The following is a 72089-nucleotide window of genomic DNA, read 5'->3' on the forward strand; positions in this document are numbered from 1 at the left end:
ATAGGCAGAATATTAAAGGAGGAAAAAATTCAAAGACGACAAGAACTCAAGGAGAGGAGATGGAACAAATTATTATTATTATTATTATTTTAAATTATTTAGGCTTAAATGATATCCCCTGTGATTTCTCATGGGCACAAATTTAATGCCGCTGCACCGTTTGCTTGCAAATTATCAACCCCAAAGTACCTTGATAAAACTAGACCATAATATGATCAAGCAGATGGGGAAAAAAAAAAAAGAGCAGGGGATTCAGAAATAAGGGGGTCAACCTCTAAAGATGTCAGATTTCCTGTTCTGGAGGAAAAAAAAATCAGAAGAAAAATGTTACTGCAGGCTCTCAGGTAGGATAGCTTGCAGTGTATACAGTATTCCCATTTAGGGAATAACCAAGACATTATACTGCTGTTTTTCTCTTTGATTATACACACTTCTCTGTGAGGTCAACATCTTAAGATTATCTTTTTTGTGCAACGTTCTGGGAGCACTTTTGGTGTGTCTTTCCTCTGTCAATCTGCCGCTTTTCTCTCCCTACTGCTGCCAGCTACACTAAGTGAAGGACAGGTTTTTCTGCAGTGAAAGATGCTTTTTCCTTTGGGGGGGAAAACAAAACAACCCCAACGAAACAGCAGGGGGGATATAATTGTACTCATCACCTGCAGGCAGATATATTGCAATTTTTATCTGGTGTTTCAAGGATATGATGATAAGTCCAGTTTGCTCATCTGGCTTTAGTGGAAGAAATTGAAGCTGTTTTCTTGCAGGGTCATGAGAAACTGTGGGAATAAGGATCCCCATGGTTTTTGACTGGACTGATACCCACAGGGCACATCCCTCCTCGGTCAGGACAGGCTCCCATCATTTACACTACCTGGTCCCCATAATCATTGTGCCCCCAGGGCTTTACAGGACTGGGAAACACCGAAGGAAATGGTGTGGGCTCTTTGCTGTTGTGAACAGTGGGGCCTCTCTCAGTTTTTAGGATGTTCACTGCTCACACCATGCAAATATCAGCCCTATTTTACCTCACTGGGAGTGGGACGCTGTGGGGGCTGTGCTGGCAACACAAGCCTGATTTGTCATTTAATAATAAGTTGTATACATGACTTTTATCATCCTTAATGCTCCTGCTTACAAATCTCTTTGTCACACTTGGTGTGAGACACAAATATCCTTTAATTTGATCAAACAAGCAATAAACCCCATCTGGCTCAGCTGGCACGAGCACCCTCCAGCCAGAGCATCTGTACTACTTTACACCTGCAGAGATTTTGGCCCAACTTTTGCTATAGCTGACTTGCAGACAGTAAAAAATAACATTGATTTTCAATTCTCCAAGTAACAAAAAATGGATTTTTTTTCCTTTCTTTCTGCAGGCAGAAGAACATTATCACCAGCACAGCTTTTCTTAGCATAAAACTGGGCTGATCAATGTGTGACAGCCTGCATGGTAAAGAGCATGGTTCCACAGAAATGTAGGAAAAAAACCCAAACCCACAGTCAATAGAAATGTTTCTATCACATGTAGAAATGCCATTGATTTGTATCTTGGACCTAGCACGGGACATGGTTCATCACAGATGTTTTCCTTGCACTATGGGGGCTGCATTTCAAGCTGGTTTCCCACTTTATATCCATGATATAGGTGTGCCCCACCTGGAAACACATGAAAAATGAGTTACCTGCCATTCCTTGTTTCTATCAGAAGTATCTTAAAAAATTTTAAGGCTTAAAGGTGTCTGAGATCCAGGACAACGGCAGGAAATACCAGATGAAGGCATCAGCGTGTCCAAGATTAAGTCTCTGATGATTTTATAAGCCATTCTATTTAATTAGCCCTCCTTAGGCTCCCAGTGTGAGGTTCTTTATAGATAAGAGGAGGAGAAGCTCCCCATCTCCAGCTCCTTCCCATGGGCTTTCCTTTCAGGCTGCACTGTGGCTGCTCCAGATGATGTTTTGTGAGTGGCAAACTGAGTTGGAAGATGATAAAAACCAGTAGGAGCAGGGCAGAAAGCAGAGCCTAGGGAAGTGCTGGAGCCTTGCCAGAGACATAAGCTGTCTCTGCCCATGGATGACAACTCCAGCCAAGTTGAGGCAGAACTTCCTTCCTGAACAGCATGGTCTGAAGGTTTGGCCTGAGTTCAGCTAGAAAAATCCATGATATAATGAGAAAGAGCAACTACTTTCTCCCTCATACCACATACCGAATTTAACTTAGAGCTAAATCAGCCAGATCACCAATCAGGTCCTTCTCCTAAATTAGCCAGATCTGAAAGGGGCAAAGCCCTACTCTGTAGGGCTGCCAGAGTGACAGGAGACAACATGCTCATCTCTAGGGAAGAGTATTTTCATCATTAGGATAAACTGGAAACTGAGTCTTATTCAGGTAATCAAAACATCTTCGGTGATTCACTTCCCACCATTCCTGTACAGTATCCAGGCTATAAATAGCTGTGTTTTACGTATAAAAGACTTGCAAACCATCCTCCCCATAGTCTCCAGTGTGACAGAACAACTCCAGCAGGGTAAATGGCTGCTGGGTATAAAGGGAATATCAGTCACAGTCCATTTGTCATCAGGTATCCAGGGTGGACACACGCTCTGCAGAGAGGATCGGTACCAGGAGGGACCCTTTCATCCAGCAGTGAGACATTTAGGCTGAAGGCAGAGGATAACTGTGTAAGTATTTCTTAGCTGGTCACCCAGGGACAAGCAGCATTAAAAATGGAGCTGGAGCTTTCCTTGGCCAAACACTCATTAGAAGTGATGAAGAAAAATAAACGTGCAGTGAAAAGCCTTTGTAAAATGGTGCTGTAGCCTGCATAATCTTTATAAATGCACTGGCTCAAGCACTAACTTCCTCTAAGTGTGTGATAATGGAAAAGTACCAGAGGTTTCAAGTGGAGGTCAGGTGAGTTTTCATTCATACAAAGATTGACTCTGTTAGAGCTGGGAGGCTTTAATGAAACATCTCCCATTAAAGATGGAAGATGCAGGGCTCAGCAGAAACTCTGCCATCCTGGTTGCTTCAGAAATGAGCCTGGCCATGCAGCACAAAGCCTGCTTTCCCTTAGACAGCCCTTAATATATCTGCAGCAATGGTACGGTACTGCTGGCCAAGTCCTTCGTTAAAGAACTTGCTGCTCTTGGAGTTATCATGGAATCAAGGAATATCCTGAGTTGGAAGGGACCTACAAGTATCATGAAAGCAGCTCCTGCTCTGAGAAGGTTGAAAGGTGGCACCAAGGTCCTGCTGCTTCCCAGGCAACAGCTGTGTGTCTGGGACCACTAGAAAATGCAAAAGAAGGGGCAAGGCACATGCCAATGACTGCTGACTGGAAATGGTGATGGGAGCCAGATATCCATGCCACAGGCCCCAAGTATGCAAAACACAACCACAACAATAGTTAAGTCATGCTTTTAAGGAGAGGACATCATGCTGCAAAACACTGTGATCCCTGTAGTGCTGGTATTAGATCTCATCCTCTCATGGGTCGCTCACCTTTCATGAGTTTTCCAGCTTGAGCCTTTGGACTTGATTCCCAGGTGTAAAGTGGATGCTCTGCAGGGCTTAAGCAGCGCCCTGCTGCAGCAAGCCAGTTTAGCCCAGTCCTCAGGAGCTGGGGTTGTCTGGAAGCACTGGGGTCATACACAGCACTTGTGGCATCCACAGGAGCATGAGCTGCTGGCCAGATTCTTAAATGCTTCAGCTGTGCTTTTGGCTCTTAATTACTGGTGTTTTGAAGAAAACTGCTGGATAAGGTAAAGATTCACCTGTTCTGGGAAAAAAAAAAATAAAAAAACCCCACAGTGCAATTCAGATAATGGCAGTGTTCAGGAAAACTTCAAAGAGAAGATGGATAGGAAGAAGAAATAGCAGTGAACCAACTCGGACACCAGACCAGGCAACCTCAGTCTCTCTTTAAGGAACACATTTGTACATGAGCTAACAACTCTGCTACACTTTCATACGTCATTAGGCTAATGTTCTGCTTAAATAGAGTCATCAGTCATTTTGTTATTAAACCCCTTTGTGCCTGGCAACAAATTGATGGGAAACGAAAGCATTAGTAGGTTGTTTGAGGATTATAAAACAGCACTTGTAAAGCTCCCACTGCTTCAGTGGAAGGTGAAAAAGCACAGAGGAGCTAATTGATCGTGCCAAAACAAGCCTCCAAAACTGCTGGGACTTAAATGGAAATAACCAATTGAGTTGCCTTTTTATTTGTTCTGACATGCTTCAGCGTTCCAGGCATACATTTGGGTTGCATTTTCAGCTTTTTTTCCCTCACAAGTCCTGAAACTTGCATTCCTTACAAAAAGAAACCAAAAAAAAGAAAAAGAAAAAGGAAAGCTGAGAGTCTCATGAAACCTACAGTTCCAGCAGCTTGTACCTTAAGGAGGATGAATTGACATTAGATTTCTTATTTCAGAATAAAATGCTATGCTCTTGCTCAGATCTTATTAAATATCTAAAAAAATATATATTTCAGCATTTGGTCTTGGATATTTTTATCTTAGTTACTGGTTGGAGGGAGATTATGGCATCCTGCTTAATTCTGTATTGAAGTTTTGCACTTAAACCCGGAGTGAAACCCTTCTGTCTCACAATGGCGTTGCTAAGTTTAACTTCCATATTACAGTCCCGGGTTTTTCAGGGAAACCACCCTTTGTGCATCACATCCTGCATGAAACACATTTTGACTTTTGCCAGGAAGCGGTTAAAAATCCCATTTATTAGCCCTGTCAACAGCAGCTGTTGAAAGGCTACAGCCCTACTTGTTCTTCATTTCCCCAGCTGTAGCTCCTCGAGGAGAACAATGAGAGGTCAAAGGCAGTGGCAGCCTGTTTTCCTGCACTCAGGTCTAAGTCTTCCCCCAGCCCTCATCAGCTACAACACAGAGCACAGCTCTGAGTGGCACAGAGCAGGTGAAGACATCGGTTGCTCACTCTCTCTTCCAGCACAAGAAAGAGGTGCCATTGACTGGCACTAGTAAAAGGCACGTTCAAAATTAAGTTAAAAAGAGATGGATCTTCACGTGATGGGGGAGAACCACGGCCTCTCTGCCCAAGGATGCCAAAATGCAGTGAGATTCAGGAGCAGCGCTTGGACTGGGCAAGTGCTTGGAAATCCCATGAGGGTTAATAAACAGGCAGAACACCTTAGGTTTTGAATCTCTTAGCGGTTGAGGGAAGAGAGCTTTGTTCCTGCCCACAGGCTTCAGTGCAGGGAGCACAGGATGGCTGGGGTTGAAAGGGAACTTAAAGATCACCTAACTCCAATCCCCCTTCCACTAGACCAGGTTGCTCAAAGACCCATCAAGCCTGGCCTTGAACACTTCTAGGGATAGGGATGAATTGCAATTTGGGAGGAGACTCCTCCTACTTTCTTGTGCCAAGCAAATTTTGCCTACTCACCTTGTGTTCCTGACGCTGGCAGGTCCAAAAGTCAGTCACATCTGCTCCCTGCCTATCAAGGGGCTTTTCCACTTAGAAACAGCTTGAATTATACATATGAATATGGGAAGTAAAAGGCTTTTGAAGCTTGATTGTCTCACTCCAGCTCCTCACACCAGCAGGAGACAAGAAACAGCAGACTCTTGTCTGCTTCCTAAACCCCACCAAATGAATATTTTTTGCCCTCAGCTCTGATTCCGATGCAGAGAGCGAGGCAGAGGCCACCTGGCAGAGTGCCTGAGGAGGCTTCTGGCTGGTCAACCTTGCTGTGTGACACACTTCAGACAGTGGCCTTGCAGAGCAAACAGACTTCAATTCCCACTGAGAGGACAGTGGAGCAGATTGAAAGGCCCTGCAAAGCAACTCAGGCAACATAAGTCTCCTGGCCACCTACTGTATGTGCTAAAGACAAAACAGCTCCCTGAATCCTTATGTGCCATAAAAATGCCAAAAGCAGGAAAAAGTAGATACAACTGTTGCACTGTTATCCATAAGAATGTTATGTCTCAGAATCCTCTGTGTACAATTTTTTTTCCCCCTTTAATAAGTATTAGCATGCCAGAAAGTATTGTAAAAGAAAAAGAGAGCATCAAGGGTAAGATAATGTTGTGGACAGGAATGACTAAGAACTATCAAGCCCCACAATCTGGAAAGTGAGCTTATTTTCAGAGATTTGAGGATTTTGGAAACAACTTGTGTTTTAATTTTATGATTGAAGCCAACAGCCTTAATTCTTCCTTCATCACTAATGAGACAAGTAAGCATGACTAAGTCAATTTAACTGGAGACTAAGTAATGAAAGAATAATCCCAAATTTACGTTTCCACTTGTAACCTCATTTCAGGGCAGAATTAAGGTGACTTGGGTGCTTATTTTTGTATTTCTACGTCTTAACACCTTTGGGCTTCTCTTTCAAATGTCACTTAGAGTTAGGTTTGAATCCAAATTCCCGAGTGTGTGTTTTCTTGGGGCTGGAGCATCCCTGTGGTGTGCTTTACCCATAAGCTCAACCATAAATGTTGTTTTCTAGTGCTGTAGCTGAATACACGGTGTTAATAATCCACGTTCAGGCTGCATGCTGTGCACTACTGTCACATCCTAACAGAATCCCTTACTTTTAATGCAAATAAGCACAGTAGCAAATTGGTACTTTTTTTTTTTTTGCCATCTTATTTTGGTTTTGAGAGGAACAGTGGGTTAGCAAAGGAAGCAGATGCAGGAGCATTTACAGGAGCAGAGGGGACACTGGCTGGTATAATCTGCCACAAAGTCACTGCTCCCTTGTGTCCTCTGAAATATTCATCAGCTGCTGGGCTGGCAGTGCCATTGGTGCCTCCACACTGAGCTCATTCCTGCCCCCTTCCCCTCCTCGAGGAGGTGGCACTGCCCTGCAAGCAGTGATGGAGCTGCTCCATAAAGTATCACCAGGGGTGAGCTTTGTCAAAGCAGATATGAATTTCTCAAGGTTTTTTTTTTTCCTTGTGGAAACTTAAAGCTCAGATATAATTAGTTAAAAGCCTTTCTAATACCATCATGCTCCTGACAGGGTGCCTTGCTGGAAGTTCAAGGTAAAACCTCGGCTGATAAGGGACTGATGGTGCAAGGCAGAGCAAAGCATAGGGTGGGTGGGTAGGTGGATGCTACAGCCAACAACTAAACCCCTCTCCCCTTCCCAGCTGTGCCCAGGCACTGCAGTCCCCACCACTCCCACACTCCCATGCCTGGGCTTTTTCCATGCTTTCCCACGCATGGAGCAACTCTGTGTTGAGGATATGTAGAAATGGACCTGATCTGGAACCCACGGCGTATGTGACACGAGCAGACATTAAATCCACGATCCTGGAAGCGGGAGCAGGGCTTCCAGCTCCTTGCTCTGCCACTTCTGCCAGTTGTGCTTTCATAATTCAACACTGCTAAAAGTCTAAAAGTACAAAGGCAGGCAAACACCACGGCTCTGCTTTTAGCCTTTTAGTTGAACTCCTGACACGCTGGCACTATTATTTTTGTTAACAATGTGGAAGGGATAACGTTAGAGCAGGGCCTGGGGCTGGTCTGCAAAGGGCACTACAATCATTGGCAGGTGACTTAATTCTGTAGTCCTGTAAGTCAAACTTCTGGTGGATGTGCTTTCTGCTCAAGGCAGATGAGACAAAGTCCCCTTGGAGCAGGACTGCCAGTAAGTAGCTCTCTGAGAGGGCACTCATCTAATTAGCCAAGCTCCTCTCCCTGGAGAGCAGCTCATTGCCTGCTCCTGCACCTACATCTCAACAGTATAAACATCTCCAGGTAAATGAGCAGGACACCTTTAGAAGCTTGTTTAGAGGACAGAAAGCTCCAGTAACCCAGCCCAGTCATCAGGGCATCGACCAGAGCAGGAGAGACCCCAGCAGAAACCTCACAGGAACTCCCACCCACCTCCCCGAGCTGAAAAACATTTGGAGTAGCAGCAGACTCTCCTCTTAGAGCTTTGCCACTCTTTACAGCATAATTGAGCATTTGCTAGACCAGAAAGAGAAGGAGAATGTGCACAAACATGCAGAATATGCACAAGATACTGCAGCTTTGGGGCACTAGAAACAGCTCTAAGTACTCTGAAAAATGAAGGTGCTTTTCATTAAGAAACCTGGGACCCAGAGCTTCTGAGTTTCTAGGGAGTGCTCAAACCAACAGAGATCTCATGTTAAAAAAGGGAAAAACCAGCTTTGGCACCACCCCTGGCCAGGACTGTGAAGATGTTTTGGGGGCTCAGGCATGGGATGGACTCTTTTTTTTTTTAAGTTCCTCAAGGTCAGCAGCCTGAGCAGCGTATGGACAGAAATTTCTGATCCTCTGAAATGACACCACTGTTTTCAAGCTTAATAGAACAGAATTAAGACAAATACCTGAATGCCACGAAAATGCTGCAAAAGCTCCAAACACAGCTAGAGATATTTTTTTAATAACAGGAACCCTCCACTGCTGCTCTTTCATGCACTGAAACCTCAGAACCAGCACAACTGCTTTAGCAGTGCTAAGGACAAATTAAAGAGGAAAAGGCAAAATAAAAGGATCTCTTCTAGTTTGTATAACAATAATAATAAAAAAAAAATCTCTGAAACAGTAAGTCATGACACCAAAATGCATATTAAAATACTTTATGAAATAATATGTCCTCAAAAGATTTAGAGAAAATAAAGGACAGTGGAATTCACTGCCTAATGAAGTAATTGCTGGAGATATCTTACAGCACACAAACCCAATCCTTATGTTCATTTGGCCAAATATGGAAGGGAAAGTCTTCTGGTTTCAAGTATAAATAGTCTAAAATTAGCTCCATCAGCCTTTGACACTGCCCACATCACACTTTTTTACAGCAGGGTTGAACATGGAGAGACACCCCTGGAAGTGTTCAAGGCCAGGCTGGATGGGGCTTGGAGCAACCTGGTCATGTGGAAGGTGTCCTTTCCCATGGCAGAGGGGATGGAACTATATGATCTTTAAGGTCCCTTCCAGACCAAACCATTCTGTGATTTTAAAAACCCTGCAAATCACTCATACTCAAACATAACTTCATAAAAATGCACAAGTAGCCATTCAGAAATGAGGTAAATCGAAATTTAAGGGGCAGAACAAACACATCTTTAGTGTTATGGGAAGAACTGACCTCTTGGAGTCTCACATTTCATTGCAAATGCTATTTTGCTTGCTGAAGCCCAGAGCCTTTAGTGCTCGAGGTAATGCTGATGCCATCAGGGCTGTTGAATTTCACATGGCAAACAACTGGGCTGAAGCATCTCTGTGCTCTGCAAAATACAGCTGGATAGGATAATTCACTGAAATTATACCTTGCATCCACCTAGCACTATTTGCTCCAAAGCTGCTTGTCCAAGGAAGCTGGGACTGGGACAGCTTATCCAATATTTGTCCAAGCAGCAATTCTGGTGAGCCCCACGTGAATAAAGGCATCATTCCAAGCTGATAATCCAATAAAGTGATGTGGGCCACACAGCAGAGAGCACCAGGCTCGTTGCTGTGCACTGTCCTCACTATGGATCAGGTCCAGGAGTGATATATGAGGGTTCCCAAACATTTTGCAGGGGTTCTCAGCAACTCATTGCTGAGGAAGCAAAAAAAGCCTTCACTGACTTGCTGTGCAGTGGAAACCTACTGCAGCCTGTGAACTCTGGAGAAGGTCATTACTACAGTTAAAGTAGAAAAGTATTGAAAACACTTCTAGGAAACTTATGGAGACCTCCCGAGCAACACTGAAGTGAGTGGGAAAACAGTTCTGTATTTTTATGATACCTGTGAAATGGAAATCAGGAATCATCTCTCCACTTGTCCCACCATGATCAGGGTTTCCAGAACATCCAACACCACTCTGGGATCCCCCAGCAGCTCCAACTGCTGATGGAAAACGCCAAAAGGAGAAGCTAAGAAATTACTAAATTACTCAATCTAACTAAATATTTTAACGAGGGAGATGGTTTGATTACAAACATTATTTCCACCCCTGGGCTGGGAAGAGTTAAACACCCCAAGTCTGCACAACAGCACAGGATTTTTTTAATTATTTGGCTTTTTTTTTTTTCCTTCCTTTGAATGGGTTTGTTTGTTTCCCTTGGAGGCTGCAGGCACACACAATAGGCAGATTTTTCAATTGAGCCATTTTTTTCCACTTTTAGTCTTCAATGGAGCCCAGGTGCCAATTGTTTGCTGCTTGATTTCTGCCTTCCCTTTCCTGCCTGCAGCTTAACCCCTTTCTCTCCTTCCTACTTTTGGGGGTGTCATTGATCAAATCCACTCCTGATGCTGATGGCTGATAAACAATTACCAAACAGCTTGGTAATGGTCTGTATTAAGTATGAGTGACAATAAACAAGGCAGCATACATTTCATTGGTGAATTTAGCCACAGAAAGTCAAATATTAACTAGTCATCTTTCCTTTGAAGCCCTCTTCATAGCATATTTGTTCATAAAGTAAAAGCATTTTTTAAAAAAAGCCACAAATCACCAACAGCCAGCTTAGGCAAACCTCTTCTAATTTACTTCAGGAAGACCAACAAAGGCACTGTAACATTTTTTTTCTTTTAAATCCCTCCTCACCCAATCACTTACTGAGGAGGCAGCAAGTTTTAGCACACAGCTGCCATCCTGTGCTCATGGAAAGCAACCTCTCTGACTGTCCCAGCCTCTGGAACGCCCAGAGAAAGGTTCTACACAGCTCAGGGATTAAGTCAGGCCCAGGCTGGGGCTCAGCTCAGTCACAGTGTCACTGCTAGAGGGATTAAACCTTTCCATAGATCAGATTGATCCTGATTGTCATGTAGCCACTGTGCTGCTGTCAACATGCTCTGTTGCAGCTTACCCTGATATCCTGATCAAGTGCTTGGGGTTCTGCCTCATGCATTAAACATCAAACTGGGTGAGCAGATGAAATCCCCTCCCTGCCACACGTCTCTCCCGTGGGTTCGCTCTGCATCGTCGTCGTCAGAGAAAGGAAAAAGACGGGCCAGTTTTAAAGCTGTAATGTCAGAGTTGCACCTGATTCACATCCCCTCCAGCTGTCAGGCCTCATCCAGTGGGGGAATGAGATCAGGGAAAAGGGAGGAGAAAGGGGAGTTAATAAAAAAAAATAGCCCACGGCAGAACCACCAAGAATGGAGAATGCCAGGATGAACTCTAAAACTGTGCTCTTGAAGAGCTCAAAGAGCACATTTTTAAGAACAAGACATCCAACCTGGCATGAGGGACTTGCACTCTTTCCAGAACTTCCCAGCACTAGAATCCATTAAAAAACTCACCTGGAGACGGGATCCCACCTGTGGAGATGGGATGCTCCTTTCAGCCTTGCAGAGGTTCTTCTCTTGCCCTGCACACCAGCCAACGCTCTTCCTGTACCACTCAGGCCTGAGCCATGTGTGGCCACCTGCCTTCTCGTTTTGTTTGTGTGTGTGGGTTTTTTGATGTTTTTCTTTGTTTCTTCGTTTTCCTGAAAGCCAAGAAAAAATTCAATATCAAAATTTTCCAAAGAACCCCCAAAGATATGGAATGTTAGCATAAATATCCACACAAAACAAGACTGAGCTACTAACAGATACCACACTCTAGAGCAACAGTGATGTGGTGGGCAGGAAGAAATATTAAGAGACAAATCTAAAACCACTTAGGAGAGTTTATGCACACTGTTTACATCCCAGGCACCATTTGGAACTGAAGATTTAGTGATTTATCATATCCCAGTTCACTCCTCTCTGCAAAAGCAATAGGCAGGACCAGCAGAGCGTGTCTCTGAACATGCTGTTTGCTAAAAGGCATCACCCACAGAACCAGAACAGGCTCACCCTTGGCAAACACTGTCCCCCTGGGGCCTTCTGAAGAGCTGAGGGATTTAGGAGAAGGCCTTGCAGGGGAACAGAGCTTCAAGTGTCAGAGGATTTAAAAATATATAAGGCTGTGAAATCTGATGGGACCTGGAAGAAACTAAAGGGGCAGGTACCTCAGCAGAGGATCTTCGGCCAGTGAAGCCAGATAACCCTCAAAATGCACTAATGGAGGATTTGGGAGTGAAGCCCAGCAAGAGATGCTCGTGACATGGTCTGCCCCAGGTGAAGGGGTTCCCAGAGAACCCAAAAGCCCACGCCTTGCAGGCAGGATCTGACTGGTACCACAGCACCTGCCTTGGGGCAAACCTCAACTTTCCTGAACCCCACAGACATGGTGTGTGTATCATTGCTGCTCTCTAGACTTGGCTGAAATCAGCACTGGATCCCAAAACTGAAGCAGGAACCTTGCATAGACAGTTCCTTCTTCAAGGCTCAGCTCCAGTACCAGGCTGAAAACCTGGCATCCATATGCACTTGGCAGGGATTATTAAATCAAGTGAAAGAACATTTCAAGGTTTTCTTCAGTTGATTGTTTAGGAACTTCTTTGGAACAAGCTTCTTCCCCAAGAGAGATTTCAATTCTACCCATGCACACGGAGGAGAAGAAATTAATACAGTGTTAAGACAGCTCAGCACTGAGAGCAGCATGCACAGGCTGAGCAGAAAGTTATGTGAGACCAAAAACTAGGTATTAGCAATTTTTCAAGGACAAAGTGGTGAAGTTTCCAATGACAACAACAGCCTTCCCCCTCGCAAATTGGCCCAGCAGACACATGTCCTCGTGTGCCATCAGGGAACACACTCACAGCGGGTCATCCCTGGGAGCTCCAAGTGACAGGAGTCATTTCTCCTTAAAGGAACACCTCAAAGATTGCACTTTGCATAATAAAATAATAAAAGGAAACCCAAACCCTGACTCTGGAATCCTAAGAACAAGGCATATGCAGGTGAGATTTTCCCTCTGGCTCTGCTTTTCATGCAGGTTTCAGGCTGACTTCGCCTTTAGAATCTTGCCTAGTTCCAGGCATTACATGGCTGTAGTGATTAACCACAGCATGTTACAGCTGAGATTTAAGCTTCTGTAGGATTTGTGGGTTTTATTTACCCACCATAACCAACTTGTGCAGTCCATGGACTTGGGAGCCATCAGTAAAATGGTTCATTAAATATTAAGGGCTGTGTTTCCCAATGACATTGATGGGAGAGCTGTGGGAATTGAACTGGTAGCAGGGTATAACTAACCCAGGGTAAGTTTAGTTAATTACGCTTCCAAGCAAAAAAAGGATGCCTAATAGCTTTTGATCTTCAGTGGCCAGTGTATTTTGGAAATAGGCGAACATATGTAGTCTTTCTGAAGGCTCTTATTCCAAATCCATGTGTGGATGTAATTTAATGCACAGTGCTTTATGCAATTATACCTACAGATGCCTAAGTGAGAATTTAAATTAGCATTAACTTGATAGCTTTTGCTAAAGGCAGACAAATGCAAACAGGCTCTGGGCAGATTTTCCTGTAAAGCTCTGCCGACCCCCATCAGTTCCCAAGGCGCTGCTCCAAATGTAAACCCCGGGGATCATTTTACCAATTAGGTCTTGTCCAGCAAGAGCCTCTCTGCCCAAGTGGACTCAGAAATGAGACCCCAAAACTGCACAAACCACATCTCCACAATGCAAGCTATCACCAATCAGGCAACAGAAGGAATGATGCTCAAACATAAGGACCCCCCAGGTTCACATATGGATAATCTTTACCCAGAAATTCTTACAAATCCATACATACCAGTCTAAGGACAATTTATGCAAGAAAACCATTGTTGACAGAAATCTGTGTGAAGATTGACCCATTGCCTCCAACAAATGCTGTTTTGCTTCTGAGAACTGTCAAAATCACTGCACAGGAATTTCACAGTTGGTCCATGAACAGGTTGAGTCTCAGGCACGTTGCACTGACTGCGTGTGGTTTGTTCTTGCAATACCTGCACACAGAAAACATACTAACCCCTTTTTTTTTCTGCCCAGAAGCCCTAAATAAGATAAATTATCCAAGTAACACATAGGTGAGAGCCAGTGCCTCACAGTTCTCCTGCACTGAACCACAACTCATCACTCGCCCTCAGTGCTTCTTGGATGGCCCAGCATCCAAACCCCAAAAGGACTAAAGGACGTGACAGGACATCTCTTTTAAACACTGAAGTTTGCAGACACAGCTTGGTGCAACTTCAAAGCTGCCTATACCCCAAAAGCAACCTTTACTCTGACCTCAGTCAAACAGCTGAACTCGTCAGTTGTGGGTTCGATCCCTGCATGGGCCATTCCCTGAAGAGCTGGACTTGATGATCCTGGTGGGTCCTTCCCCACTCAGAATATTCTTGTGAAATAAGAATCAAGCTACCCAAAGGGGATTCCTGATTACTCCAAACCGAATTAGTGGTGCTTTTGTCCAACTGTGCTGCTTACAGAAGACTGCAGTGGCAGAGGGGATTTCTCCCTGTCCCTGATGAGCGTTAGGAGGGCTGGCTTCCTGATGAGCCAGAAGTGTTGGCAGCAAACACACAGCATAAAAATTATTCATAAGCAGCCTGATACCCTAATTTTATGAAAAACCAAAGCAACAGGACACACAAACAGCTGTGGCAGGGAAATTATCAGCTGGGGAGAGCATCATTTGTTTGCTGCAGAAGCAGCAGCAGCAGACTTGGATCCTTCCCTCCTGCAAGCAGGTGCAGGTCAAGCAAACAGACAGGCAAGGGCATTGCATCTCCTGGGCATCTCCCTGCTGGGCAGAAGGCAAACTGACATCAAAGGATTGCGTGTCACCTGTTAAACAGCAGATTTCATTTTCCCCACTTCGCTGCAAGGAAGCATCTTCTGATGAGCTGACTCAGTCCACAGCTGCATATGTTGCTACCTTGGTAATCTACTGCTTGGAAGCACTTTCTCCTTTCAGTATCTCTCAGAATTGGCACTGGAAGGCTGATGGGTTTTTCAAACACCTGAGAAGCATTTCTGGAGCTCTCATCTGTCTGAGGAACAGCATATCTCAGTGTGCACACACCACTGCTCCCATAACCCAGAGGCTGAATTTCCTTCTTGGCACAGATCAGGTAAAGAGGCACAATTGGAAAAACAGTCTGTGAGTGATTTTTAGAGGAACAATGTTAACACAAGCCTTACTGCTTTATCCAAGGAGGGGACAGAGTGCGTTCCCTCCTTTCCTAGGATCTCCTGTGGGATCCTCTATAACTGTAGGACACTGTTCAGTTTGGGTTGTACCTCCTGGACTCCTGGGGACAAGTTCAAACAGCAATAGTGCAGCTACGTGTCCTTCAGCAGGACTCTCATCTCAAGGCAGGAAAGCTCACATCTCAAAATGCACAACAGCAAATTCTCGAGCTCACTAAAATGTTTCAAGACTCTTCATTTCCTCCCCTGTAAAGGAATAACATGACCTTGGAGTTCTGCTTTGTAGTTGGGTTTTTGTTTGGTTTTTTTCTTTGTTTGTTTTTTGTTTGTTTTGTGTTTTTGTTTTTGTTTTGTTTTTGGTTTGTTGTTGTTGTTGAACAACAAAGGAACAGCTGTTGAGAATTTTGTGTTGTTGTTTTCTTTCATGACAGGAATGTGTGTACTGAATATTTAGGGCATGTTATCTGACAATAAAAATACTGTTACTAAAGCAGCTCACGAGCAGACATGTGATGTCTCACGGAGTAAGCTCCCAATTCACGTTGTGGTGTGGCCAGGAAAGGTGGGATGATGCTGTCTGGGCATCAGGCAGGCAGATCTTGTTGCAGGAAGGTGCTGCTGCGGTCAGCTGGATGGAAAAGCCTCGCTCAGGAGCACAGAAGTGACTCAGTTTCTGTAACCCTGACATTTTGGGACGGCACAAGCACCAACTCACTTCAGTGCTCCACCAGCTCATCCTAGTTTTCCTGACTATTTAATTTTTTGCATCATTAAACTCCCAGATATAAAAGCTTTAACAGCAAAATGGACTCAGACCTGCTGCCCCCGACTCAAACTTGTCTTTTCAGTTTGCTCTGTCCTTCAGCCCATCCCACCCTCTCTAAGGTGATTTGCTTAAGGGCATATTCCTGTAGCAGGAAAAAGGGATGATCCTGTAGGCAGAGAAAGCCTCACATTCCTGTAACTTCAACTGAGACAAATCCAAACGCTTCTCCAAGTCCAGGAGGGTTCATAACTGAGGTTGCAATGCCATGTGGTTTACTCCTAGCTAGGAGGAGGTACATGTCCCCAAAAGAACCCCTGGAAGCTCCTGCTGGTTTAAAAAGCAGACAAGCGTGTGTGTTCCCTTGTAATTACAATTAATTACAAGAAGATGCTTTTCTAGGAGTTACCCTCCATCTGTGGGCAACGGCTCTCCCAAGCGCCAAGCCACCAAGCTCAGCCAGTCCTCAACAAAGAAAAGCTGAGGATGACTAGAAAATAGCAGCCAAGTCCATGGAGTCCAGGCTCCCTGAGTTTTTACTGCACTCATCAGCTGCTCATCAAGAACTGGAAGAAGGTGATTTTGAAACTCGTGTTTCTAGGTATTCAAGATAAATTGCTCTTCATTGCTTAAACTCTCATTCCTCAAAACCTTTAACGGTTATTAAAAAAAAAAAATAAATTAAAGCCTAAGTTACTTGGGAGAACTCATTTAAACAAAACCCACTTCCATTTTGTTTATCTCAAAAATATCTGCAGCAGTTGGGGAGGATTTACACTCCAGTCAATAAAGGCCTGAATAAAACCTCCTGCTATTCCAAATGTGCCAGACCGGGCCATAACAGAGCATTAGCCAAGTGGGGGCTGCAAGAGGAGAACCCTCCACTTTGAGCTGCATTTTTCTATTTGCTGCATTCCCATGTTTAGCTCCATCAGCTGTGCTGCATGTAAGCTGTAGGTGGGCTTTAAGGAGGATGAAAGAAAAAAAAAAAAAGCAGTTTTCAAGAGGTGACATTGCTGATGCTCTCCCTGAAAAGGAAAGGAAGCCTCGCCTCTGAGTATGTGGCACAGAAAAGCTCAAAAATCCTTTGGGGAAAAAACCCACAACAACCAAACACAAACAAACAGGAAAAACACAGAGATGTGCAAAGTAGACACTACCTGTGAGCAGGCTCAGAGCTCCCACTCCTCCCTTCTCCTTCAGAAAAGCTCTCCTCAAAAGGTGAAAAACATCTTTCTATATTTATCTCACTTGCTGAGCAGGAAAATATGCCCCTGACCCAGCCTTATTTACCAAGAACATGCTATTGAGGGAGGTTTTAATCCAAACACAGTGCTGAAAATAGGATGGGTGATTAAAACGCTGACATAGCACCCCATTTGTGTCTCTAAAGGTTGAGTGTAATTTTCTGCCTTTCGTAATTGCTCTGTCTACCCCTTTCTGGCTTTTGCAGAGCATTTGCTCCTTCTCCTCTGGCCTCAGCTTTCTAAATAAAGCTTTTTATTGATTCTACACTTTGTGTTCACTCCAGAGGAGCATCACTAAGGCAGAGAAATTGGTCAGCAGTGCTTTATCCCTGCCTTTTTTTTTTTTTTTTTCCAGTTTTCACACATATACTGCAAGTACAGGATGAAAACCTACAAGATTTGCTGCCTTGCACTCAACACCAGCACCTCAGGTCTGATCCAAACAAACACAGACACCAAGACATAGGTCCTGACAGCCTCCTGCTCAGTGCAACGTTACACATCTTTAGATTAAAAACCAGGCCACGCTCCAAGGCTTGCTGAGTCTGCACCTGAAGCTCAGTAACCCTGAACAGCAGGTATCAGTAAGACACTCATGGGTTTAAGGTTTAATGTCACTGCTGATCCAGCCACAAGGTGCTGTCCTAATATAAGATTGTCCACTTCCATATATTTCAGACTGCCCCCCTTGCACTACCTACCCTGCTCTTCTTAGAGGCATCTCTGACTGAAATCCCCGTGGTTGTTGTAAAACCCTGTGTTGTGTGGCTTCACAGGCACACACAGTTTCACTGAGAAGGTTTTTAGTTTTAGGTGCCTTTTGCTCCTTCCAGCCTGGTTGCACCCTTGGGACCAAGCACACCCCACTGCAGCCCCTCAATCTAAGCCATAAAGGGCAAAGGTCTCTCTGTGACCTCCATTTCTGTAGTTATGTCACCCTGCAGAGGATTTCCTAGCAGGTGACCAGGCCAGGATGGAGTGCCAAGCACAGCCATGAGCCTCCTTGTTTACAGTCACTTAAACCACAGCCTTGGGTTTCTCCTCCATGAGGAGAAATAATATGCCTTGAGCTGACTGGACTGTGCCCATGAGCATCTTTGCTTCACATGATGGGCTTTCCGCTTCCCAGTGTGCCTCCAGATCAAAGAATCATGGAATAGTTTGGGTTGGAAGAGCTAGACATATCTTTGCTTTATCCAGTTCTTCCAGAGGCAAGAGTTGAGCTCACCTTCTGCAAAACTACTTGCTTTTTCATATGCACTTATCTCCACAAACACAGCCCGAAAGATCTTAAGAAACTATTTACAGAGGAATTTGGGAATTTATGCACATTGTTTTGTCACCAGTGAACAAACAAGGCACTAGATCTGTCCCTGATCAGCAGGATTTAGTTTAGGAGGCTGCTCTGGAAGGATGGAGCTCTCAGAGCTGGAGCAAGGCACAAAAGAGCTCTACTGATCCTTACCAAAACCAGACCCTTTCCAAAGGCTTCAGGAGCTGAAGCTGCTTAGTGCTCATGTAGCCCTACACAGCAATTTAACAAAGCCAAAAGTGGATCCCTTGGGAAAAATAGAACACTAGAACAAGCATAGCTGTGCTGCTTCCAAACACTCCTGCAGCCTGCAACTTTTTGCTGTTTGTGGAGAACAAGAGAGGACATTTCTGTTCCTGATGCTGGAAAAAGCCCTGGGTGCAATCCCTACCCACCCTCACCACGTTGGCATGCAAAGGGAGGTTTTGTGTCTCCCCAGAGTGTCTGAGGAGGGGTAATCGAGACCTGGCCAGAGGGATGGAACCATGGAACAGCCAAAGAGAGGGCTGTATATCCATCAGGAATTGCAGGTTCCAGGCATGCTGGGCTAAACTGATGTTTTAATGGAAACACTGATCATAACCCTCCCCAAAAAATTGCATAACTGAGTGGTGGAGGCCAGCTTTGGTACAGCTTTGTCTCACAGACTCATGCCCTGGAACGACAACTGCCTGACTAAGCTTCACTTCCATACTTGGTGAGCATTCTGTGTGCCAGCCAGGATACTCCTTGTGGTTCAAAGCACACAAAACAGATGGGTTTGCATCTTCATCACCACCCCTTTCCACCCAATGTGGGGTTTTGTAGATGTAGCCTGGAGGATCCCCTTCCTTTGGCATTCATGAAAGAGCACATTCATCCAAAAAGGAGTCTGAGCTCTTCTCCCTCCTTTTCCTTTAAGTGTCCCAGCAAAGGACAAGGTCTGTGCCAGTAAAACCAGCAACAAATAAAACACCTCACAGGACATGGACACAAGCCCCAAGATGGACCACAGCCACTGGGCTGGAAAAATTGCTGCTACCTCTGCAGTAAAAGAACACCTTTAAAGTTCACATTAGAACATCATAAAACCTTTACTTTATCATCTGAGTAATTAAAATACACGAAGCACAGAAATTAACTGACAAACATCCAAATAAAACCTTTCAGCCAGGAACCAGGCTCGGGAGCAAGCAGAGCCCCCTGCTCAGAAGCATCCACCTGGCACTGCTGTCAGGTCACCTTTGCAGCCCTAGGATCACACATCAGCAAGAGCTGGATCTGTTGAAAGGTGAAAAGAGGTGTCACAGCATAGTGCAATGAGGGGACAAAGTTCTCATCTTCCTTCGGCAGGAAGGGCCCCACAATTGTCACTGCGTGGCAAAGAACACCCTCAAGATGTGCTGACAGTTTTGACCATCTGTGGGAAACTCTTCCAAGCATCAGATGAAGAGTGTTTGTTTCTCTTTAATTGCAATTTTAAATGAATGGCATTTATCAACTTGCTTCCAGTGTTGCACTACTTTCAGTCACAGCACCGCCCAAGGAAAATATTTGCACTGCAAATATTTGCTGGGTTTAACTAGTTTTTACATAATTGTTTAATTGCTCCACAGAAATAAAAACTTACTGGGGGTGCTGACAGTGTCTAAAATCAAGTCTTTATAGGAGCAGTTCAACATCTTTCCAAAAAATCCAGGACTTTTGGACTCAGCTTTGTGCCAATAATGGAGACATTTCTGTCTGTTAGCAACATGCCTTCCTCTTTCTTTCTAGTTAAACCTGGAAAAGGATTTTTCCCCATCCTCACAGCAGCAGCTTTATCTTCAAGTGGGATAAATAAGCATCTCTAAGCAGGGACCACAGGGATTCATTGCACACAGTGGCCTCTCATTGTGCATTTCAGTCCAGCAACCCTTTCCCTGGGCAGTCCTAACTGGAAAATAGTTGTGTTCTGCAGAAAACACCGGGAGACCTTGAATTAGCACACCGTGAAAGTCAGGATTAGGGAGGCAGTCATTAACAATAGCTGCATGCCCTGAGAGCCTCTCATTTAATGGAGTGGTAAGAGATTATTTACACTGTGGCATTAAGAATCCTGATATCTGGATGTCTCATCATGATGTGCCCTTTAATTCCTGTTACCTTGCTGAAAACTCGTGTCAAACCTGCATGGATTCTGCTTGCACCAAAAACGACTCGCTCCTCGCTGCTGGAAGAAGATTTTTTTTCCCTGACTAGATTTGTGTATCTGGGTAAAGGGAGTGCAATGGAAAGGCGTTTAGGATTCTCACAGCAACTTAGACGAAAGGATTAGCACTTTAAAAGAGCAGATTAATCTTTGTGAGACCCAAGAACATCTCCTGACTCCCACCACGGAGCCCTGCTGCACCTAAACGGCTTCCTTGAACGCGTGTAAAACTAAAGCGACTTGGATTTCTGGAGCTGAAACCTGTTAGAGGAAACAGGCACGTGGTACAGCTCAGACACAGACCTGTAGATCATCTCCACAAAACCTTGGACCTCGTGCTTAATTAGGCATTGAGAACATGAAACCGTGTACAGGCCACGCTTCAGTGCCTTTGAGAAATACTGGAGCAGTTTCTGTGTCCAGGCATTGCCCAGACAGCAATGTGCCAGAGCATCCACCAGGGCACGGAGCACTGACTCACTTGACCCTACATGGAGCAATTTTATTTCTTAAATGCATTAGTAATTTCATTAACTTAGATGCTTTGGAGATTTTTTTTTTTTTTTTTAAACCCAGCCTAAAGCCAGGAGAGGCTTACAGAGAAGATAATTACTACTCACACAGAAAGACAAACAGGCCCAAGGTGATTATTCTGATCCTCTTGTCTGAGCTCTTGCCATCTCCCAACAAGGTCTGCAGTAAATTAAGACTCATAGTAAACCCCTAAGAACCTCTGACCCTAAAAGAAGAGGTTCTTGTCAAGGGGTCACCTCCTTTCTGGTATGGATGTCCCACGAATGGAAGTCAATGACACACAAGCAGTTCCTAGATATTATTTTTTTAAGTATTAGTATGCTTGCAAGGCCAATATTAAATGTGCACCAAATTCATAGATTCAATTTTTTAAGCTATTTTAAGAGGTTAATACCAGCAACTGCAGGATTTTCCCCCTGTACTAGTTTTCCAGACTAAGTCAGTGCATGAAGACCAATATCTACATTGCTTTCCTCCTTCATCCCTCTACTTTCAGCACTATACCTCATGCATTAACCTCAAAGTTTCTTTTTGTTATCAGTGTTGTCCCCTCTATCTCTTCAAGTCCCAGGCTGGAATTTTTTAAAAATGATTTTATTATTCTTTTTTTTATTATTTTTTTTTTTGCCATGCAATGCCCCACTCCCCCCAAACCTTATTTGTTGGTGGCATTGCTTCCCCTTGCAGGGAGCCACCAAGGAAGCTCTGGAACCTCCAGAGATATCTCCTGCTCCTGTTTCCCAGTGTCAAGCTCAGAAGTACCTTAAAGCTGTGCTAACAAAGAAGCTCTTGCGTTTTTTCTTTTGCCTAAAATCATAGAACAATAGAAAAGTTGGCATTGGATGCGGCACTGCAGGTGGGGGTCTCACCAGAGTGGAGTAGAGGGGGGAGAATCACCTTCCTCAACCTGCTGCCCACACTGCCTTGGATGCAGCCCAGGATAATGTACATAGATGACTCTGCTGCAAACCTGTATAAATACAGAACCCCCCTACTCCTCTTGAATGAGTTATTTGCTAAATCATATCGGATGGCCAGCCCCACACTCGGATAGATTGCTCCAGCCCTGACCCCGGAGCGTGCCTGTGGTAGGAATTGCAGATAATTCAATGATTCTTTGTCCTGGTTCAGCTCAAGTCTTCTCTTGAGCTCAGAGTTCAGCACTGTGAAATTTGCATCCCAATAAAACAGTCCTGTGATAGAACTAATGCCCATTTGCTTTTGGCTGGAACCAACACGCTCATTAATCCCAGTGCCTCAGGATGGGCTCAGTCTGGCTCACCTCAGAGGAAAGGTCACCGCTCAGTCAGCTTTGCTCCTCAGCATCCCCTCATTAAATTTCCATCTAGGTGCTGCATACTTTGCTTGTTAAGAAGCAGGGATTTTTAGGATTAGTTTAATGTTTGCCAGACCAAGCAGCTGGACTGAGAGCCACAGGGCTCAAAGAACAGGACAGATCCATCTCCAGAGCATGGCACTGCCAAACAGTTTAATTCAGTTAAGTATCTAGGAGATGATAAAAGATGATCTGCTTTTAGGTCTGGTGGGCACTAGCTGTCATTTTAGGGTTGGGTGAAGGAAGGAAGATGTGGTACTTGGATGTTTGACCTGGCTAAAGCAAACCTGCCTCGTCAGGTACCATCCTGGGGGCTGCAGCTCTGCTTCCCCAGGAACCCTGAGCTAGAAATTCAGCTACAAACAGTGAGATAGATTAAGGAGAAGGGTCTGAAAATACACCAGAAAGAAACACTGGGATAGATACACAAATGAAATATCCCAGCAACTGTGTCCAAGGAGCAATATTATTAGTAGGTTGGCAGTCGCATTTCTGGATCATTCCCTGCTTTTCAGCGAGGTGCTAGCTCTTCTCCTGAACCCAGCAAAGGTCATTTATAGATCCTATTGTCACACTCTTCTGGGAGCTGGAGATGGCACTGCCAGCTTTGTGCCATACCAAGCCTTCCCAAAGCCTAATGCCATTTTTGGGAACACTTGGCTTTATAATCAGTTAAGCACTGCAAAGCCCATCCATTCCCTGCAAGCTCAAGTCACAAGAGGCTTTTATGCTAGAAATCTCATTGCCAGTGTTTCTATCCACACCACGAGCACTAGGGATCCCAAGGCAATGAAGATGTGCCACTGATATTTCAGCTTTCTACCTCACGGCAAGTGATAAAGTCAACAGGATGTGCTCCAGAAATAGCTGCTTCATACCTAAATAAAAACTACACTGTCCCCAATAAAACATTACATACATTTTTCATGCTCCTGAGGGGGCAAAGCACGGGAGAAGGTGTCACATGGGAGAAGCACGAGGCACATTGCCAGCGGCAGAGAGGGACGGTTGATACCTCAGATCATTGCTTCTCTCTCATCACCAGATATGCTCAGCGGAGATGAAAAACTCATTTCATGATGACAATCCTTTGTCAGATTCTCTCCCTTGCAGAGTCAGTGCTATAACCAGCCTGCTTAGCACAGTGCCTGCTGCAAAGTGACCACAGGAGGCGGCCCTTGATGTGAGTTATGGTCTGGAGGCAGAGTAGCACACAAACCACATCGTTCCAATTAACTTTTCCCTGCCCCTGGTTAAGATTCATTTTTTTATTTTTCATCAACTGGATAAAAGGGAGCCTTCAGAAGTGTGACCTTCCCACCACCTACATCCCATTCTACTGTCACCAGAGGTAAAGGCAAACCCAGGAAAGCCAAGATTTAAGAAGCAGGATGGAGGATGACTCAATCTGGCTCCAACAGTTCTTACTGTCAGACCTGTATGTTCACCCCCAAGCTTTGTGGTCTTTTCTTCCTGCTCTGCAGTGTTCTGTATCTGCTGCAGATTGTCCCAGTCTGGGGTAATTTGGCATTCATACAACACCAGCTTTGCAGGTTTGCAGTGGCTGGCAGGTAGGAACATGTTTTGCTTTGCAGCTGTTCACTGTACATCTACTGAAGCATTCCAGGGGTAGGAAAAGCATGAAAAACTACATTTCATCCTTTTCATCATTACTGCAGTGGGCCAAATGCACAGCAGGTGCAAATAAGCATGAGATCCTCCACCTTGTTACACCACCTGCTCTGAACTTTAGTTACTCAATTCAGCCAAAGCCATAACAAACATGTTATTTTAAGTTTCCCAGCAAATTCTCTACATTTAAACAACCAAACTGAGGGCTTTTTTTTTACCCTAATGATCCTTCAAGAAGGCTTACAGTTTTCCCAGTGCCTTCTGCACTTAGCCTGAACTAGATTTCATCATCACTCAAGGCAGCTTATCTGTATGAGCCCCTCTCCTTTTTCAGGTATATTGATGGAGACATAGGAATATTTGAGTCCCCACCCACGCCCTTCCCCTGCTCACCACAACCACCCTGCTGGCAGGCTTTCACCACTGGCCCAACGAGATTGTAGAGCTGGTTTATCAAGACTCCTGTTACACAGGAAGAAGGTGCTCCAGGGCAGAACTGGCACTGCCCATTTATTTTATGCAATTGAGGGTAAGTCCACGATGCTGAGGCTAAGAAGAGGCAAAAACAAGCACTTACCCAGCCATTTGCTGCATGGCACAGCCTTTCCTCTCTCCAGCTTCTCTGAGGCAGCAAGTTCTCCAGGTGGCACTGAAGGAGTCATGCAAGAAGCGGACAGTGAAATAGGCAAGCAACTCCTTATCTCTGAGCCTGATTATCCTTTGGGAAACTCCCCTCTGGAGCAGCGAGCGGTGCTCCTCCAGGTCCATGCTGCTGGTGGGCTTTGCAGATAGGGCTGGGAAGCCTGGAATCTCCCATGGCATTAGCTAGGGCAGGCCATCACCTTGACCTTCAGCATCCTCCCAGAGACAGGGCTGCATTCAGACACCATGAAACACTCTGAAGGGGAGCTGGAGATGATGGGGAAGGAAACCATAAAAAAATCCTCTGCAGCTTTCTTGGAAGTAAGTTGTGCCAGAGGGGGGAAGATACCCTATACCACCCAGCTATAGCTCTGGGGGAGCATTTATAACCTCTCTGCGTATCCCCTCTCCCCACATCCATCAGCAGCATCACCTGGGCAAGCCAAATCCCACACCTGGAGGCAGGTGAAGGACGGTGCTTTCCCCAGCAGCAGCTCAAACCCAGTTGATACCACTTACACACGAGACGTGTCCAAACCTCTGCAGAGAAAGAATTTTAGCAGTGGAAACAATAGCTACAAAATATTTTATGTTTAAACTGAGGCTGATGGTGCCAGGAGGAAGGTGACTCAGATGCATCTACACTTTCCTCCTCGGAGCTCAGTGCTGGCGTCATCCTGCGTCAGCCATCAAGCCAGCTCTGCTTTACTACTGCAGGAACCTGTTTTTCATGTCCTTAATTTCCTGCCTGATGGTTTCTTGTGTGGGTGGCAGCAGAAAGTCTATGGCACAACATTTGTAGGTTCTGTCTGGTGAGAGATGATTTCGTTTGTGTTTGAGCTGGTATTTATTACACTGGGGAGATGGGCAGTTTATCCCTCTGGTTCAGCCTGAATGGCTTTTTTTTTTGGTTCACATTCCAAAATAATTGAAGAAAACAGCTCTAAGGCATTCCTAAAATAAAAAGATGTCAGCAAATTAACATTAGCTTTAAGTTCATGCCTTATATTTCTGGAAGGGTGAAACCTCTGTGTCAAACCCTCTGGCTACCTCAGGCTCATCACTTGGACTTCCTAAATTTCTTATACTCTCAGAGAAGAACTGATCCACCAAAATCCCATTTGCCTCAATCCTAATCTCATCCTTCAGGTGTATTTTCTCACAATGCAATTCGAGAAAAGTGCTTTAGGAAATGCTTTGTAGCCCTTCCTTCCCCAAAGGCCCAATCTGCTTTCATCAGGAACGTACTCCAAACACAAGGCTTGGATGAAGCCGGTGAGACATTCCAGAAGGGCCACAACTGGTCTGATAAAGACATACCACTTCCAAGCAGGCTACTGGGACTTAGAAATTTGAAATCTGTCAACGTGCAATTCTAATAGTGGAAAATGAAATGCTGTTAAGACATGTCTGCTCTCCAAATCAGCTTCGCCTGGATCCAGCGTCTCTTTACTGGCCTCTGCTCAGGATCAACCCAAGTCTGGGGTGTTTAAATTCCCACAGGACACGGTGCAGCTGATGGACAACAAATGCAGTCTTCCCAAAGTGGCTGCTGATGCCCCTGCTTCCAGGGAAAACTTCAGGCAGGAGGTGGCAGTTTCCTCAACAGGTTTTCAAGTCCTCTCTGAGTCGAGGTGCAGACGATGGCATGCAGGGCACGGCTCCATTCTGGCACTCAGTCCTAAGGCAGGGCTGTGCTGAAGGCACAGTCAAGCTCTCTCCTCCTTGTTCTAACACCTGGGCTGGCAGTGATGACACGGTGACCTCGGTGACCTCGTCCTCTGTGCCCCGGAGCCGGTCTGAGCAGCACCATGGGAAGAGCTCAGGCCTTGCTCTGCTCAATACTTCCTACACAGCAGGAAGCTTTGGCTAAGAAGTCAGCGCTACCAAGGCCTGGGGGAACAGCTTGGTGCTGACAGACACCCAGGCTTAAGCCTCCCTCTCTAATAGGATTAGCACACAGGCATTTGTTTCCCTGTCCCAATTAGAAACCCCAATTATGGGGGGATTGGCAGCTGTCAGAGAGCTCCAGTCAAAACCAAAGAGCCGCCACCCTCCTGGTCTCACTTGTACCACCTCCCATTGTGGTTCAGTGAAAAACATCACAAATAAAAACCACTCTTTGCCTCTCTCCAGTCAGTTGTCCTGGAGGAAGCAGAAGCTGAGACTGAGAGGAGGAACCCTCTGACCTCAGAAGTTTTGGAGACTTGTGCACCTACAAACCCCCTCCTTTTCTAACTCTGAAATTGGAGCTTTCAGAGTCACACAAAAGGTTGGCTTTTGTTTGTCTTTTCCTCAGTTTGACTAATTTCTAACATTCACGAGTCCTTAAAATCAGTAGATGGATATTTCTGACCAGTAGATCATTCCCAGGAGTTGCTGGTGAGCCCTTCTCAGCCAATTGCAGTGGCACCAGCCACGCACGGACAGTGAGCTGGGCTCATCTTCTGGTTCCTTGGGTTTGTTTTTTTGGTTTTTTCCATCTCCAGCCCCTCCCAGGTTTTCCACATTTCCAAAGGCTTTTTGCCAAGGCTTGCTCCTTCCCTCAGGCACTGTCTCCTGCCTCTCCTGACTATGTCTAAACTACACAAAACTCATATGGACACAATTACTGCTGAGAGCTCAGTGCTTCCAGCAAGCGTGGTCAACACTGGACAAAGGATGCAGGAGTTTGTCAGGAGAATCTGACAAAAAGAAAGGCAGAACAACCTTATATAAAAAGCCATTTATCTTCTTTCAGGAAGATAACAATAAAAAAAAGCATATTTTTTTACCATGCTGATGAGAACAAAGTCCATCCTGCCCTGCCCTCGATGCTGGGGCTCAGGGAAAGAGCCATTGAGGGTGTTTTTTCTTTTTTAACTTCAAAGGATATGGGTAAGCAAAAAGGGGTTTTTAAACTGCGTGGACCCCTGCTGTAGGTAGACAGATGCATAACAAAATCAGTGACAGATTTGCCCGGCACATTTCAAGCAGCAATATGGATATTTTCCTTGCTAATTGCATCATTAGCTAATCCGCCCTCAAAGTTAAAGGACTTGTGATCAAATTACCACTGTGATAATCAGTGATGTGATCTTTTTTCCTGCTCTGCAGAACAGGTCTCTTGCCCTCGTTTTGCCTCTGCTTTCCCATCTACAGATGTGATAATTTGCTTTTTCTTTTTTCTTTTTCTAACAAAGCAGGAGGTTAACCTCAGGAAAATGACACTTTTTTTTCTTTTTTCTTTTTTTTTTTTTTTTTAATGGAAGATGGAGCATCAGACAAAATATTTGTGGGTGTTAAAGAAGAGAAACTTCAAGACATATGTGCCATTTTCATCAAAAGGATAACGAATCCTCAGCGTCTTTTTTTTAAAGTTTATAAATAAGGCTGGGAAGTGTATTGAGCGTGAGGGGAGTCATCATTCTAATATAGCTCTACAGTGCCAAGACAACACACTGGTAAATTAAACCCCCTTTTATCAGTCCAGGGGAGGGATCTGCCACTGACTTATCTCCCATCCTTGCAGGACAGATTACAGAGAGAAGGGAAGGAGAGGGCAGCCTGCCAAGGAGGATGGCTCTTGCTCTTTGAAACTGTTAGCGACCTGTCACCAAAGTTGCTTTTTTCCCATTTGCTCTAAATTTTGCTGTAGCTTCTTGGCCTCATTAGAAGAATCCAATGCCTGGCTCGGGACTGATGTTGGTAGAAAATTGAGCTGGACCCAAGGAATATTCAAATGAATCACAGAAAAGCCCATCATGACCCATTAAAAATGAAGATAACTCTGTGGCTGGCCTTTGCCTGGGAGAAAGCCAGCAGTGTTGCAACGATGGATTTGGGAGCGCTGGGAGAGCAGGGATTCATTTCCCCCTGTTTTCGCTTCCTGAAAATTCAGAGAGCAGTAAAGCAGTGAGATTCTTCCTGTGGTTTGTCATTGAAATCTGGCCATGACCAACTCTCCCTCTTCTACGCTGCAGAAGGATAGAGGGGTTTGCAGCACACAGCTTCCCATGGCCCATCTTGATCTTCAAGAACTCACCTGGGTTTAACATGTCCAGGATCTAAGCCCTGTCTGGGAGTCATACAATGCTGGTTTTGTGCCAAGTGCACTCCCTGGCTTGGATTTGGCTTGTGCCAACTCTCAGATTGTGGTCACACATGGGTAAGGCCACAGTGGTGGAGGAGTGAAGAGGTCTCAGCTGCAGGGACACAGACTGGGCCACACTGCTTTCCCTCAGTGCTGGCCTGCTCTAATTACTGCAGTTGTACACTCAGTTGAAGGTAAAGGTTGTTTAAAATGTCAAAGAGGCTAATTAATGCAGGTTTTCAGAAGCACTGAGTGCTCACTAATGCCAACAATTACAGAATCACAGAATGGGTCAGGTTGTAAGGGACCACAGTGGGTCATCTGGTCCCATTTTCCTGCTCCAGTAGGGTCATCCTAAGGCACATGGCACAGGATTGCCTCCACCTCCAGTGAGGGAGACTTCACAGCCTCTCTGAGAAATCTGTTCCAGAAAGTGGGTGTGAACTTCAACAGCTCAGCAGCTCTAGAAACTGGGTACCTCAACACATGGCCACTGTCAACACTGAAGACATCTCCCAAGGGCACCCTGAGCTCACAGAGGTGGTTAAAGCGCTGCTTACCTGCTGTGGTCACTTCTTTTGGTGAAGCAATGGCGTGGGCTCAGCACTGAGGGGTGCTTGGCACCGTCAGGAACCAGCTCTTTTAAAGGTGACCACCTCCTCAGAGCACAACAGATCCGCTGCAGCAGCACAGCAGAGAACAACCCACAGCAATGCCCTGGTCAGCTGGAAAAGCAGGGGCAATTTGTCATGAGGAGCCTTCTTTGCTGTGTCACTCAGGTGTGCCTAAATGGACAGAGAGCAGTGAGGGAGTAAACACGGAACAAGTCATTAAGAGACCATCAAATCAGCACCAACTTCTGCTCCTCAGCTCTGACCAGCTGAGCCCTCTGAAGTAGAGATAAATCCCTGGGAATTTTTCCAGAATTATGTTGTATTTCCCCTCTACCACCAGTAGCAATAAGCACAGGTAAGCAGAGCCCATGCTGTCCCCAGCTGAGCAGCTGTTCCCCACGGGAAGTCTCCAGTTCCAACATCCACATTTAGGGTTCTTACAGACAGTCTTGGTACTGCAAACCCATCAACATCTATTTCTTGAAAAACACCTCCCAGCTTCCTTTCTTAGCTCCCAATCTCTTACTTGTTGGAGGTCATGCAGAAAATGGTTTGCCTCAGGTCCATTTAAGGCCACTTGAAGCGTCCTGGCTTCCTCACCCTTGGGGTGCCGTGGCTGGGATGGGTGTCTGCCTCGGAGGGGCTGCCACCACTGAGGCAGGAGCTATATTTGGCAGCCTGTGCTGTGCTGCTCCCAAAGCAGTGACATGTTTCCATGCACTGCTGCTCAAAAGTTAAAAGCTTGTCATAACATGTCAGGTGGCAATGCTGAAATGCAAGTCTGATGAGACAACTCTGAGTCCAGCGCAGACAGCCTGCTCTGGGTGCTGAGGAGATGGAGACTTGGCATCTGAGCTATGGAAGAGAAGGCTTCATCTGCTTATGGCTGATCTCTCCCTCTCCTCTTGCTAGAGGAATGCACTAGAACCAGTCGGAAATTTGGAGAAATGGTAATTTTAAAATTTGTAACCATCCATTTTCTTGGAACTGTAAAATATTTCCATGAGCTTCAGAGCTGAGGGAACAGCAGAACAGGATTTCCATCCATATTCCTAAAAGAAAAAGAAAAGAACACCTGAACTTTTCAGCACATGGAAAAAAGCAACTTGCCAAGTGGTGGTGCTAAGCCAGAATATAGAGCAACTTGGGTGTTTCCCACTCCTAAAATAACATGGCCCAAACCCAGATCCCTTGATATTCAGGAAGGGTTGAAGCTGGTCTACAAAGTATTAGTGCCCACTGGTTACAAAGAACAACACTGGCACAGCTTGCCCAGAGAAGCTGTGGATGCCCCATCCCTGGAGGTGTTCAAGGCCAGGCAGGATGGGGTTCTGAGCAACCTGATTCAGTGGGAGTTGTCCCTGCCCATGGCAGGGGAGTTGGATTGAGATGGTCTTTAAGGTCCCTTCCAATCTAAACCATTTTCTATGATTCTGTGATTCAATTAGCATTGCTTTTGAATTTTTGGGGGATCTCTCATGGCATGGCCAGTTGCATATGAGAGCAAGGTAGCTGGCTATGGAGATTACAAAAGATAATGGCAAAAGATAAGTGAAGTCTTAAGAAGACAATCAAGGTTGATGCACCTTTAGCTGACATTGCTCTTCTCAGTTCTCCCCTGGCAGTGCTCATGTCCTGAGGGAGATGGGGAGATGATGATGCACATCAAGCCTGAGGTGAATGAGGACCAAGGATGTCCTGTTATCTTGGGTGACATGGTGCTTTCACTTGTTTTCTGCGAGGGGAAAAAAGAGTTAAATAAAGAGAATACTATTATTAAATGCATTGCAACTCAAGACTTGCTTCAGCAGCACAACACAAGTGCGTGTCCTCAGTAGATTATCCCACTTTCATACCCTTTAGGAACTTCTCTACACTCCAGCACTAGCAAGGGAAAATCCTGTCAAAAGCATTTTTTTCCCTATCTTTATTCTCCAAGTGTCCAGCTCTTTTTGCTAAATCCCTACAGTTTGGAGCTCAAATTACCATTTCTGACCAGTGCAGAGACAAATGATGAAATATTCATGAGTTGTTCTTCCTCTTCATCTTACAGAAGTATCAGCCAGCACTAGATTTGCACGATCTAACCAGAGAAGACATTTCAAAAGAGAAGCATTTTTATACAGAGTTATTGAAAAACTTCTACATATTGTGATAAACCCATCAAGTTTCTGCCCTTGCTGCTGCAGAGTCACATATTGTTTGAAGAGCGTCCCACTACACTTTCTAAGGATGTGTAAATGCGTCATCTGGGCCAGAGGAAATGAAGGAGGGTTAAAACACTGCACAAAACTGAAGTTAGCAAGCCCAAGGTTCATCAACCTTACTACAGAAGCTTGCAGAAACCTTTCAAGGCACATCCAATAAAGCTCTATGGCATTTTGTTCTCCCCCCCCTCCCCTCAAATCTCCATCTGTCTGAGCCAGCATCAGCAGGAAATTTTGCATGGAAGCTTGCCAGATAAAATAGCTACTTCATCTGGCTTTCAACTGCCATTAGAGAGTTCTTCAAGGAATATGTTAAAAATCTCTATTATTTTTAAACTGTGTCCTAAGTTAAAGATGGGCCAAGTCTTGTCTCTATGTGCCTGGTATCTGCCTCACAAAAAATGGTAATTCACATGTGCTTTAATGTCACATGTGCAAATACTATCCATCTGCATTCTGCCCTCCTCACCTCGTCCTATACTGACAATGGTCCTGCTTCCTGGAAATGCCTAGAAGTCCTTTAATTTAATTAAATCCATCTCATTCCCCTCTGAATTGCCCCAAAACTTCCAGATAGAGCTGTCTCACAAGACTAAGTGGGTTTGACCTTTAAGCCTTGGCATGGGTTGAACTTCAAAATCCCTGTTCACTTGCTGACACAAATAGGAGCTTGTCACCACGAGCTGGGGTGACAACTGACCTCGGCTCCTGGCATCTTATTTTACAAATAACCTCCTAGAAATCCCTTCTCACGGCATGGCACAGGTCACCTGATGTGCCCTGAAATGCTTCAAAAAAATTCACTTAAATTTGACACCTTGTGGATTTGTTTTCCCGAGGAGAGAGAAATCTGGGGCCATTACAGGATTTTTTTGCAAACTGTTTTTCCTTAAATAACGTAGAAACAATTATATACAATCTCTGTATGAGCAGCATCTCTCTGTCATCTGTGGCTCTTCCACCTTGGCCTCCACCATCCATGGTTTGCAAACAGTCCCACAGCCAGAATCTCAACCCCTCTGCCTTTTAAGAAAAGAAGTTCATAAATACCTTTTATTGGAAATATACACCACTAACTAGGTGTTCTTGTGATCTAACCCCATTTGGCATGTCACTAACAGCCTTTGGAATAACACAATCTCCTTGGACTCATCCAGGGATGGGGAATCCACAGTTTCTCTGGGCAACCTGTGGCAGGGCCTCACCACCCTCACAGGGAAGAATTTCTTCCTAATATCTAATCTAAACCTTCCCTCTGTCAGTTTGAAGCCATTCCCCCTTGTCCTACCACTACATGTCCTTGTAAAAAACCCTTCTCTGGATCTCCTGTAACCCCTTTGGTACTGGAAAGGGCTCTAAGGTCTCCCTAGAGCCTTCTGTTCTCCAAGATGAAGAACCCCAGCTCTCTCAGCCTGTTTTCACAGCCAGCCCTTTTCTAAACAGCATTTATGAGGAGCCCTGAAGGGAATTTCAGCTCTGGCCATGCAGCAGCTGCTCCCAGAGGCTGAAGCTTATTGGATACCTCAGCAGCCCCTCTAAGCTGCAGGATGCAAAGGGCTGTGTGGGGTTTCTGGGGAGACCAAGACCCTCTTGGAGGGACCATTGGCCAAGTTATTCCAACTTCCAGAGACTGTCACCTCTCTGTGGTGTCATTCATAGCCTGTTCAGAGGATGCTGTGTCAGGGTCATGCTCCAACCAGAGCAGAGGTACAGGATGGAGCTGTCCTCGTATCGTAGGGCTGCACATAAATAACTGAATTTTCACTGCTTTCTAAAACTCTCATGAGCATTTCATCATGTCGAGGACACACAGAATTGCTGGAAACTTGCAGAGAAATGCAGGAAAATAAGATTTGTCATATTTGGAGTTTACCAAACCTGACAGCATCTCCTTAAATTTGTAGAGCGAACATTTTCAGAGCGATGAATTTTATTTGGTGCTCTTTATTAAAACGGCAGCGACTTTTCTCTCCATATTTTTTTTAATACTCGGGAAATGTCATTTTTGATCTACACTTTAATAATAAGTGGAGTATAATTTCAAATGAAAAGTGCCAAGGAGGGTATTTATGTGGTGCTGTTCTGCCTCGGGCATTAATGAAGTATGAGACGGTGCAGGCAGGCACAGTTGCGTTATGTGTAACGATACAAATTGGATGTAAGTAATATAATTATTTGTGGTGTAGCACAACTGCTGCACAAATAGTGTTCCTGGCAGTAAATACCACTGCTATGATAGGAAGGTACTGCTAATGCCACTAAGCATTACCATCAATTCTTGATAACATCATGTGAACCAAGCTAATAAATTGGGAATTATATGCCTCCTGCACATTTCTGCCTTTGTGAGCCAGGACTTGTTTGCTAATGGAGTAACAAATAATCCTGCTGGAAAAACAGTAAAGAAAGCTGGAATTCAACAAGGCAAAAGCGGCCCAACATTGCATTGAAACTGCAGAAACCCCGTCCTTGGGATTGCTCAAGGCCAGGCTGGATGGGGCTTTGAGTAACCTGGTCTAGTGGAAAGAGTCCCTGCCTGTGGTGAGGGGGGTGAAACCAGGTGGTCTTTAAGGTCACATCCATGATTTTATGATGCTGTTTGCCCATCTTACCTCTGCAAAACACAGCACTTCTATCAGCATGAGCAAGGAGTGCCCCACGTGCCTCTGCCCGGACCAAAACATCCCACGGGAGCAGGGAGGAATGGCAGGCTGCTGCTGCTGCTTTGTTGGAAAACTGCCTTCCAACCCCTCCCAACACGAGATGGTTCAGCAGGTCTGGAAAAGGCTGTGAACCACAAGTCACTAGACTGGAAAAACAGAAGAGAAATTATTCCAGGAAGTTGCACAAGCTCCCAGATAAACCACTGGCGCTCCCTGTGGAGGGAGCGTTCACAGCTCTCCTGTGATAGACTGAGAGATGAGGGCTAACATAAACCTCACCATTTGCTGAAGGAGAAATTGGAGAAATCACTCAAACGAGGCGGGGATTAAACTGGGACTGAGCTCCAGTGAGAGAGAGCTCAAGGAAATTTAGATTACCATGATGGAGAGGAGGAGAAGATTAAAACTCAGGGCTGAGTGAGTAATGCACAACAAATGTATTCAAATGAATCTTTTCCATTGAGGCCCTTCCAGGGCTCCCATCACCTTGCAATCTTTAATGCACTTACTCTGCTGGAAGGAAGGCAGTGCTGCTATTTCTGTCTTTCATTTGGGGAATGGACACATAGGGAGATTAAATACCTTCCTCAAGGTGACCTGAGATATCTGTTCCAGAACAGGAGCATTTCAGGTCTCGGCATAGCCAGGGGAACATCACTCCCACCCCCCCCATCCTGGGAGCAGCGGGTACCTTCGGGGAAGGCATTTGCTCCTCACGTTTTTCCTTCAGCTGGGAATTGTGGACTGCAGATCCCTGGCCTGGGACTCAACACCAAACAGCCCGTAGTCACTGGCACCACCTTTCCCAGGCTCCTCTTCTCTGCTCATCCACAGACTTCTGCTGAAGGCACCAGGAATTTTTTTGAGGGCACTGAGGTGCAAGGTGAGGGTGACACATTCCGGCTGGCATGTTTGGCACTCCTTCAATGACTTCAGCAGGAGATGGGCAGGGCAGAGCTGCCTGCAGTAATGGCAGTGTGGAGACTCTGCCGTGGGAGGGAAGGAGACACCGGGGGACTTGCCTGACAACTTGATTTGCAATGAAGTTGACTCCATTTGAATCCCACACAGGTGCATGGATCTTGCCACTGCAGAGCTGGATCCTCTCCTGCTGGGATCTGTGGTTGAAGGAAGCTTCTGGGGAATCTATTCCTTGTGTCTTCTGAGCTTCAGTTGGCAAAAATTTGTAAATGAGCTCCTGTGGTTATTTAATTTTAATATAAATGATTTTGCCCAGAGCTACTAGAAATTACACTGCTACTTCTTCCACTGCTACCAGACGGTCTATTAGCGCTCAAGAGTTTGTCACAGAAAAAATCCTTCAGTGATGGCAGACAAGGGAAAAAAACCATTTTAGACTCGTAGCACAGTTTGTCCCCCAGTGCTCACACTGATGTCCTTGCAGGGACCATTAGCTCTCATCCCCTGCCAGTGAGGTGCAAAACAACAAATGGAGTGTCCAGGCAGCACAGACTGAAGCCAGCCAGGGGAATGGTCTGACCATCTGATCACAAGCCTCCTCCTCCTTTGTCTTGGGGCCACTCCTGTCTGTGGTTGCCCACTGGTCCAGCTGCAAGGAGGAGGATGAGTTGCTGCTGGAGCCAAAGAAGGTGCTTTCCAGGTAGAAAAGGACATGGCACTGGCTGCAGAAGACAACCTGGACCCGAGGCCTGGGGAGCAGGGGATGATTCATGGGCCTGATACAGCAAAGGTCAGCTCAACACATCTGGAAAAGGGAATCCTGCTCTCAAAAGATACCTGCAGACTCTTGCTTTCAAAAAAGTGGGAGTGATAAAATGTGCTTTTTAATCTCCTTGCCTCAGCTCTTGCAAGATGTGTGGACAATTTTTACTTTTAACAAAATCAAACAATTAAACAAATAAATAAACCAGGAATAGCTTGGCATATTTAACCAGCTGCCTGTGGCTCCCCACTCAGCCTTTGCTTTCCAGAAGCACCTTCCTATGTCCCTGGAGCCCAGAGCCTGCTCAGCCATCTGCCCCCATCCCTGTGCCATCCAGGTGCCCATTCTGTTCTCCTTAATGAAAAGCAAGTTGGATGCCCCTTGGGTGCTTTCCAAGATCTTTCTATGTCTGTGCAGGGTTCGTGAGAACGTGGGGGAGCTGGAGAGCCACCACAGCTCCCAGGAACCTCCTCTGTGCCCTCCTGCACATGCCAGGGATTCCTCATCACCCTGTGCAGGCCGAGAGGTGGCTTTGAAAGAAAAAATATTATGCTCCTGGGCAAAAAAACCCCCTTAGTTTTGCACACAAATCTGGGAATAGCACTATCCCCAAGCAATTTTTACCCCATGCATATTTTGCCTGGGTTTTCACAGACCTGTCCAGTTGCCAAAACACATTTTCTGTTTTTACCTCATTAGCAAAAGGCTTTTCATTCCTCTTCCTCTCTTCCTCACACCAGGTCATTTGTCCCAAGTTCTGCTCCCCGATGGGCCACCTCCCAGTTATTTTCTCCAGTGTGCAGCCAGCTTGCTTCCACACCTGCTGGGCAACATTTCTATCAAGTTTCATCCCAAGGAAGTGTTTCCATCTGCTTCGGCAAGTGATGGATGGGGTCGCACCGCTTCATGAATGGAGCCACACGGTGGCTGGTTAATCTTTGTCCCCATCCCCTGGCTTGAGCTGCTTTAGCATCTGCCATCATCCCTGCCACCCTCAGCTCCCAACCATCATTCCACCACCATCCCACCACCCTAGGTGTGTCCATGGCCATTGTGTCTCCTTTCCCACGTGGCTCCTCACAGCAGGCACACGGATCGTGTGAATCCCCCTTCCCGCCACACTCAGCGCCAGTGGCCAAGGGAACGTGTTAGTAACTAATTTATATGGGCATGATTTACATGCTTAATTAGCTCTGCTTTTATTTGCTGTATTCACCAGGCAGAATATTTTCCCACAAAGTGCTGTGCCTACAGCCTGTTTGATTAGCTACAGAAAGGAAAGCATTCAGCAGCATAAAGCTGAACCACCAGAAAGTCAATACATATTACAGGATTTGAAAGGTTTTTTTTTTTTTTCCCCCACTAAACACATTTTATGAACAGCAGGGAAGGGAAAATTCTGAATTCAGTGCTAGTTATGACTTTTTTTTTCTTGCTGCTCTGCTGCAAACCAGTCTCAAGGTCTTTTTTTTTTCCCACTGGAGGACAAACAAGTGATGCCAAGCCTGGAATTTTTCTCAGTCCAACTCTTTTTTCTTTACCAAACTTTGATCATGTGCCAAACTGGGGGCATTTAACTCCTTTGGCAAGAACTCTGTCCACATACCAGATCCCTTAAAAAAAACACAAAACAACGAAACACAACAAACCAAAAACCAACCTGCATCCTAAAATGCAGAAAGCTTGCTTGGCATTTTGGGAAGAAACCTGGAGTAACTGTATGTACGAGCACCATCTGTTGGCTGCGTTACTGCTTACAGGGTGCAAACAGCATCCCACTTCCAACAAAACTGCTGCTCCATTGCATGACATGAGGGACAGCCCCAGCTTTTGGGAGCATTTTCTGGACAAACAACCAGGCGGAGGACAGCAGGAACAGCCAAATAAGCCAGGAATTTGCCTGAGCCACCCAGGCTCTACAAGGGGAACTTGGTGGCTCTCTACCTGGGGTCACTATCTTGATGCACTCTAGACCAGCCTGACAGTTGCTACAATTAAGGATGCTCCATCACCCCCTTTTCCTATACAAATAACATATTTTGGCCTCAACAGCAAAGAAAATTAATTCAGCCAAGGTTTTGGGAGCATTTGGGATATTTGGCCACTACTCCTGTTCAATCGTTTTAGGAACAAAGAGCTACAAATCCGCAGCAATTTACAATCTGACTTCCCAATTAAGGATTTGATGTGTTTTTGAGCCTTTTAAGTGACAATATTTGTCAGGCCATTTGTTCAGTGCATTGTCTGCATGTGCAGTTACACAGGAATTGGTTTAATTAAGGTTAATTGGTGCATAATTAGAGCTGCTGCCAACACAAAAGAGTGGCTGCAGACCAGGGAGAGAGTCGATTTCTACACAGCTCCAAAGGACAAACAGTGGAAAGGGGAGATGACTGTTAAGTAGTAAAAACCTAAACTGCTTCATATTTTAGCTGTAATTTCTGTAAAACCACATGTCTAACTGCTTGGCAGTGCTCTCCCCAGAGCACAGAGCCCTGTCCCAGTCAGCGAAGCATTTTTAATTGTAGAAGGTGTTTGTGCTAATGAATCTTTGCAGCTGGATACCCTCCTTTGCCAGTGCAAGGGAACTGAGCAGGATGCAGTGCAGGGAAGCAAAATTGAGGAAAAGGGGGGATACTTTGAAAACAAAAAAAGCTGTGATTTATTGCACAATAAACTCACCTGGGATTGCTGGTCTGGCACAAACCCACTGGAAGCAGCACCTCAGCCTTGGCTGTGAGGCTCCCAGGAGATGCCACCAGTGGTGAAAGGACAACTCTGGGGATGTTCTGGCCTTGGTGACTTGTTTCTGCAAAGGTCCAGTGGGAGGATCACCACAGGGCATTTGTCATGCTGTGTTTAACCCTCCCTCCCAAGGGCACCCCATGTTTTAGTACTGAAAGAAAAGCCACAACAGCAGTGCCCAGCTGTGAATTCACCTGCCACCTCCATCCTGGCCCCAATTGCAGCTCTCCAAGCCCAGGGATCCCTGTTATCCCAGTCCAGGGGTGCTGGGAGTGACCTCTCCCTCTCCTCCAAGGTCAAGGTGCCTGGGATGGGTGCCCAGGCCACCACACAGCCTCCTACCCTAGCTGCTGCCTTGGGCACACAGCCCTGGCAGCCTTTCCAGATGGCAAACCTTTATCCAGCAGTGTTTGGGGCCAGGCTGGAGGGTGGATTTCAAAATAATGAAAGAAAATGAGAAGGAGGGAGTGAAAGATTATAAGATGAGGAGACTGAACAGACTGGAAACTTGGTGGAAACCCCACTGGACTGTAAATAGAGTCTGCCCACTCTGGTCCTGTGTGTGTGTGTGCGCTCCTTCAAAAGCCCTGGAAACAGGGAGTTAAGAGGAGGAAGAAGGTGTCCCTCATCTCACAGGGGCAACTTCTTACTCTGAGTGATTATTTTACTACTGACAGAATCCTGCACCTGCTGAGGGAAACACCATTCTGCCTCTGCCAAGCAAAGAATTGCAGGGATCTCCTGAAAAGGGAATTTTCCCCTCTGCTCCCCTTGACCAAGGGGTTTTCACAAGAAAAGCCTCCACTCCACCAGTAAAACAATACAAACTTTCCCATCCCTACTGCATACAGATTCCTCCTCGTTACCATGGTGAAAGGACAAGCAGTGACTCTCCCAGCCAGATCAGCAGCATCAACTCCCCCTCTGCCCTCATGCACACACTCCTAAGAAGAAAGCAAAATGGTCAGCAAGACACATTCAGAGAGTAAAAAAAACCCTGTTGCTGGCACAGTTCCTCCATCTGTCACCCTGTCCACAGCAGCTCTTGGGAGCCAGAGCAGTCCTGGGGGGGAGCAGCATATGCAGCTGCATCAGGCACTACTGGAGGCAAATTGTGCCCTTATTAGTGTTTTGAGAAAAGCCAGGGAAATGGCTGTATATCCTACAGGGAGCTCCAGAGAGCCCTGCCAGGCTGAGTGCTGATGTGTGCTGGAAATGAGGTCAGTCCTTCACTGCCCAACGTTCCCATACTCCTCCCAGAAAAGCCCATTTTCAAAGCAGCTGCTATCAAAACAGTCTTGATTGTGTGTGTGAAAGTTTAGAAAAAGCAGAGTAATTTTCCAAGCACAAGCAGCTGAAGTTTCCTGATGTGCAGAATTCCTTTTTGCCCTCCCTAGAAAGTTTTCCTCTTTTCCACCTCAGTCACACTAAGGCACAAGGGCTGGTCGTGCCAGACCTGCCCCTCTGCCTGTGCAGCCTCTGTGAAGGACCAGGAGCTTCTTTGAAGAAGAAACACATAATTTTGTAGTTTCAGACCTGCAGGTTGGAGCCTGTTGGCCTAAACCTCTCCCCACTTCGCTTCTGCCACCCAGGGCATGATGAGGGCATGAAACCAGGTGTTTCAGCACTGAAGGCAACAGTGCTGATAACATGCCCACAATTAAATATCTTCCTTGAACCACAGAGCATGTGAAGCTCCACGGTGCTTGCAATGGGATCCACTCTCTCTAATTTAGCTGTCTGGGAATTAGGTGAACAGTCCAGGATCCCTCTGTGGTCCCTGGGAGACACTGGGGCCACCCAAGGGTAATTCTTCCTTCCTGACCCAAACATCCCAGCCCAGAGGGCTGCCTGCTAAAGCAGCCATGTAACCTGCTGTAGGTGATGCAGGTCCCACCCCAGCTGCCTCATCTGACTGACTTCAGTGAGTCATGACCCCATGCAAAGCTATACATGGAATAGACTTCCATATTAGCCCCCTCATACGCATCGTGCCCAGCAAAATCCAAAGGCAAAGCCAATTCCAGACCAGCCCAAAGGAGCAGTCAGCACTTAAACATAAAAAACCCAATAAATTAGGAATTAAAAATGAGCAGGGGGATTGGGAAAAGAATTATGTGCCCGAGAGAGGCTCATGCTATACAAGTAGTTTCAGGTTGCTAAGCTGCAGGGAACAATTAAGGAAAAGTTTCCAAGGGGCAAAGCAGTGAAATCACAGTGTCATAGAAATCAAAGGGCTCAGTACATGCATGAACAGGAAAAGCAGCTTCATTTAAGCCATAGGTAACAAAAAATAAGCCAATACTACTTCAGTGGGCTACAAGCACAATAACAACCATTGTTACCTCTTTTTAACAACCATTTTTGTGTATTTAATCTTTGCACTGTGATTTTCTGGATTAACCCTCTCCTACTTAACTCCAAGCAGTTCTCTTGGCCATCACCAGAGAGTCACCAAACAGTCTGAAAACCCAGAGGATTTGTGATTTCCACAGTGCTGCTGTAAGAAACTACTTAGCACCTTGATAAGCGAGGGATGAGGTTATTTCTCTGGTCAGGACCAGGGGAAGTTCAGAATTGCAGCTTCCCAGAGATGTGAAAAAGCCTTAAGAAAAGATGAAAGAAGTGAAATTAGCTGCTTCTGAAGAATTTCTTACACAGGAGCCAGATGACATTTGTGTTTTCACTTTCTGGGTGAGTGTTGGTATTTCATGTGCTCTGTTGACCGAACTCCATCTCAAGCATGTTTCTTACCAAAGGTTTTTGCTCTCAGGCTCAGGTTTACACCTGAACAAGCAAACCCTGGTGGACAGTGAAGTCTCTTTGTTGATCCAGAGCATCCTCTTTAAATGTTGCTGAAGTATTGGCCATCCTGTTCATTGACTGTAGTCAATAATATACTCCCAGCAAATTTCCAAGGATAACAGCCCAAAAGACTACTCAGCTCCAATTCTCTTCTTACACAGCCTTCCTTCAGCTCATACTAATAGTACTCTGAATATCTTCTCCAGAATGAGTCAAATGAGCCTGATTAGAGAATCAGAAACAGCTCATTATACATTTATTATTTGCTTGTTACAGTAGCCTTGCTGAGCTATCAATCCAGTCACTTATGCAAGGGATTAGTTGCCCATTAGATGCTTTTACTCTGTTAACGTGTTGAGCTTTGTTTTCTCATTAATAAGTGTGTTGGAACAAAATGTACAGTATATGGAAAGGTTATTATAACTTGTGTAATGAAACACATGTTAGGCCATAACTCAGGGACCAAATAAAAGTCATTTGCCTATTAAAAGAAAATTGTGCTTCAGTCCATTCCATCAAGGCAATGTTCATGGGAGAGGAAAAGAAGACAGGAGCAGGACAAAGAAACAAGTGCAAGGGGATGTTTAAGACACAGCTGTGTAGATTGGCATTGTCTCTTCACTTTTGCCAAGGAGTATGAAGAAGATTTTTTAAGTTCAGGGGTCAAAAACAACAAAAAAACCCCTCTCCAACCACCAACCAGCAAGACTTATGACTGAAAGCATACTAGTATTTTTACCAGTATAGGATAAATGGAATGGAATGGAATGGCATGGCATGGCATGGCATGGCATGGCATGGCATGGCATGGCATGGCATGGAATAGAATAGAATAGAATAGAATAGAATAGAATAGAATAGAATAGAATAGAATAGAATAGAATATTTTGGTATTTGGGAGCAGCAGTCCCTGAGTATTTCCAGGCACGGTGTTGTGGCACTATCCCAGCTCTGGGAGTAGTTGTCTCACAGCCTTGCTCTACTCTCCCAAGCTTTGCCAAGATGGGGTAACCCACTGGGCATAAGGCATTTCCACTCATGTCCTAATTTTCTTCTCTGATACCTGCAAAAGATGGGAATTAAGGTCAAGCTCTCAGTCCTGCATGCCCAGATGACTCCTCAGAGAGTCCATGAGGACCAAGTCATGGCGAAAACTCTGCTGATAGCTAAAGCAAAGGGAGGTGGCAATCACCCTTACACTTCAGAGAATGGGTCATTTTCAAGATGTAGCAGCCTGATTCCATTTTAACATGAAGCAAAAGTACCCATGATGCAGCAATTTTCACTGGATTGCACTATAATGCTTGCAGCAGGTTTTTTTTTTTTCCTCCCGTGCACCTTGATTTCGTGTTTGGGGATGCTGTTTGTTGCTTAGCTACTGGATGCTGCCACAGCTGAAAAACGCTGCTTGAAAAGTTGACAAGAAGGAATTGCTTCTTCAGTGGGGAGGAGAGGGGAAAGGAATTATCTCCTGGAGACACTGCTGCTGCAAAGCAGTGGTGGGAAGGATGGGGTACCGTCAAGGCAGGATATTACATGTACTTCACTGTAACAGATTTGATTAAATAACAACAGTAAAAAAGCTTGGGCACTGTGGAACAAAAAAAAAAAAAAGGTACAAAAAGTAACAATAAACAACAGCACAGAACCTGGACGTACTTCTCATGAAAAGAACCCTGCTGGAGCAAGAAGAGCCCCTGTCCCTGGTGGTCCCCATCCATTACCATTAATGGTGCTGCACCAGCTCTGTGCCTGTAGGCGAATTTGCTTCTGTGCAATTTGCACTTCTCTCCATATTAATGAAGTAATTGGGGGTCGGAATTATTTGTATTGCTAATTACATTGGTTTAATGCCCTTCTGGCTTGCTTCAATAAGCATTTGAGAAGAAGAGAATTTTAACAGGACGTTAAGCAACACGGAGAATTAAACAAACAGCTCAGAGTGATGGAAGAGGTTTTAGCTACAGGTTTGAATGGAATTCCATTGGGCTGCTGGATGAGATCTCCCTTTTGTGCAGAGGAAAGGAGGTCTGGTACCACATGCAAAGTACCACCCTCTGCCAGGGATGCTGACCCCCAAGAGTCACACACAGTCCAGTCACAGACAGAGCTAGAGTTATCCAAGATGTGACACAAAGAGAGGCTGTGGGAAGCAATGCCAGAGGCAGGTCTCAGTGATGTGCTTGCTCACGAGGCTAGGAAGTGAGGATGTTTTTTAAAATCAGCTAAAACACAAGTTTCAGTCCCTGTCTGCTTCTGCTCTCACCTGGCTGCTCACTCCTGCCTTTCACAGAATAAACAGAGAGTGGGAAAAACTAAAGAGACTGAACATCTTCAGGCTCTCAGTGTTTCTCAAAAACAAAGCCAGAAAAGCAATTCCAGTCACTGTTTTGTAAATGCTCTGTATGTGGCAAACACACATGCTGATACCTCCTGAATAGCAGCTTTGTTTCCCAAGCTCACATAATGTTTTAATCCAACTGCTATAAGGATGTGCAAAACTTCATTTGCAGGAAGTTTAGGGTGCACAAAATTTACTGCTTCCAAACAGCACCAAAACCTTGGGCTCTTTCTGGTTTTATTTACTTGTATTATTTACTCGTGGGCTTCTGTATTTATTTACCATATTGGCTGAGTTGCCTAATGAGAAGCATCTGATGTATTTTAAATGGGCAATACACACCTGCCCAGACAGAAAAGCATTATCAGAGCCCCCGAGCTCCTTCTGCACATGCAGTTTTGGCTCCCTGAGCTGGTTCAGAAGAGGCTGAGGTCTGCACACAGAGAAAACTACCACGAGAATGGCCGCACACCTTTGGATCTGGAGTTGCCATCCAACACTCCATTTTTTAAGTCTCCGGATCTGTGGATGTTGCTCCTCTGTTTTTCCCACCATCTGCCCCCCTTCACCCTGAGCTTCCAGTCTGCATTTACTGTCCAGTGCAAGAATTGACATGACAGAAGCTTTCCTCTGGCTCTTGTGGGCATATGTTCACCCTTCATTTAACCCCTGAACACCCTTGTTTCCCCAAGGGAGAAGACTGATCTTCCTGAGCACGGGCAGGGTGAGCCAAGTTCAAGGTCTGTGCAAGCAGACAGAGGTGTGGTCATTTGGTTTCTGGGCACAGGTGCCCTTTGGCACGTGGATGACCAGATGCAGGAAAACCTTTTCATTGATCTCAAGGGGATTTACTCATAGGTGATGCTCTATAATCATAAGGGACTTTGCATCCACCACAGCACCAAACAGAGTCCAACTGATGTCGTGGGACTGGTTCCCATTGCCTTTAGCATGGCTGGGACAGTCCTTCAGTGACCCCGAGGGGAAGATGATTGACTGAAATACTATATCCCATCGACTGACTGATAATTGCAGGGGAGAGTCAATGACAGGTTTTATTAATGCTTAATTAAGACAGATAGGAGACGACTTCCCTTGGCTAATTTGCTGTCCTGAACCTGGTCACACTCACTGTTTCAAAGCAAGAGAGACTCAGAAAGGCAAAATAAGTGTGTCAAGAACTGCAACCAGCTGCCTTTGCCTGGGGAAGTGAGCACAATCCTAGCTGGGCCTGGAGGCTGGCTCTCCAAGGGATTCTGTCCTTACAAGAAGATAAGGCAGTTGGTGCAGTGCCAGAGCACATTTATTACACAGAATAAAGCTGAAGCAGCAGCTCTGCCTGGCTGGCTGCCCAAACCACTCCAGAGCCGGCGGGTTGGGCTGGCAGGATCTGTCTGAATAGCACCAAAACTTGAGCTGCTGTTCATGGCTGCTTTGCCCTCTTGTTCCCAGAGAGGAGTGGGGAGGGCAGCTGCTTTGGGAGCCTGCACTGCCAGGCAAAGCGAGACAGAGCATCTTTAAATGGTCAGGGGAAGCAAAAAGGTCTGCAGCCCTATCCAAAACTGCACATCCTTCTCATCACTGCCCACACCATTCCCTGTGCAGCTGATACTTCTGTGATGGGACACTTACTGCTGTTATAACCTGCTTCAGCTGCTATGTCCATTGTTATCTCTGAGAACTGAAGAAGTGGAGGAAAAAAAAGAGAAATAAAAAGAGGGATAGTCTTGTATCTCTTGGACTGGCTGACATGCCAGTGACTTTGGGGACTGACCTTCAAAACTGAGCTTTCCTCCTTGTGCTCAGGGTGCCTGGAAGCTGCCTGTCACCAACTTTGGCTTAGAGCAGAGCACAGCATCATAAAATCATTTAGGTTGGAGAAGACCTTTAAGATTATCGTGTCCAACCATTAACCCAGCACTGAGATATCCACCACTAAGCCATGTCCCCAAATGCCACACCTACACATCCTTTAAACGTCTCCAGGGAAGGTGACTCTGCCACTTCCAGTGCTTGATAACCCTTTCAATGGAGATTTTTTTCCTAATATCCAATCTAAACCTCCCCTGGCGCAACTTGAGGGCATTTCCTCTTGTCCTATCACTTACTTGGCAGAAGAGACCAATCCCCAGCTCACTACAAGCTCCTTTCAGGTAGCTGTAGGAGTGACAAGGTTCCCCTTGAGCCTCCTTTTCTCCAGGCTAAACATCTCCAGCTCTCTCAGCTGCTCCTTATGGGACTTATAAGTTGTCATAGATTGATGGAGTCCAAAACCTGGCAGAAGCCTCCAGGCAACGCTGTAATGAATTTTATAGAATCAAGAGTGCAGATGTCTGTACATTGTGAATGCACTCGATTTAAAAGAGAAAAGACAAACTAGAGACACTTCAAGGGAAGCTCAGCCAGTGGCACAGAGCCTGTGCATACCCTCACCACAGCAGCACAGGGGACGCCAACAGCCCACCCCAGAACAAAGGCAAGTCACACGCAGGGAGGCGAGTCCTTCTTCCAGGAACACCAGGCAGCGCAGGATATCAAGTCCCAAAGAAAACACTGCGCTCCCCCCAAATCAGTTCCACGTGTAGGGAAAGAGTCAGAGGGAAGATTGTTTGCCACAGCTTTGTTCCAAGGATTATGTAAGAGAAGAACAGTAAGAAAGATGTCTAAGAGGGAACTTTTGTTGCCACACTGCAAACAACAACAACAACAACATCATCCAAACTCGGAATGCCAGGTGTGGCCACACCACCTGATGGATCAGGCACAAAAGTATAGAGGGAACCACTAGCTACCTTAAGGAATGCCCTTCATCTTCCTGGAGAGAGACTGGAATGAGTTGTGGTTTTTCTTCCCTTGAAAATATGCAAATGGAAACCAAACTGAAAAAAAAAAATCACAAAAACTACCGCTGTGCACTTTCCCAATCCCTCACCTAGTGCTTAATTTGCCAGTGTAAGTAAAGCCCCCGTGCAGATGGACCAGGGAAGAGTGAGCTGCTGTGTGGGTGATTACAGAGGGTTGGTGTATCTGCTTCAGCTCAGGCTCTGTTCTAATTACTGCCTGCTCATCACTGCCTGTGTCACCAAGTTCAGCTAAGGGAGAGACCCCAGATTAGCCCTGGTGTCTGGTGAAGCTGCCTGTGTGCTACTGCTGACCTGGTTGTTTCAAGGGTGACTGGACTGCTGGGGAAGGGTGAGTTGCAAAGGGCCAGGGGGTATTTCAGGACACACCAGTCTGACCAGAGAGGAACTCCTGATTCTGTCACAAGACAAATAATTGCTGGGGAGAAACCAACTTCTTATCTTTCTGTGGCCCTGTTGGTCCAACAATCTATGCAAAGCAAAGGAAGTACCTACAGTAAGTAACTACCAGCTGCACTCATGGAAGGTCAAAGCCACCCAGCCCCTGCTCTGCTGCAAGCAGCAGAGATCAGCTGAAACAGGGTCCAACCAAATCCACCACAACTGCTGTGTGAACCAGACAGGAGAAGAAAGGAGAGTGGATATCACCTGTTCGAGGGCAGGGTACGCTCCTACTTGTACCAGCTCCTGATATCCCAAGAAAACTTTGTCTCAGGGATAACGACCACCAAGATACTTCCGATGGCACACTGCCAAGGGGAAACCTTGTCAATATTCATCTTCTCATCATAAAGCTGCAGAAGTTAGATTTCAAAACACCCCCAAATGTGAAAAAGTACTATCAACTGAGTTTCCAAAGGCCTTATTCTTGTCAGTTGAGCTGTTTTTCATGTATTTATTTGATCACATCAGTTCTGCTTCATTAGTGAGGCTCCAAACATGCACTGCAAAGCCAGTAGAGAAAATGCATTTGATTCTGCTTCTGCCTTTGAAGAGTCTGTGTCATCCATTACTGTGTTATGGGTAAAAAGCTTTCTCTGACACGACTCTCCTGCAATTTGAAGCCAGCGGTTTTATTTTCACTCTGAATCATCCATCCATGAGACATTTGGCTGTTAGTTTGCAGCTAAAGATTACACTAAACTATGGGTAAAATGAAAAATCTCTCCAACCTGAACCAAGGTACGTTTTACTCACACGCACAAGGGGTTGAAACTACCACGTAGTCATGGAGAGTTGGGAGCTCCTACCACCAACAGCAGGGCAGAAAACACCAGTCCATGTGCCCCTTCCAGGCTCAGGAGGGTCTTCATGGCATGGCTGTGACAATAGATTATAATGTGTGAATTCACAGTTCAACAGCCACTCAGCTGGAGGCCAAACTAGGTCTCCTTCATAAAGCAAAACTGCATCATTTGTCTGGAAATCTCCCGAATGAAGCAAACAACCTGAAATAAAAGTTTTAAAATCAGCTCCTAATGAAGAGTAGGGGTAGGGGGCAAAGGAAGATATGGGGGGTTAGCAGAACAAAAGTGAAAAAAGATTGTCTGAACAAAATGGCTTGTTTGAACCAAAATTAAGGGGCTTCACTGTAGCTTTTTTAAAATGAACTTCAATCTTAGGTCCATCTCTAAAGCAGATACTGCTTCAACATGAAAAGTTGTAAAAGTTCTGTCTTAAAAATACCTAAATGAGCTTTCACAAATTTTCCAGGAGATTTTTTTTCCCTCCCTTTAAAACAGCTCAAAGACTTTGATGTGAATTTCTGACTTGTATCAGTCCACTCCAAAAGACCCTTTGTGTAAAAAAGGCAAAACCAATCATTCCAGTTTGATCTTTTTCCCCTGCCCTGCTCCAGCATGTCCTAATCACGCTGCTACCATCCTGCAGGAGAAGTTTTTCCAACTACATCCTAACAGCAGGAGCTGTATCATATCCATTTCCCACACTCCCTGTCTGCCTTACACATCCGGGCAGGGGCTGTGCAGCACCTAACAGCAGGACACCTTATTCTTCTTTTCCCTTAGGCATTACAATGCTTAGCGAGATTAACATTTTCGGTGCGATTAGCATGCTAAAAAAAGGAGGGCAGTTGTTATTGTAGCATTCATAAGGGTACAAAGAAATCCATCTATTGAGCAGATCCAAACACGGCCGCTGGGAAAGAAACTCTTTTCAGACATTAGTCTTTCTTTTTCTCTACCTGTTTACTGAGAAGGGCTCAAACACAACAAAACATGAGTAACGATCCTTTTGCTTTCCTCCTACACTTTTCAATTGTTGTTCCCCTACAGTTGCCTAATTAACAGCTTCTAGTTATGCACACAAAGAACAACATTGCTGTTAATTATGGACATTGTATTGCCAGGATAAAACAAGAATTGTGAAACAAAAAGTTAAAGACCTGCCCTACTTGCTTCAGTCACCCCAGTGCTGTGGAAGTATGATGGTGTGCCAAATTTTGTCACAACTCTTGAAAGGAAATAGTCAAAAAATATTCTGCAAGCTGCAAGTTTACAGAACGGCATTCACCCTTAGAGAGAAGTGGTGTTCAAAATAAAAGGAGGATACAGTTGGAGCAGACCACAAACCAAGCCCTTCATCCAGGGAGCTGCAACCCAGGACTTAAAATTGAATCCATAATTTTACAGACACAGTCACCATATCTAGAATGCCTTGGGTTGGAAAGATCATTTAGTTCCAATCCCCCTTCCGTGGGCAGGGACACCTTTCACTAGACCAGGTTGCTCTGAGCTCCATCCAGCCTTGAACACTCCCAGGGATGGGGCAACCACAGCGTCTTTGGGCAGCCACCTTTGGGCCTCACCACCCTCACAGCAAAGAATTTCTTCCTAATACCTAATCTAAACCTACTCTCTGTCAGTGTGAAGCCATTCCCCTTGTCTTGTCACTACAGAGCCTTGTAAATAGTCCCTCTCCACCTTTCTTGCCAGCTCCCTTCAGGTACTGAAAGGCCAGAATTAGGTCACCCTGAAGTCTTCTCTTTTCCAGGCTTAACAAAGCATTCTCTCAGCCTCTTCCCAGCCTGGATTGATGCTGGGGATTGCTCCAACCCAGGTGCAGCACCTTGCACTTGGTCTTGTTAAACCCCATGAGATCCCCAGGGGCCACTCCTCAAGTTTGTCCGGGCCCTCTGGATGGCATCTGGTCAACAGCACCACTCAGCTTGGTGTCATCTGCAAACTCCCGAGTGCTGAGAGATGTCCCGAGCCCGGATGTCAGATTTGCAGGTAACAGACCCGGGCATAGCTCCTAAGGCTGACCTTGAAGCAAGAGCCCAAACATGTGGGCAGACATGGTCAGCATCCCTCCCTGATGCTCCATGGTGAATTCCACACCGACATGCCAGAGGTTTTTGGAAAACACTGTCAGTCATGCTTGAAGTTGCCAAGTATTTCTCAACGCTGTGGTTTTAACCCCAGCTTGGCAACCGAGTCCCACACAGCTGCTTGCTCACCCCTCTCTCCTCACCCCCAGTGGGATGGGGTGGAGAATCAGAAAAAGGTAAAAGCTCTGGGTTGAGAGAATGACTGTAATAATCAAAATAAAATATTATTATAGTAGTAATAATAGTAGTAGTAATAAAAGGGGGAAATAGCAAAAAGAGCAAGGAGAATAAAACCCAAGAGAAACAAGTGGTGCTTCATCAGTGTGTTATCAACACTATTCTCACACCAAATCCGAAACACAGCACTGTACCAGGTACCAGGAAGAAAATTAACTCCATCCCAGACAAAACCAGGACACTTTCTAACACTTCTGTGCCCCTGACAGCCACGACCAGGTAATTATTACTTTTGTGGTGGTGGTGTGAAGTTTTACTGCTTAGTAGGGTGGAACAGAACAGCAGTTGCTTGGTTCATTTGCAATATAAAGCATATTTAAATCCCAATTTTATATGTTCTGCACCATTTTGCCCTCCTAGTGCTGGTAACATCTGGAACCAAATGAAATGCTGAACCAGCACTGCATTGCCCAGGACTGCCAGCTGGCTGGTGGCATCAGCACTCCTCAGAGGGTCTTTAAAATGAGATATTTTGCAGCAGGAAATAGTCCCAAGTAGCAACTCCCCTCCAAAACCACAGTCTGGGATGCCCAGTCCTTCTAAACAATGTGTTAAAGCAATTCAGCAATTATTACTATTATTTTTAAAGTGGAATTCAAGCTGAACATTTTGGGTTGGATGGAGGGGAGCTAAATGACAGCAGAGGTAAATTTTAAAATAAAAGTATGTTTCATTTCAATGGCAGTGGAAAACTTCACCTTGAAAACCTTACAATGAAATAATGCTTTGGTTTTGTTATTTCCTCAAGCAAAGCAATATGCAGAAATCCACACAAAAGCTCAAGGGTTTCCATTGCCCTGAAATTGCAGCTGTGAGCTGAGACAAGAAAAAACAAATGCCAGGTATTTTTTAGCAGTAGTATAGCAAGGAAGACCAGGTAGAGCAGTATGTGCCCAGGAATCACTTGGGACACCATTTCAGAGTGGGTGGAACACTGGACTTCACTTTTCTGGTCTTCTCTCAGGTCACCAGGTGGGGCCTGGCAGTCAGAGGGAGCAGCAGATGTCCAAGGTCTGTACCTCCAGCAATCAGGGATGTCTGAGCCTGTGATTCCCACGTTCAGTTGGGTGCTCACCCTGGGAGGGGATTTGCTGCTGGCTGGTGTTCACACACATGGTTATGAGATTAGTGGTTCCAGAACCTTCGTGGTTCCAGACGTTACTAATTTGGGATTATTGTCTACAAATAGCTGTGGCTTGGGGGCCTTTGTGGCTGTCGCCATTTGGGTTATGACTTTTGTTAGTCATCACCCAGCTCTGATAAATCTACAGAAGAAAAAGATCATCTTGCTAAAGCTGATAAGAAATTAGACCCTCTCATGTTCAAAGACAGCTGACATCTCATTCCAGGCACGGATGAATAGGGCTGACGGTGGAATAAAAAGTTATTTGCCTTAACCAAACTCTCTTTATAGGGGGAAATGTAATTCACAAAGAATACGTAGCAGATTGCTCCGAGTAACCATAAAACTAGATGGCTGGCAAACACTTATCTGAACAGCTTATCCTCACACTGTTTCCATTACTTTCCCTGGTTAGGCAAGAAATCCCAGGAGACAACGTGTTCTCTGGGAAAAACTCAAGGCCCTAACCCAAATGTCAGTAGCAATCATATAGATGTAGGGTTGGCTGCCTTCTGGTAAATGCTGATGCCTTTTCAGAGTTGCTGGTTTGGCTTCTTTTTGAAATAAATAAAAACATAGATAAATATAAAGGGAGGTTCATATCGTATCCTCTCTTTTTTTTTTTTCTTTTTTGCACGTTGCATTTTGAAAACCAAATGATGGATTGTACATTCCCACCAAGGTTACTGAGCTATTCCACAGTGCCTAAGGAAAGTCTGTGAGTTCCTCTTACACCTCCTCCAACAGCACATTTCTTTTATCACCAATAACACGAGTGATGGACTAAAATTCACCTTCACATTTTTTGGAGCAAGGTGTGATGTGTCTCCCCCATCCTGCCTGGGTGACAGCAGGGCCCAGTGCCTTTAGGTGCAGTTTATCCTTGTGCCTCTTGTGAGCCTGAATTTCACATCAAGAATTCGCACCTATTCTTTTTTTTTTTCTTCTTATTATTTTTTAAATCAAATAAATTGGGTTGAAAAGTTTAAAAAAGAAAATATTCCCTTGAAAGGCTTTCTGAATTTGTCAAAAATTTATCAAAAATTTGTCAAAAACCAGTATTTAACTGCTTGGGGTTTCTCCCCAATTTTGCATTTCTCTGCAATTATACTTTTCTGGTTGAGGCAACTGGGGAAAAAATAAAAAATAATAAAAGAGTAAAGAGATTGAAAGCTTACTCCTTCAGTGATTTACAAGTGGATATTTTCCATTATATTGAAAACCAATAAATATAAAGTTATTTTTACTCCCTCCTGGAATAAATCCATTTTCAAAAAGCTCGGCTGGCAAAACCCAACAACTCAATTTACACCTAAAATCTTTCACCCGCTCACTTTCATTCCACTTTTGAGAACTGCAGGACAAACTCAAGGTTTCCTGCTGTATGAGTGTTGTTGTGGTGCTGCTTGTTGTTACAGAATATAGAGCATTGAAGGCCCATGACTGAGGCTCCCTTTTTCCTTTCCTAACGGTATTATGTTGTCATTTGGCTGCACAGCAGGGACTCAAAACTCTCCTCTTTTGAATTACCAGCATGTCAGTAACTCACTCACCACATGCTGCTTTCTGAAGGAAAAACGCCCTCCCAAACCCATCAAAGCGTACATTTTCCTTGATATGGACGACTTTTCCGACCCCTTATTTCAGTGACAGATTAAGTCATTTGTGCAGTGACCTCTGGCACGAGCATTAATACCTCGGTCCTTCATTTCTGTACTGTTTGCTCACTTTGCCACCAGTGTTGGTGACAGCCTGCAAATATCTTGATGCATTAGAGAGCACCTGAGCCATGTGGGACTCCTTCTTCTGACCTCCTTCCTTCCAATTTGTTCCTTTAAAAACGTCTTTCCTCATGCTACCAGATAAGCCTGGCCAGGTTTTGTTCCAGCTGTGAAGCAGCTTGGATGGGGGACAGCTGGAGGACGGGAAGTCCCAGGGCAAAGTGTGCTCAGCGTGGATTTGCCCATCACAGGATTGAAACCACGTCTGTAAATCACAGTCACTTTTAATAAGCTCCTGACAAATTAAATCCTGGGCATTAGGTCTCCTGGAGGGAGCTGTACCTCCCACAGCAAAACAGCAACGTGCCCCCTTTCCCTCTGCCAAAGGAAAAAAAGGGAGAGGATGATGCTCCTGAAAGCCCCACACAGTGCAAAGGAAGCTGTCCATCTCCTCACATCCAGCAACCACACAGAGATCCACACTGACTGGAAGAACAGCTCCACTGTTTCTTCCCTCATTTATTCTCCAGAGAGATGTTGTTAAAAATATTTTACTTTTGATATATCTGCACAGATTACAGGCAGAGAAGCTGCTGACCACAGGGGGATACACACAGAGCTTGCCTGTTAACTGCTGGCCCTGAGTCTGTTTCAGGGCCACAGAGCTTTGCAGTCCAGAGCTGAACTCTGGGGTGAGCAGTTCAAACAAATCCCAAATCTCCGAGCTGAACTCGGTCAAACTGCTCGGCTCACCTTCCATATCAAAAGCATACATAATTATGGAGATAAGGGGATACAAGAGCCCTGATATACTCAGAAGGATGGTGAACTTTAGCCTTCACCCGGAGATGATTTCTCCTTTGCTTAGATCTGCTTGGGAATGACATGATTGATTTTTTAAAATATATATATGTTTTTTTAATGAGCATTAAAAAAAGCAGTGATTGCATGGAGCTGTTTTTGCACAGGTTCATATTAGCAGCATTTCCTGAAGAACCACTTGTATTGCTTTTCTGCTGCTCAGTACTACAACTTGTACAATTTGCAAAATGAAAGATTTTACCATTCAGAGAACTACAATCCTCTTGGCCACGTGCCATGCAACACCATTCACCTACTAAAATTAGCAGTAGCTTCTTCCTAAGGAAGTTTTCAGAAGGGAAACAAAAATACTTAGAAATGTTTTCCCATGGAACCTGCTGGGCAGCCACAGACCTGAGCTTCTAATGTATTGCAGACCTCAAACCACACTGGGGTCCAAACTACAGTCTCAAATGTTGCTGGAAACCCTTCTTGCAGCCTGATGTGGAACACAAATACTGTCTTCAAAGACAAGGTACAGCCTTGTGTCCTTGAGGTACAAGACAGAATTCCCTCCTACAAAAGGCACCTGAACAAAGGGTAAGCAGTGTCAGACCCTGACGAACCCACAGGAATGCAGAAAAATTTGGTGTGGCCACTGAGAGGGTTTTGGGGCAAGTTGCTTGACCTCTTCACCTTTCCTTGTGTTAAAACAAGGTGAGCAAGCCTGAGGTCCTTCTGCAAAGCACTGCATCGAACCAGTGACTTCAAAATTAAGGTCAAAAGAAAGTAACTTCACTGGGTTTTGTGTATATTTCAACTCATGAAATAAATATTTTGCTAACCTGAGGTGGAAGTAATTTTCCTTATGTCAAATATATATATTTCTTTTGAGGGAAGTGGTTTGTGAAACACTCTGGCTGCAGGGGAGGAGAAATAAGTGCATGTGCAGAGCTGCCTCACTGCTGCCCTGCTGCCTCTGTAGCACCTGGCAGCCCTTGCTGGGGGAAATGCTCCATTACTGGGTTTGGTCAGGCCTCTTGTTAGCAGTAGAAATACTTGAGGTGAAATGACACAACAGGTTTGGTGTAATTCAGGGTTCCTCGGGTGTCTGTTTGTTTACTGTCAATAAATATTTGCATTAGAGTTGTCGCTGATTGTGGGATGCCTGAAGAAAAGCCCCCACAATCCATCTGTCTTGGAGAGAGGTGCCCAAGCCGCTCGTGAGGGCAGACAGGCAGGTCTCCAGACACATCCCAGTGAAGCCCAGGCAGCCTAAGGAGCACATACCTTCAGGCACAGGGCTGTGACATATGGCAAACGCCGAGCTGTGACAGCAGGGAGGTGTTGGGGAGAAGGCACATGACACAACTCACAGCCAGAAACAAGGCTGAAGCCGTGCGGGCGTCGGTCAACACGGATTCCACACGCTCCGGCTGGTACGGAACCACAGCCAGGCTATCCCACAGTGCTGAGCACAGCCAGCACCTGGCCTGCAGCACTACCAGAAAAAGCCATGGATAAAAGTAGCTTTTCCCAACTGCCCCTCATGCATGAACTCAGTATTAAATTAGATTTTTAAATTTTGATTTTTTTTTTTTAACATAAATGCGATATTAGATTTTCTTATATAAAGGCTAGAAATCACACAGAACACCCAAAGCAGGAAACCCCCCCAGATTTTACCTTTCATTTCCTGGCCGAAGCAGAGTCTGGGTAAGAGCAGAGCCTCCAGAACAGACCTCTCAGCACAATCTTGGCAGCCTCTCCTGGCAGGCAGGTCCTGCCCTCAGCCAGCACCCAGCTCACCCAGTCAGGGACCCGGCCAACTGTGACTGGAGCTCCTGCAGAGCTTTCCCCACCAGGCTTTCTAATTAAAACTGAAAGAAAGAGAAGACTAATTCAGCAACAGCAGGACAGCCCAGATGAAACATTGCTCACAGAACAGAGATGCTGAGCCCTACACACCCCTGAGCTTGCCTTGCTGCTGCTCAGCTTCAATGACACAATCAACACAGAAATGTCCAAGTGAAACTCCCGCCGTGCCTGTCCTGCAGTGTGGACGTGGCTGGGCTCGTCCCCAGATGATGGGAGCCTAAAAACCGCTGCTCCTAAGGCTCAGATCAGTGGTCCCATTCCCACCATGCTCCTCACACAAAGCCTGAGCTGACTGTGACTCTACCACTGAACCACTCCATGGGACACTGGGGTTGTTAAAAGGCCAGTGAGTTTGGTGTAAAACACTGCCTGGTGGGTCTGACATAGCTGTGCCACCTCCTGCCATGCTGGCAGAGGGCTGAGTGTGGCCCTCCCTGTGGTTATAAAATTCCTGTGCTCTCCACAGCCTTGTTTGGCTGTATGGAACGTGCGTCTCTTCTGAAGGGCACCTAGGCGAGATGCCTCGGGGCAAATATGAAAGCACAGAGGAAGACTGGTAGAAAAAAAAGCAAAGTGTCAGTTCAGAGGAATTATAAGGGATGTGAGGATTTCAACAGAGAGCAATTCAGCCTGGATATACCCACCCTCTGAGGGACAGAGAACACTGGCAACGGTACAGCAGCTGTGACTCTAAACTAGGCCCATGCTGACATCTCTGTGATGGCAGCAGACCTGCCCTCATCATGCTGCCCAACATCCTTCCATCCATCCCTCTCTCCACGCCCGTCCCCAGCCTCTGAAGCCCAGATTCCAGCCCCATCTGGACTTAACCTGGCACTGCTGTGATCTGCTGAAGTTCTGCATTACAGCTGCCTAAAGCCCAGGGTCTACTACCAAGCCCTGCACACTCCCATTTTCCCCTTTTAATACATGAAAGAAAATGGCTCAGGCAATGCCTTCTCTGAATGGACCAGACACATCAGTGTGTTTGGTACAGGCTGAACTAAAGTGGCTTAAAATGGAAGGTCTGACAGTTTTTCTCTCACAAACTGTATTGCCAGAGCTTCATGTCTCAGCTGCAAACAGCTGTAGGCTGGGACTTGGCAACAGGATCTCTGACAAAAAGTGCATTTTTATTTTCTGAACCTTTATTTTTGCTGATGCCCATTCCTGCATTCTGCACACACAAACAGTGGGCTGCTGTTAGAGATGCTTTTGCCGTCCTTATGGGATGGAGGAGACAAGACAGCCTGTGTTTAGAGGTGAACTTAGTAGTGCAGGCTCGTGGCTTACCCCTTGATGATTTTAACATAGCTTTAGGAGTGTGAAAATAGAGCTATGGGCTAAACCTATAGTGCCAAAGGAAAAGAGCAATGAGATCCCCCTCAATGTGCTACAGACACTCGGTGGTTGGATGTGACATGTTTTTCTCTCTGTCTTTGTTAAACTGACAAGCTGTTCTGTAGAAATAAACACACCCAGAACAGCCGTCTGTCTGTCTGAACTTCCCAGCAGGATTCTCAGCTGCTCTGGTACCTGCAAAAATCTGATGTGTGAAATTGTGGGTGGGAGGCAAGTGTGGGGAAAGGAAAAAAAAAAAAAAAGAAAAAAAGGCTTATGGCAGAAAGCACCAAGGCAAATTGTGTTATGGACTTTGTTGTTATTCTTACCCTAGACTATCTCTGTCCTCTGGTGGAAAATCTCTCCCTCAAAACTGGATGTGAGCCTGACCCTGAATAGCTCCTTGCTTTTCTGTATCATATGTTTTTTTTCCTCTCCCTTTTACTGTCGGAGGGGATTCTTTGATGCTCTTTCTCCTACAGAGTCTGTTTTCCAGTTGCTATGGCTGTGAACAGCCAGAGAAGCAGCATTCCCAGGAACCAGAGGAAAAAGTGGTTGGTGATAGCTTAGCACAGTGTTTCAAAGGAATAAATCAACTGTCCTGACTAAGAGATCACACAGGCTCTGACATAAAGCTCAGGTCTCGGCCTTCAAGCCTGGCTGCAAAGAGTAGGAATTTGGTAAAAGGATAGATTTACCTCCAGGATTACCTCAGTGTGTCCAGGTTAGTGAAAAATCTGCAGTCAGTTGAAGGAGTTTGTCATGGTCAAAACTAAAAAGCAAAAACATCACAAAAGATGGAGATTTTAGAAGGTCTTTGCTTTTCCCTGACAATTTCTTTGATGTTGGTCCAGGAGGTGTGGTGGGCCATTCTGCCCAAATGTACATTTGCCAGGAGCTTAAATCACCTTCATGAGCGCCTGGACAAGACCTGGAGGCTGTTCCCTGGTAGGAGATTCAGTGCTGGGATGGATCTTCTCATGGAAGTTCAGTTTGATGTTAAAACACCTGACTTGAACCTGGGGACTTTTGTGAGCTGTGACCAAAAGCTGCCAAAAGAAGAGACAAAACAGAGACACCCAGGAGGTGCCCACGGGGGTGTCACACTGCAGCCTTGAGGACAGGAGAAGTGGCAGCTGGGAATGGATATTTTATATCCAATTCCTTGTTCCTGAAGGTAGAGAATGATGAAAGGTATTTTCCTAAGGCAGAAAGAACTTACTCATGTATCGGTTTAACCTAACTCCCAACTGTGGAAGCTTGGGGCAACCCAACAGCCCTTGCTATTTTGTATTTTCCCCTTCAGTATGATCCAGCTGTACTGAAGACAAATGGAACTTTTTAGTCTAATAGTGCATTTACTGGAAAACATTCATTTACTTCAGTTGAAACACTTCACAAGCCCCTGTCAAATTCCTTGGGTAGAAAACAGCACAAAAGAATTGAGAGTCCCTACTTTCTCAAAACAGAACACCCTGACCTGCTGATCTGAAACCAATTCATCTCGAGGGTCACTCAGCTTTTATTTTAGAAGACAGAAAGGCCATCTCATTCCCAAATTCCATAAAATTTGAGTTTAAACCAAACCAAAAAGCATCCACTGGTGCACTTGTGTGTTAGATGTCACCTGTCAGCTTCTCCATTTCAATCCACATCTTATTACATTTCCAGTCTTGACACTGCCCTGCAGTGATGAGTTCCCCAGATGAATTGCCACATGTTTAGAAAGGATTTTCCTCCCTCCCTCCCAACTAAGAGCCTGCCTTGAACTTCAAACTGGTTTCCTTACGTGTATTTAAATAAATTGCAAGCTTGCAAGGGAATATACACACTCACCACTTCACTCAAGGTTCATAATAAGCATGTAGGAGCTCAGACTTACTTGGTTCTGTGGGTCTGTGCTTTAGATAGCTGGAAAAACTTCTGATTACTCTCTACTCCCATAAATTGAAGTGTGGACCTTGGGTCAATCTCAGACACTCAGTATGAAGCAGGGAACACATCCAACTGACCCACAAAAATCCTTTCTTGGGCCACTGCATTGTGCTGAAAAGGGGAAATATTCGTGAACAGTGAACAGCAGCTCAGAAATAATTATTTTCTAACGTTACCTGCTCTACTTGGGTCATTTTCTGCTCATTTCCTTCTGCTGTGTCAGTGCCTCTGATCCTCCATGGTCTGGTTTCCACGTGGGGAGCAGCAGGCATCTTACACATCCCTTTGTGCAGGGCTGAATTTGGATGTCAGCAATTTGTTATGGATACCTCCTGCTGCATGATAGGGATGTTTTCTGCAGAGTGACAGCTGAGTAATCTCTCCCTGCGTGTACTGCAGATTAAAAAAACCTGAAAATCCCCTGTCCCTACAGGCTGCCAGGCAAACAAGCACAGGGAGACAACGATCAGCTGGGGCTCTAGAGATAAACTAAATAATTACCCGGTGCTTATTAGCAGCTTATTAACACAAATCTAATTTTATCACTGCAGGTAGAATTCTGCATGAAAATGTTTGATGAGCAATGACAAAGGTTTCACTCCTTGCCACACAGCCTGCAACACCCTTGAGAGAGTAGAGTAGTAAAATCACAAAACTCCTGGCGTGTGAAAGGGGTAAAAGATTACTGTTGGAAGCACCTAAAAAAGAAGGGAATTGGTCCTATAAATGTACAGACATCTGCTTCTGGAAGGCCAAAGTTAAGCATCCACTCTGTGAAGCCAGAACAAACATAATATTGCTGAGATTTTCTTTTGCATTAAATGAAATATATATAGAGAGAGACATGCATTTACATGTGTATATATATTTTTCTTTTGAAGTTACAAGATAACAAATAACTTCAGTTATTTAGGAAGAAATGATCCCTGTGACTCTGGACAGAAAGGCTGCCTGCTTTTTAATCATCACAGCTTTTGGGTTTAACCTGGAAACAGCAGCAGCCAGAGCTGAGGCTCAGCAGAGGTTGCTCCAGGCCAGCCCCTTCCTCACCTCCCCACATCGCCACGACTTCCAGGCAGAAGGAAACAAAGCAGTTTCTCTTCTTTTTTCTTTAGTGCAAAGAGGTAAAACATTTAAGCTTTGAAACAACTAATGACCTTCCCTCTGAACTCTCCCAAGGACAATTTTAAAGAAAAGACAGAAGATTGCTGATAAATCCATATGCCTTTGGGGTAAGAAGGAAAGCAGTAAGGATTTGAGGAGCAGTGAGGACGCAGGCGTGCCAGGCAGTGTCACGTCCCTGCCACCTTGTGACAAGGCGCTACAACTGCAAAGCCCCGAAGCCGGCAAGCCCTGGAGCTTTTTCAGATGGACCTTGCTCTCTCCCAGGATCCCCAGGGGGAAGCACAAGGGAGGGTGTCCAGAGCCCCGGGCAGGGATAAAGTTCCTGCCATGCTGTCCGGGGACGAGACCCTCTCTGCGGGTGACAGTGGCTTGTCGTCTCCCTGTGGGATGGGGACCTCCAGTGTCTACCGCAAGCTTCATTTTGTCAACATCCGTGTGCTGTGTTAGAGCTGGCAGGGCTTAAGACTTTTTAGAATCATAGGATTGTTCAGGTTGGAAAAGCCCTCTAAAAGACCATCGAGTCCATTCATTAACCCAGCACTGCCAAGCCCACCACTAAACTATGTCCCCAAGTGCCACATCTACACATCTTATACATATCTCCAGGGATAGTTAAAGGTGACTCAACACTTCCCTGAGCAGCCTCTTCCAATGCCTGACCACCCTTTCAGTGCAGAAATTTTTCCTAATATTCAATTTAAACCTTCCCTGGCACAACTTGAGGCCATTTCCTATTGCTTCTTAACTGGGAGATCTCTTGTTAGCTAAAGTTATCTACTTGTTACTTAGAAGGTCTCTGGCTTGCCTGGATGAGAGGAGAAATAATCCCACCACAGGGAACGGAACCTCAGGAGTTCCCACACTGAGGCAGGGAGAGCTGTGGTCCTCACCAGAGCTCAGACATCATTTTTCAGTGGTTGGCTCTGCTTTTCCTCCTAGGCAGAGCTCTGCAGAGTGCTTCGAACTTGGCTGTTTAGGAGGGGGGAAAAATAGGTTAGCCAAGTTTTTTATCCAGACTTATCTGATGTTTTTGCCTGCTTTGCCTCTTCCTGACTTCCTCGGCCTAAGAAAACAGCTGCCTTTGGCCTTCTAAGGGGAACTTTTATGTAATGCTTGAAAAAAAAAAACCCAACAAGAAAGTGAGTGTCTTATTTTTAAAGACTCAGCCAAGGAGACACGTTATCACAGCTTCTCCATCCCCACTGCCTGCAGAGCTGTGGCACCGAGCCAGCGCTGCTCCTCCTTCAGTTTGTTCCCAAATCTGCTGGAAGAGCTGAAGGCTACTTCGGTTTTCCATTGTTCTGGTTTTCCTGCAGAAGATCTTTGACTTGATGGAAAGGGCCTTCCTGCCTCACACTCTGGGTGATGGGTTGCACCAGCTGCAGTGGCCTCTGCTCCAGCTGGGAAGGGGTTTCTTTTTCCACTGGGTCCCACCTGGAACAGGTTGCCCAGAGAAGTTGTGGCTGCCCCATCCCTGGAAGTGTTCAAGACCAGGCTGGAAGGGAGCTGCAAGCAACCTGGTCTAGTGGAAGGTGTCCCTGCCCACAGCAGAGGGGTTGGAATGAGACGTTCTGTAAGGTCCCTTCCAACTCAAACCATTCCATGATTCTGTGAACTTGATAGAGCTGGGCACAGGTTTGTGCCTCTGACGCCGTAAAGGATGAGATGTTGTCTGTGAGAGAGCTACGCTATCTTCCTTAACATTTGCTTTGCAGAGGTGCAAACACCTGAAGGAAGAATTTTTCACTGCCAGAGTTTTCTGAGGCTACAAAGTTTCAATGCAGGGAAACGGAGCCATCAAAAGCATGTTGGATAAAAAGTGTGGACTTGGTTAACTGTCTGTTTTCACAATTTAGGTAAAGCACGTGCTCACTACCTTGGTGAGGTCTCTGGTGGCTCCACAGGATGTGGGCAAGGTCATGGGGAAACTGAAGAAAAGGGGACTGGCAAATTCCAGGGACAAAGATAAAATGCAGTTGAAAGAATCATTTGCTCTGATCAACACCACGATGCTCATCTTTCCACGGATGTTGCAAGGGGTTGGTTTTACCATCCATGAGAAGACAAAATATGTGGGTTTAAAGTCCTAAAAGCAACCAGCTGAGTAAAGGAAGAAGGAGGAAAGCCAAGAGGTTGCTCATGTAAGAACACAGGGTAGCAAGTCAGGAGATCAGAGTTCAAAGCCAAAAAAAAAGGACACAGTTATTCCTGAAATGGCTTGGAGGCCTGTGGAAAGCACTGCTGGAGGATGGGGTGGACACAAAGTGCTTAGACAGGATAAAGGGGGGGGCTCAAAAGTGTGTGGAGAAGAAAACCTCCAAGGGCCCCTAAAGACATGAAAGCACATCCCCATCAGGACATTCTTGAGTGAAAAATAATTATACAAAGAAGGACTAGGATGATATGTGCTTTCTCTTGTCTTTCTAGCATTCAGACATGATTTTAGCTACCTTTTAAAGCTTTAAAAATAGTCTTTTAAAATAATATGAATAATATTTTTACACTGTTGCAGAAAGAAGAATTGCCAACAGTGGGGCCATGTCAGTCTCTGTGGAGCAGAGCCACAGTAATCTGTGACAGAAATTTGATAGGATAAGTCACTCCACAGCGAGTACCAACTTCCATATGAGTTGGCAATTCAGCTCCTCCACATCAGAACTCTAACTGGGATAAGCCAACCTCAGGCATCACAAATGGCGAGATAATAAGAGACACATTGGGGACATGCCTTAGTAATAACAAAATACAATTTTCACATCAAGTAATAGTATGGATGGCACAGAGAGGTTACAGAGTCTTTGCTTCCTCATGCTGAAAGTCCTACAAGCCAGAGGAGATGTGTATGTTAGTTTGAAAATTAATTCAGTGAAATTGAAGATGCTTAATTCTGCTAGCAAAGGTTAATAGAGGTTCTTTAAATAATAAATGGGCTTCTAAAGGTGCAAGTTGTCTCTGTCCCCATGCTGAGCCAACTAGAAGTCAGTGAACACAGCCAGCACTGCCTTGGGTCTGGGCTAACTTGCCTTTACACCTTCTCCTCCTGGTTCAGTGGCAGTGACAATTCCCTGTGCTACCTGAAGCAGTCCCCAGCACCTCTGGCCATGGTTTATGCCTTAAACTTCCCTTGTTCTGGAATTCAAAGGCACATTACAGGACAGTTCATAGGCAGTGTAAGTATATCTTAGAGACAGTGCAGTCATGGGTCCCGTTGTTCTCAGCTTTGGAGGGTGGGGGGGGAGGTGGAATATTCACACCCCATTGACTTCCTCTGTGAGTAGGAGACTTTAAAGCCCTGTCAGCAGTAGAGGTATTTTCTCAACCCTTCCTGCCTTTGTTAGCACCAGCTCAGAGTCATGTAATCCTGCAAGCTGGAGGTGATCAGCCACCAGCAACGGATTTAATGCCATGGCAATTACACCTCGTAGATTAGATTGGGGCCTGATGACATGGTGTTAAGAATGCCTGTGGCAACCAGCAACCTGTCTGTCTTTAGGCTGCTTGCAAGCAAGGAGGGATTTTGTCTGTCCCACGATATTATGTGCTCTTACATTTTACAGGATGATTAGCCACAGAATCTTTAAGAAAAGGAAAGGATTTTTGAGGACTCCTGCTGTGGGGAAAAGATATCTGAGGGAAAAGGAAATTATATATCCAATGCTTCTGAAAATCCCATAGGAGCAGCCTGAAGAAATATTTTCTCCAGGCATGATAATCTGAGAAAGAAATAACTGAAAGCAGTGTAGAAATGAATTCTAGATTTAATGTGTCAGGATGGACAGGATCTTTAGGACTTTGCCTTATGTAAAATTTTCTGTGGTCTCTGTGTGAACATGCACAGAGAATGGGGATTGCTCTGCTCAGCAGGCCTGGGGACACTGCACAGCAACCTGGGTGAGGGGAAGGTGTCCCTGGCCAGGGCAGTGAGATTGTAATTAAGTGGTTTTTAAGGTCCCTTCTAACCCAAATCATTCTATGATGCCACGAAACAGAAGAGTTGCAAGAGAGAGGAAGGACAATTTCCTTTGGAAGGATGATATTTGCCTCTATAGTAGGAGACATTTGATGGAAGAATGGCTTTGCTCTTGCACTGGTCTTGGTTGAAGGTGTTTTACCTTTCAGAGCATGGTGTGAATATGTAAGAAATCAGTTCCTGCCCTGACACTGTGTGTTCACTGCCCACTGTAAGTAAGTCTGGTGCAAACATAGTTCTTTGGCAGATCACACAGGACCCACAGGGAAAAAGCCTGTCTTTAAACCCACAAAAAGCCTCGAGTATTTCTGTAATAAGAACAGATACACTCCTGCTCACCGTGTTTGGAAATATCCATAACGGATGTTTCCAGCAGGTGGCAACAGCAGATCAGTTTGTAGCACGAGGGCAGCGTTTGAAGGCTGCAAAAAACCTCTCTGAGCTGTACCCAGAACATCTTCCAGATCTGCTTCTTCCACTCCCAGTACTGTGCCTACTTGGTACCCCCAGGGCACTGATAATACAAAGTGCAGAGAAATCAGTGCCTGCAGAAAACTTCAGTACAAACTCTGGAGCTTTTTGTGTGTTTACAGGATTTAAAACATACCTGCTGCATTTTAAACAATCCAAAAAATCCGTCTCTTCTCCCTGAGTAGGCATAATTTACCTCCTACCTATCTTTTTGCAAAATAATAGTGCAAGGGGTGATTAGAGTGGGAGCAGAGACAGACATGAAGAATTAAAGATACAAAGCGTCCCAGTGGTGTTTTATCAAAAGGTGTCTCTTCCCTACCATGGGTAGAAGCTGGATTCATGCACCAAACTTTTCTCTGCATTTTTGTCATTGCTTCTGAGCCATCTTAAAACAGCTGCTCTTGGGAAGTGCTTGTTATTGCCTTGGAAAAGTGATTACCCTGCTTGAAATTATAGACTAAGCTCTTGGCCTCTGGAGGAAAGAGTTTTGCTGTGGACCCCAGGTGCTGCAGATGCTGACATCCATGGAAGGATCAGGGAGACTCCACAGTCGAGCTCCACCTCACTCTGCCCAGGCCCTGGAGAAGATGTGGGAGTTATATTTAATAATCATCACCCCTGTACCATTGTTTTTCCATAAAATTATAAGAGCACTATTGTTTTTTAATAAATAGGAACGTTGTTTTGTAATTTGCAAAGTATAATATGAATGAACCTTGAAGACATAACACAAGATAAATTTACAGCTGAAGAATCCAGTCTTTTCCTTCCAAAACTCAATCAATGTGTGGCTTTTCCCTTAAGCTGAAGTACAGGCCAGATCCACAGAATTATTCAGGTTGCAAAAGACCTTCAGGCAGTGAAAATGAGTGTTCAGGTGTGATATGAAGCTTGGGGAGCACTGAAGAGGCTGCGAATGTCAACTGATACTCTTCAGAAAGGAAAAAAGGGGAAAGAATCAATTCATAATGAATCCCCTGCAGAAACAATACAAGGTACAGGTGTGTGTGGGGGAAGTTCCTGAGAACCAAAGCTGTGTTTCAGTGGGTCTCAAGTAGGAATTTTGCAGTATGCCTGTACCCAATTTAGTTTTCCCTGAGATCAGTGAGCAACGACCACCCCGGTGCAGGAGGTGTCCTGTCACTTGTGGCTCAGCAGGAGACCTGGCTGCAAGAAATTTCAAGCCCTTGCAGGCTATTATCCTCAACCCCACCTCGGTGTTCTGCAAAAGGGAGCTATTGGTTGTCATTATTACAAGTTTTGGTAAATAGAGGAGCTACTGCAATGTTCAGTCCCCTTTCCTGGACTGACGCTCTCAGTTGTGGTGCAGGTCAATGCCACCATTCTGCCGTCATTTCGCTTCCCTGGATATTTTCTCTCCAGGGAACTGCAGTGCTATTGTGACTCTTTTCTGTTCTAATGTAATTCTTCAAGAAAAACGAGTATGTTGAAGAGGAAACTGCCTTCTAACTGCCTTAAGATCTTTTATCACTCATGGTAACTCCTAGTGAGCTCACTCACTCGTTGCATGTGTTATCTTTATGTTAAAGCCGTTTACAAAAGATGTGAATAAATCCAAATCCAATACAGAAAGTTGTCCTTTGCTTACATTTCAAAACAAGGGTGGAATTATCACTTTGGAAAGAACTTTACCATTAGTAGATGCAAAAGAAAAAAAATCCAACCTATAAATGCCTGCCACACCACAGCACACAAAGCCACTGCTTTTAATGAGTTAGACTGAGGGCTTTTCTGTTCCTTTGCTCCTCTAATGAGGAGGACTGTGAGGTGTCTTTGAACTAGCTACAGACTTGAAAGATTCAGTAAACAAGGATTCTTTATACCATTTCTCATTTCTGGTAAGAGCTTGTCCTGACAGATGCCTTCTTCCTCCTGAGGTTTAGACCACAGTTTGATCTTTTTTTTGTTGTTGTTGTTGCTGTTTTTCTTTAACCCCTGAAGCATTTCACAACAGGATGGGCAAAGGCCCAGCTGTAATTAGACTGATTGAGCACTGGAAGTTAGACAAAAGAGATGACTGGAAATCACTGTTGTTCTCTAACAATGCTGGGTCCTCAGGTCTCAGTCATTACAGCCCAAATTTTTGAGAGTACCTGGATCCTTGGGTCCTGCTGGAGCTTGGAGGCTGCCTGCTGAGATATCCTCACACAGCTTGTGTACTCACTGGGACAAATCTTCCTCTCCCTACTGCTGCTCCCAAGCTGTGCCTACAGAGCAGAGAGGGAAGGAGAGGTGTACAGAGATGACAGTGTACAAACTTCCAGGTGTCACTCACCTGCACTGCAGAGGAAACCTTAATTTTCAAAAGTTTCCACCACGCCATACAAAGCACTGAATCCTTCCAAATCTGGAAGTGATAGCCCAGCACGATGACCCAGGTCATGTCTTACCTAAAGAGTTATTTGTCTCCTGTACAATGCTCTTTATCCTACTCTTACAGTTACTCACCAAAGCTACCTTAAATCATAACATCCAAGTCTCTCTATGAGCGTGCTTTTCCACTGCTTAGCTCAGGTACCAATTCCTATTCCTCAGGATTCAGAAACTATTGAAATCCTCATGTTTTACTGATGGCTCCCTTCTTGCAGCCCCTCCTCACACTGACTGGGCTACCTGGCAGGTTTTCTGATGTACATGACATGGCAGGGGGTGTTGAGGGATATTGTAGCTTTGAAGGTGCAAGAATCATTAGCCCTGAAGAACTGAAGGCCACCTGATTATGTTGAGCACACACTCTGGACAGTTTACCTGACTTTTAAGCTGCAGAGGTCCATTTCCATGTGCCAAGGTTGGGTCAGTCTCCATCCATGCTGTGAGAAGGTTTTCATCTGGTCCTGGTTTTCATCTGCTTTCCTGGCTTGCAGACATTCACCGGCACGGGCAATCTTTGCTGCCACACCAGCCTGCAAGAGATGTGAGCGAGCCATTTTGACAGTGTCAGCATCACCACTGAAGCCTGTCCTTGCATCACAGATTTTGCCACAGTAGTCCTACCCAAATTGTCTGCTAGCAGCTGTACAGTCCAGCTTCTCTGCTGTGTCCCAAGAAGGAAGGCTGTAGGTGTGTGCCTATCCCACAGAGTCTTGAGGGAGGGACCCTGGGGGGAGCCCTCAGGGCTGGCTTGAGGAGAACAAAGAGTCTGGTCTTGAATTTAAGGGCTGTTCTACCCAGGAGACCAGTCAGGGCCAGGATTCACGCTGATTGTGCAGTGTAACAACCCCTCAGAGGGAGGTGACTCTGAATCCCTTTACTTACCTTGTTCTCTGAGGTTTGTCATAAAGAAACCAGGTTACAGTTGTCTCTGCTTTGCTTCAACCTTGATGGAATAGGTTCAGAGTTCAGTTATCATGAGCTTTTCCCTGCTGAAAACTAGCAATTTGCCAGAAAACTTTACGAGACAAAACTTTTATCGCAAAAGTCATTTATAGTAATTCTGAATTTCAGAGATGTTCCATTAAAAAAGTCAAAGGAAAACTAGGACAAGTAGACTGAAGCACAACTGCAAGGGACAGGAAAGGTGGACACTGATACTGAAACACCTATAAATTTCCACTGCTTCTCAGCAATGTTATATTTCTGATGGGAGAAGGGAAAAAAGAAGCATACAGCCACTTAGGCCAAATGAAAGCTAGAGAGAGTAATTAAATTTGCATTTAAATCAGCATAGATAGCCAGCACAGAAATATCAGTGTCTTTTTTCCCTCAAAATCTATTTGATAATAAAGGCCTTTTGGCTGTAACACTGACATTTTTATGACTATTAACTCATTGGAGACTCGCCTACACTCAAATAAATGCTGCTTTCAAGGACCAAATCCTCTTTACCAAAGCCACTGTACTGGGGCACACTAGTCAGCTTATTTTTCATCCAGAAAAATCAAATAAGCTTTCCCAGTACAAGCATCCTCTCCAGCAGCAGGACTGGTGCAGTGGTGTAATCAGAGAGGTCAGGAATCAGGTAACACCACCAACATTGCTTTATCTTTATCAATTGAAAGAAAAAAAAAAAGAGATAAGTAAATGCCTTTAAAAAGTTAAAGCTGCTGAGGTTAATGCATTGGGGATTTTGAATGTGCTTTGTTTGTGTGGTGTTCTTGCACCCCGTGCCAGGGCATGAGCACAACAAGCCATGATGTTTGCCTGGAATTAATGGATATTCAGTTATGTGCAGCTTTAAGCACCACACTGAGTTGGGACACAGTACATGGTCACATAATTTGTTGGAATAAACTGGTCTAGTGGAGAACAATGTTTTGAAAGATTTGGAATGTTTGGGGAAAGAGCTGGCAAAGTCTGCCATCCAATTCCCATCTTGAGGTAACCTATCATCAAACACTGGCTCCGAAAACAAAATCTGGCAGATTTGAAGTTTACCACGTTATGTCTCCCAATCTGCTTCCGTAGCCTTTCTCTTCCTCAAATGTTGAGGCTGCCTGGAGTTTTCCAAGTTATGCTGGGAAAACAGAACGTTTTGCCAACATGCTCCCTACTTTTGGTTATTTTTAAATCTCTGCAAAAGCTCCCACTTTCTTCTGTAGCCAGTGCCTATTGTTTATGGAAGCAGTTCCAATTTACTTTCTATAAGGAAAAAAAAATAATTAATTAATCTACTGCCTTGAAAGCGCTGCAAGTATCCGCATTGTTCCGCTGCATTGTTTTCCTTACAAAAAAGGAATTCCTTGGAACCACAGAGGCATTGAGTCTACTCAGCTCACTCTTTTTCAACTCCCCCCTGCTCTCCAATAGTGGCTTTCAAGCAGTGACCTTTCCTTTTTGTGGAGGCCAGCTTGTTATTTTGGGTTGGATTTCCCTGCTGATTGTTCTGCGTTTCCTCCCGCACTGCTCTGCGGCTGCTGCTGCTGCTCCCGGCAGGGTGACCAGAGTGACCACCCTGTGGTTGTCCCACACGCAGCCCTGGGTGGCTGTGGGTGACCATGGGGAGAGCCAGGCCACTGGCAGCCTCTCCCACCTTTGCATGGATGGCCAAAAATCCATCAGCTGCTCATAATAGCCATAAATTATTAACATCTGGCAGAGGGTTAACCACCTTGTACACGTGGTGTACAACCATCACCTGGATGCTAAGAAATGCAAGAGCAGCTTTCTAGAATTGCTTTCAAAAACCTTTGTCCACGAGCATCTTAGCAAGACACACACAAAACCATGAACTTTTCTAGTTGAACAGCTGATACACTCCTCTGTTTGGGAATAAATACCCCATTTATACTCTGTGGGAATAATCCCTTGTCATCCCCCCCATATTCTCTTTCTTGTAACAAGCTTTTTCCTTCCTATTATAAACCTCTTGGAAGGACATGCAGAATCCATCTCTTTTCACCTAGTACTTCTGCAGGACTTGAAGTAATTTGTGTCACTACAAAACACTGAACCCACAAGCAAAAAGCGTGAGACATGCTGGAATCAGAGTGAGCCTTGAAATTAGTCAAAATCTCTCCTATAATCTTTAAACAAATATCTTGGATACTCTAAGCAGAGAGGAGCAAAGTCCACACACTCCATTTTTTGTTTTGAGAAAGAAAAGTTAAGCTGTAAAACACAGGTTCACTGTGCTGAAAGAACTCATCTTGATTTCTAGAGGCTGCCACTGAGCCTGGCAACGAGTCCCGCCAAAAAAATGAACTAGGACATCTCAAATACACTCAGCAGCAAAGCTCGTACATCTTGATTCCTTGAGGACTGCTGCAGGCCCAGGAATCTGGAGCTCTGAGGAAACAGGCCTTATTTTAGAGGCAACATATTCTGGTGTACTCATAAGAAAATATTCTCAGAAATTCCAGTTCACCAGGAGTTTGAAAGCTACTCCTTTCAACCTCATTCGGGATGTAACCCAAGTGTGAAGAGATGAGGTTTCTTGTTTTCGTGTGAACCTGCAGTGCTGCTTTTCACCCAAAGCCCGTCAAGACCCTACTCTCAACTTTTCTGTACAAGGCACAATTAGTGGAATCACCTCAAGACTCATTTCATTTTGAAGTCATTTGTATTTCAGAGTTCAAACTGGGACAAAGTGTATTCTTTCACCCAAAATATTTGTAAAATTCTTCGCTTCTGTTTCTTTCACAATATTAGTTTCTGCTGCTGACTGCATGAAAAACCTAAATGCCCAAATTTTAAGAAATGTTTACCTATTTTTATGTCTCTTTGGTTAATTTTACAAACTTCAGGTAAAGAAGAAAAAAAAAAAAAGATGATTCTAATATAATATTTTGTCTTGTACCTAGTTCATGCAGAGTGAGATAGGATGCTGAGAACCTGTGCTAGTCAAACTTTGAATGCACTGCACTAAAAGTATGGGTAAAGCTTTAAATATTCAGAAAAATAATAAAATATTGGGAACAAAAAAGTGAAAATGACCCCACACACACAGTGAATCCTTCAACCTTGGCAAACATCTACTGTGTTCAGAAAACAGACTGTGAGACAGAAGGAAGGTGACAAAAAGGAGAAAAAACAACATCTGAAATTTTCAAAATGTTTTCCAAAAATCGAAACAAGACGAAAATTTACATTTAAGGAAAATATTTCGCAGCACTAAATACTTCTTATAGAAAAGTCTCTATTTTGCAAGATAAATGTCTAGGACACAAATGTTGGCCATCTGTAAGTGCAGCAGTGAGCTAAGGCAGCAAGATGGAAAAGGTGTTGTGGCAAATTGCCTCGCCTCCCTCTCTGGAGCACCGCATTGCAATGAGCTGGCCCGTGGCCCAGAAGCAGCAATGCCATATTTGTGTTGTGAGAAATGCAAGGTGCTTGGCCTGGGAAAAGTGGCTTCCCAGAAGCACAGCCAGACCCTGTCTTGTGTCCACACTTGCCATTCCAGAACCACTTCAATGATACGCTTCTCACTGCGTCACGAGTGAAAAATTCCCTCATCTCTATTTCTGCTTAGAGACAAATCACTTTTCCCTCCTTGCAAGTAATTTGGGCTACAAATACGGCAATGAATATTCTACTTAGTAGCAAAAAGGGAAATAAATATGTATAAGTGCCTTTCATGCTATTTGCGTGGGCTTGCGTGCGTGAGCTCAGGCAAACATAAACACACAAATATATCCTGTGCCTACAGAATGTCTGTGCGAGTTCACTGGCTCAGTTCCAGCACACCTATAGACACCCATCCTAATTATATGAAAAATGTGCGGTTCTTATTTTAAAACCCTCTGAAATCTCCAAAAGCATGAAAGCACCTGCCTCACTGTGGAGCCTGACACGAGGCATCTTCCCTGCACTCGTTTTATCCAGCAGTGTTTATACTCGGAATGTACGTAACACTGCTCACGTGAGACACTGTTATCCCAAAGTCCTCCAAAGTTTATTCTCAACTATCTGAAAAAGTATTAACTTCCCTCTTCAACCCCTCTTTTAACACACCTCCCAACCCCTTCATTGATTCCTCTCCCTGGAATGCTTCTATTGATCCTGCTAATGAGAGGCAGATTGATTTCTATCATCTCACCTTCGGT

At 45.1% G+C, this 72089-nt stretch overlaps 1 long non-coding RNA gene across 1 annotated transcript; it reads right to left on the minus strand.

The window, feature by feature from the left end:
• Nucleotides 1-3533: 3533 nt before the first annotated feature.
• LOC126639817 (uncharacterized) lies at nucleotides 3534-24890 on the minus strand. Its single transcript, XR_007628888.1, has 3 exons — nucleotides 24577-24890; nucleotides 11242-11429; nucleotides 3534-3779 (listed from the first exon to the last, which is right to left on the minus strand). It is a non-coding gene; the product is annotated as an uncharacterized LOC126639817 (long non-coding RNA).
• Between the last annotated feature and the right edge of the window lie 47199 nt (nucleotides 24891-72089).

The sequence above is a fragment of the Myiozetetes cayanensis genome, unplaced genomic scaffold, assembly GCF_022539395.1.
Source record: "Myiozetetes cayanensis isolate MyiCay16 unplaced genomic scaffold, myiCay2020 scf2-11, whole genome shotgun sequence".
Classification (NCBI taxonomy): domain Eukaryota; kingdom Metazoa; phylum Chordata; class Aves; order Passeriformes; family Tyrannidae; genus Myiozetetes; species Myiozetetes cayanensis.